Source organism: Temnothorax nylanderi, unplaced genomic scaffold, assembly GCF_030848795.1.
Source record: "Temnothorax nylanderi isolate EJ_2023f unplaced genomic scaffold, tnyl_v1.0 TNYL_tig0358_pilon, whole genome shotgun sequence".
Lineage (NCBI taxonomy): Eukaryota > Metazoa > Arthropoda > Insecta > Hymenoptera > Formicidae > Temnothorax > Temnothorax nylanderi.
The window spans coordinates 5,475-77,563 of NW_027249420.1; the positions used below are offsets into that span (position 1 = coordinate 5,475).

The window sequence follows — 72,089 nt, forward strand, 5'->3', positions numbered from 1 at the left end:
GTAATATTTCCATAATCCGATGAGAAGCGGGTCATTCGAATCGATGCGGGATTGATGGTTCGATGCCGCTCGTCGATTCAGCTCACACGAATATTTCACGAAAGCCCCCGGAGTTCCACCGCGGAGGGAAAAGATCGCGTTCGAGTAGAAGGAGAGGAAATAATGTTGAAAATTCATCGATCCACTTATATTCCGGGATTCGGTAATACCTCCTCGCATTTTTGACGCGTTCGCCACTCGCTATGGAAGTATTTCTCCCTGCAGGTTATCTCATCTACGAACTAGCAGTAGCGGATGCGGAAAGATTTTGGCGGGGACACCCACAAATCTCGTTTCTACTCTATTCGACACATGTTCTAAATTCACTTGCGTGCGTATAAAAATGCATTTATATTAGCTCTATCGTTTATTTTATAAACGTTTTTAAATTCGAAACTTATATAAGTATTGTTATCTTTATATATAAATTTAATTTAAAAATTTGAAAATTTGGAATTAAATTTTTATCAATAGAAGTTTACCGACTCTATTTTCAAGGTTTCTTTATAATACCAAGAAATGTTTCTCTACAAAGGTGATTTATTTTTAAATACAATAAGAACTATACAATTAAAGATAAAAATAAAAAATGAAAACTAAACAATAAATATATTTATGAAAATAATCATAAAAAATATCATGCTTGAATAGGATTAGAGAGAAATTTATTTACATTCTAAAAAAGAAAACGACCTATTCGTTTATTTCAAAAGTTAGAATACGTAAGAGAGTAAAACGTAATACCTATTTTACTTCCATGATGTTTTAGCGTAAATCATTGTCCACCCTTGTTTTAACTTTTTCTGCCTCTGCGCGCAAACTATGGTAAGATCTGATAGAAGGGCCACAAACTCAAAGAGACAAGAATAGAATTTATATCACGATAATGTGTCTTTGTTCGTCTTAGAGATAATTACGCGCCAGTGAACAAACGAAAGAAAAGGGCGGGAGGTATATGTGCCCTGCCGTTTCCTCATTCCTACATCCATCACTGAAAACGACCGCGAGTCCAATTCGTCCGTTTCGTCCCTTCCCATCGAAGCACCCCTTGCGACTCTTCTCGCGGCTCCATCCTTTCCCCGCCAACGCCCCGCCGCAAGTAAGAATTGAATTGGCAGCGACTCAAAGTGCAGCAGGAGCAGAAAGGGTTGACGAAGAGAGTTGAATCGACACAGTATACGCAGTATAGATCGACATATCCGTTCTTAAATATTAATTGCACAATGCACATGTTTCTTCAAGAATAATTTATTTATAATATCGATAATTAATATAATCTCGCTTATTTCTTATGAAAGAATATAAAATTAATGATGTAATAAAAGCAATCAAATGTATGCACTGTGTAAAATGCGTGTGTGAAGTTAGCACTCCAACATTAAAATTTAAAACTACGGAATTAACGTTGGAGATGTTAAATGCGGATAGTGAAAAATGTTTTTTTAACAAAATATTTTTCTTCCACTTTTTCAATAACGCAATTTTATCTCAATTATCTTCTTCAAAATATCCAATTTTTAAATCTGTAAAAGATCAAATTTACTCGGATTTCGTAAAAAAAAAAGCTCTCTAAATTTGAATCAGTGAATAGTCAATGATTCACAGTACTATTCACTGATTCAGATTTAAAGAGAGAGATTACCATGTCGTTTCATTTTTACTATCTCTCACGTACGACAGTTATTCAGATTACGTTCCATCTATATTGTATCCACAGCGATACCTAATCCCAAAACCGTGGAAAGCTGAGAAAAAACGAAAATATTTTGCTACGAATTTAGTTATTATAGATATAGTGTACATTCGATGGAAGATGTTAAAAAAAAAAGAGAAAGAGAGTCCAAATATTTGAGCACACAATAGGAGACGGGATACTCGATATATGGGATACTCTCTTCGAGATATAACATTCGCGTTATTGATTGGGGATTATATCTATTCTGTAGTTTGCTATCGGATAGGCAAACAATTCCGAAACAATAACTGTACTTGTGAACCGATTAGTGACGCATATTTGGACAATCTTCTGAGTGAAGGTAAGCTATTTCCGTCATTTCATTTCGCCCGGATTCATGATTATCACCATAATGCGCGCTACCGGATATTATATAATGCAATGGATGTATAATACAGGGTGGTAGTTAAGTACTCTACAAGATTTTAAGAAGTTTCCTCACACAAAAAGACAAAAACTTCAAATAATCATATGTCCGAAACGGCTTAGTTTAAAAAATACAAGGTGTCCAAGTTGAAGGAAAAATTTCGTTATTTCCAAAAATTTCAAAAACTACTCGGGTTATTTCGATGAAACTTTGTATGTTTGGTTTGTATGTTTGAGGGACATGAAAATAACCCGAGTGAAATTATAGAAAATAACGAAATTTTTTCTTCAACTTTGACACTCTGTATTTTTTAAACTAACCCATTTTGAACATATGGTCATATCAAGTTCTCGTCTTGAATTTGTATAAGGAATCACCTCTTAAAAACTTTTAGAGCATTTGATTACCAACCTGAAATATCGATAACAAATGACTATATTTCCTTGGAAGTTATAGTTATTGCATATGGGAATGGCTTTATTATGTTTTTAATTTAATTTTTTATTTGATACGTTCATACATAGATAATATTTACATGAATTACAAACCGAAAATTAAAAGCATTGACCATATTCGAAAGAAATGTGACTAATGTGATAATTACATGTTCAATATATTAAATGTTTTCGGATTCGCGCAATAATTTATAAGTTAATTTTAAAGAAATATATAATTATATCTTTTAATATCAAGTATAAATAAAATAGAAATAGACATAAAAAACCACTAAGAAATAAATAAATAAATGCGCAAAAACATTTATTTTTATTCATTCGGCTTTCTTATTGCGGTAGAACTTTTTCAGAGACAAAATTTATTTCGAACAAATGTTCTTCCATGCTATTATATTAATCCTAAGATTTCTTAAACGCGTAGGGGAGACCGGGGCTGGTTGTGACATTTTTTCTATAAAGTGTCTCAACTCTTTGATTATGTTGTTCTTATAAATGAATCTAGGCTTGCTAGATTCAGTAACTAATCGGAATTTAAATTTGTCGGCCGGTATGTCGGCCGACACTGGCGTGATCATTTATCTCTTTCTAACGTTACTATAGCGTTTTCGGTTTAGCTACCGTTGGCACTGTAACAACCTACCCCTGTAACAACCAGCCCCAGTCTCCCCTATACGTTATAATTTATTTGTGATCTCCAACAAAATAAAATAAACTATAAACCGATTAATTGGCAATTCAGGGTCGTTAACATTTCCGTCATTATCGAAACATTAATTATTGCGGTGTCGAAGTGGTCAGTAGTTGAGCGATAATTTGACGCGGCGGCTGAATTTCACCTGTCCGCGGATAAATTAGCAACAAAAACATCTTGCCGTGAACATTTGCCGTAACGTCATGCGTTGATTTACAATCGACTAATTGATCGACGCGCTCAAAAGAACGTAGCATTAATCAACGAGGGAACAGGAAATGAGGCATCGATCGTTATACACACATATAAGGCACGTATGTGCTGCTAATGTTACGCAATTATTACGAGCGTAATTGCAAAGGATCAATTGCGTACGGACGAGAATTTACCGACCGACCGATATCTGACTATAGCGTACGTATGTAAAATAATGCAAGAAAAGTCGTATGTTATTTTAAAATAAATGTTACTTCTATCCGGTAAAAATTCTGTTTATATAATTCTGTCTCTAACTAAATAAATTTCAACCTTAAAACATTCCTGTCATGGTCAATAAATGTTTAAAATAAATACTGCTTCTTTCTTTAAAAAAATCGCCGCTCCGTAATTATATGGATCCCAGAGTAATTAATAAATAAATTAACTCACCACCTCGCTTCTCCTTGACATAATTGACTTGACATCAACACTTACCTGCAATGAAAAGAAACATATAACATTAATAAAAGACATTAATAAAATTTTACTTTATTTATATTATATATCTCATTCGTATTATTTAATTCCGCATTTATCGTAACAAACGCTCGACGTCGACGCTATAAATCTGAAAACAATAAATCCAAAGCGCAACAAATACTATGTGGAGCTCAAGTGTAAAACGGTACCCGGATTTTCGAAGAAAAATAAATGGCAGGCATTGTCTCAAGAAGAAAATCCCCTCAAGAGAAACGTTATCCACTATTGCGAAAATAAAGCTCGCGCGATCGTTGCCAAACCGGTAGTTGAATTTCACGGATACGGCAAAGGCGACGAATCCGCATTCCTGACCGAATTCACAAACCGTCCAAGATACTTTAGGCGTGCAAAAAAAAAGTTTACATAAAATTAATATACAATCTAATTTCGAGCATTGTTCGTTATCACGTGCGTGCGTGCAATAACTATATCTAGTAATTGAAATTTTAATTATATTGACAGTTCTTGTTGTCATTAATTCAATAAGAACCGGAAAGGCCCTAGTAAAATCGTAGAAGCCAAGCAACAACTAAAACTAAACTTTAACACAGCTAATTGCGAAGGCCGGACTTCTGAAATCACGAACACATCTTCTACGTGCACTGTGTGTGCCTCATCTCGTTTCATTTGCTATTCATAAGAGTTCCACGCCCAAAGCTCTCACAAATACAAATACCGAGCATGGTACTAAGCCTTGCTCTCTATTTATTCTGGACTGTCCTGTAAGCTATCTATGTGACACCTCAGCATCCCCCATTATCTTCGTTTTTTTTTTCATTCATTCTTTCAAAGGTTGCATGCTGCATATAATCTTTAATTTAACAACTGCAATTTTCGCACTCCAAATTATTATCATTAAATCTTTATAATGTTAAGAATATTACATTGATACTTAACTGTAAGTAAATGCAGAATACAATTACTTAGAAATAGAAAATCTTATAGATGCATATTTGAAATGAAAAATAGCAATTGACTTCAATGATGTCTTACAGAATAGATTTTTTTGCTATTTCCTTGAAACATGCCATCAGAATTTATTGCCTGAGGAATATACGTATAATGTAACTATCAAAATGTAAAATAAAAATTGAAAAAAAATAACATATGCATATAAATTCAAAAAGTGAAAAGTTCTTGATAAAAATATGCATGTTAAATATCCAATGATATATGTATATATACAATATAACCACATATACATATATAGTAACATATTCTATATTTTTCTAATTTAAAGTCGATTTTTTCTTTATATGTAAAACTTTAATAATATACTTATATAATTTAATGTTTTAAAACGTAATGTAAAATATAAGATATTGGAAAATTGAATTAAATGATAACTCTTCTCAGGATCTTTGTTGGGAAAAGAATCGACTTCAGATTGGTCAAGAAACTTGCCATTAACCGTAGATAAGACGTAACGGTAGAACAGTCCGTATAAACAAAATTGATTGCACGACAATTTAGACGAGTATTTTGTTCAGGGTGCAATTGAGTTCCTAAACGCTGTTTAAGATGAGCAGCGAAGCTTCCAGGTAGCGACTTAAATGACGGCTAATTAGGCGGAACTTTCATGGGCCATTAAACGGCGCTCACGAGCGACGTGTACCTCCACGTGCGATTCCCATGGACATTTGTAACATATTAGATTGTCCATGTTTTGCGAACACAGTCGCAGAGATGCCGACAGTTTCCCATAGTGAGAAATATCTACGCTAATGACGAACGGGTTAACATATAGCTATAACTATCCAAACTAATTGACTATCAAATCTACATTGTTACGTATGTTATAGAATCTCTTGGTATTCCATATGGATATACATATGCAGTTTCAGGTAACCGCAAACTGAGAATTGCCTTCGCGGTGACCACACGGAGTATGAATGTAATCGACAATATGCAATTGCATTGCATATTGATCGTAATTTTAATGTCTACGATTAATATGCAATTACACATTTAATAATAAGCAACTTTGATATACGTAAGTTAAGAGAAAAAAACCAGATAGATGTCTTTTTGCATTTTTAAATATAATTTAAAAACCAATTAAAATTAATTTAATAAGATAAATCAATTCTTCCGTATTAATTTTTAATTAATTACGAGTAAGTTGTAATACGTATAAATATATTATTTTACATTAAACATATATTTATTCTTTGTATTTTAAAATACATATGAAAATCTGATCCAGAGACTATTAAATACATATAAAAAAGGTCTATTTGTGTTGCTTACACTTTTTGCATTCAGTATCTTCGCTTTCTCTCTCCCCATCGTTCAAATATATTTACCTCATTTTAAGTGCAAGAACTTTTAGGGATTTCAAGTTCAAGCAACACGAACAAATCTAAAGATTAAGCTGCTATAAAGCAATATATTTCTCCCAAAAAATATTACGATTATTTCGTTACACTAATTATCTGTGCAATGGAAAATGTATAATATATACTTTCATTCTCGCTGTTAAATTTTATGTTTCCTCGTAAATCCCATGCGCAAGCCCAACTCTAACCCAACCAAATCAAACCGATAAAAAGATTTATGCAACCAAAAAGCATGGCATTAATAAAGGATGGCCCCATATCTTCCCGCAGTGCGTGTTTGTGCTCTTCCCGTTTTTAGCACGATTCTAAGATATCTCTGACGCGATCAGAGTTATCCGAGTCCGACGGGCGACGATCCGAGGTCCGGGTACGCGAGATAGCCCGCTTTTCATCGGTTTTCATAGCCGCGCGCTCACGGGACACCCCCTGCTTGAATACTGGCTCCTCGGGTCGCGCGCACAACGAGAACGCGTAGATTCCGTTTATTAGAACTTTGTAAAGGCCGCTGCCGTAGCCTCGCCGTCTCATCAACGCGTGACGTGATAAACGAGCGCAGCCACTACGCGGTGAAAGCCCCACTCCCTCCTCCCCGACATCGTCGTCGCTCGGGGCTTCTCGCATCACGAGCGAAAAGCGGAGATCCCGTGAAACTTCAGGAACATAAAGCACACCAGGAACAGTACAATTTCCGCCCGTGCTTCTCGGCCGCGCGCTTTTCAGGAGAAAACGCCACCGACGCGACGATGGTCACGACGAAGGAACTCGGCAAAAAGCGGATGAAAAAGGCGCCGGAACGCTTCCGTTTGATGTTACGATAATCATAACTGTAATGCGTATCGTATTCCTGAACTAAGAAGCGTGCAAATATAAACGCGTAAACATAATGTATATTTACAAAAGTTTTCCTGAAATACGTACAATTTTTATGATTTTTTGTTACAAACATTGTACTACTAATCTCTAAGTAATCGTATGTGAAAACTTCAGTTCAACTCTCTTTCTCTTGATCTCTTTCTCTCTGTCGGTTTATTTTGTAATTTGTAGAGTTTGCGTTCTTAATTACAATTTTACAAATTAAAATAAAATATATTTGTTTCAAATATTTCCTTTTATTTTTCAGATAATTGCTTTCTGTAATATTAAAATAATATCGGGAATATCACTTCATGTTATAAAGACCAATGATTTAAATATGCTTTGATAAAAATAATTTTTCCATTAAAATATTAAAATATTTGCAACGTATATTTTAATTACTCGCGAAATCAGAAGATATCTGAGAATTATTGAATATTTTCGAACAAATCTGGAACAAATCTTTCTTTGACAAAAAAGTTTCCGTAAAAATGTTTCATTGTTTTAAATATTTAAATTAAATTTTTGTGATTTGACCAAAACTTTAACCTTCCATACATTAAAATAACTTGGCAATTAAAATTTAAATAAAATATCTCTCTAAAAATAAAAAAGTTAAAACTGCTAAGCTAATGCAAGAAAATATTATAAAAAGTATCTGCATATTAATCGCGACACAATATTTCATGAAAAAGGATAATTTTTGTCATAAAAGTATAAACTTATTTCAAATTATCATATAAAAATTTCTAAAATCATTAAAACAAATTGTTATTCATATTTTAATGAAATCATGCGTTATTGAAAATGTTCAACCGGATATAAGAAAATATCAACTCGAGACAAAATATCGATCAATAAAATAGACTATCGTTTCTCTTTTTCATTTTCAGTATTTCATAAAACAATCCGGCTGTTCTCCTGTTGGCAACCAGCGCCAAATTGTATCATTTGCGGTAATTCTATTATACGCAATCAATAATTTACCACCAACAGGTGACTTATTAATAGTTTATGTCTCTTTAATTATTAGCTCGTACCTATATACATATATCACTAAAACATTCTAAACAAACAGATAATTTACCGCTCGATAATTGTCCTACAATCGAACGAAAATGGCTCCGTTTAACTAGAAGAGATGTTGCATATAATCGAAGCTGTTAAATTAATACGCCCAATCTCTATCACATATTCAAACAGTAAACTCAAAATCTATATTAAGAAGTAAGGTACACGTGTAATACAAGTATGGCTTAAATAGTTTTGCAAAAAACATTTTGCTAATGTAATTACACGTTATTATATATGTACTATAATTATATAGTATATAATTATATAGTATATAATTAAATAGTATATAATTATATAGTATATAATTATATAGTACATAAATATGTACTATAATTCTCTCACGTGGTCTTGGCAAAGATGAGCAGGTTGTTACCTACAAACGCAGGTTGTTCGTTCAAGATCATGTAAAATGCAAAGAGAAGATGAACGCTCTGAAGCATTTCGTGCAAAGTGCCTCAAGAGTCACGTACTTTCTTTTGCCCTGCAGATACCTCAGCAAATTTCGAGTAAATTTTTTCTTAACAAAAATTTCTTTGAACGTCAACCTTCATTGCAGCTCTTCCATTTTCAATATTAATCGCCTAATAACTGACATATCAATTGCAATTCTGTTAAAATAATGTTTTACTTAACCCTAGCTCGCTACACTCTGGTCCAGCTCTGGACCGCCCGCGCCGGACTTTTCGGTTTTCTAGTTTTTACATAATAATATAATTTTCTAGTTTCTTTATAATAAGTTTCAGCTTAAATTTAAATCATTTTCTTGATCTGATATTATCATATAAACATCTTATTCAAAGTCTGTATTTCCAATTTCTACAGTACACAATAACGAAAAATTTCGATTATTTTTCCGAATTTTTAAGTCGTCAAAATATTTTAATTTTTAATTTGAACTGACTGCTTTCAATTCAATAAGTATTAATGCTTTGACAGAAACAATGAACGTAATAAGCTATTAAGGACAACGATTAAACTTGAGAAGAAACTAGTAATCTCAGCCCTACTTTCTCAAGACTTCAAGAAACTAAAGGTGATTCCATAAATGTTACATCACGGAGAATTTTACAAATCTACGATATCATTAAATTGTAATTTCTATATTATTCCAATTTTATATGCTATTATATTATTAAACATAAATAAAATATTACATATTATGTTTTATTTTTTTTTCTTTCTACATGTTATGTCTATAATATAATTTCCTTTTTTTACAAAACATATTATGCAAGCATTTATCATAGAGAAATAAAGAGCAATATGTTAGTTATACATATTTTTCACGATATCCTATAATATCTGGTATTTTTAAAATCTTATCTTTCATACAAAGCCAAAATAATGTCTCCTCTTACATTATGTAAGAGAAAAATAATTTTTTTTTACGACACTTATAGGCGATTACTCGCGGTCAAGAAAGCACAGGTGTGAATGCATCTTAATATTCCCGACGACGCGAGCGCAGTTCACGGGTACCGTTCGCGCCTGCGGAGAAAGTGCGGACCTCGAGGCAGGATCGAGGCACAAAGTTCACCGGGTTCATCGTTAACTACGTCCACGGAACGGTGAAACTTCGTAACTTACCGGCGCGGCGCAGCGCGGCGGCAAAGTTCCACCGGCGAACTTTTCGCGTCCGCGAGAATCACCTTGTGTATATCCGCCCTGCTTCAGAGCCCTTTGAGCACGCGCAGGCACGAGAGAGCATCGGTTTGTTCAACGTACCGGCTGCTACTCGCCGAATGCGTTCGCCATTTCGTCGTAGCTGAATTTTCACTGTTTGCATAGCCACGTCCGTTACTTTGGTCGCGCGAAGTTAACGAATCGAACTTCCTCCTTTTATTTTTGCGAGACACGTCGCGTGCCGCCTCAAAGAAAGAAGAACATACTGCGCTACAAACGCTTGCGATTCCGTCCGCGTCATTTTTTTGTTCTCTTTATTTCTGTATAAGTACGTTTCTACAAGAATGGAACAAAGGCGATAACTATATAGGGGAGACCGGGGCTAGTTGTCACACTTTTCAAATACTGATTTTTAAAAAAATGTTAGCAATATTTTATAATGTCGTATACTACTTTATAATGTAGCTACATCCTTTAGGTGTAAGAAAAAAAATATTAGACTTGTATATATTTATACACAAAAAAGTTATCTAATTCTAAGCAAAACCACGCAAATGTGACAACTTACCTCATACCCAGGGTTAGTTGTCACATGACTCTGGATTGATTGTCATGTATCTTTCATGTTATAGAGGAAACATACAACAAATAGTTCCTGTTTTAATATTTTATTAAAATTAGTGCCAGTTTTTGGTAAATTTAACTTAATAATATATTGCAGCATGAATTAAACGAAAAATTAATAATTTTCATAAATTTTGTAATATAATTCTCATAAACTTAGAGTAAATGAAAGAATAATAATTCTCATAAACTTTGTAATACTTTCATAAACTTTGAGTAAATAAAAGAATAATAATTCTCATAAACTTTGAATCCCATCTCATTTGAGACAACTTACCCTGAACGGTCATTTTGAACAAAAAAGATTATATTTATAAACTATGTTGCAATGACGGTTAACTAAATACAGGAAAAATTATCTAAAACTATAATATTTCTTATAACCAAAAAGAAATTACGACTAGTAATTCCAAAAACCAACGGAACAATAAAAATAAAGGCAAGAAAAATTTACTCATGACCTCCAATTTTTAAAAAGTGCTCGTAAATATCACATGCGATGTTTTTGAAACGAGCTATTTCGTACACCCGACTAACACGATAGGAGCAACCTACACTATAAAGAAGAACATTCCACTCAATCTATTAAGTGAGATATAAGCTTTGTGACAACTTACCCGTGTGACTTCTAGCCCCGGTCTCCCCTATTTATCGAAAACATTTATAGAACAGTTACGTAAAATATCTCGCTTGATACATAAATTTTAGTTAAATACTAAATATAACGAAACATTAGGTCTATCGAATGAGGTGTTGTATTTAAAAAGTTCTATCGCCAATTAAAAATTTATTAATTTTGAAATGGAGCATATTAAGCAATAAAATTTCAATAATATTTTTGGCAAACATATAGAAATATGCAATACTTTCACCAATAAATATACAATCGGTTATATTTCATATTATGGAGAAATAATAATTTTGGTTCTGTAACAATCTGCCTCCCCAAACCGACGATATTGTACATCGTTGTACATATATATATATATATATATGCACCGGCCATGTATCAAACGCAACCCTGAAAACGAATCGGTAAATTTACATTTCCCTCACTGAAATTGCATCTTTATTTTCAATCACGGGCAAAATCGGGACAACTGCCAACAGACCGCCATAACTTGCGATTTCGAGTGTTACATCGAATCGCGCATTGCACCCATTATTCACGTTTCCATAGCGCATAGCGCTCCCCTAAGCGCACACAAAATTGAACCCTTTTCGCCCGACGAGTCATCATTGTGCGCGCATAAACAGTAATAACCTTTGCAATATTGGTTCATGCGCTTTCATTTAACGTGTCAGGGTATGTGAAATGCATTTTTATTTACGTCCAACCATGGGATCAATATCGGTCGCTCTCTGTCCACAATAATGGACGTCATACGTAACAAGATAACGAAACGATAAATATTTTGTAATTGTTTTGATTCTAACAAAGTATAATGTGCCAAAACCGGATTTATACTTATTGTTAGAATTATGCTGTTAATATGTGTATAAAAAATAAGTAAAAGAAAATTGTCTCTATAAATAACTATAGTGACTTTTATATCACATTTTGTCTATAGTCATAAATTACTTATAATATTTTTATATTTATTTATATAATATATTACATAATATATGTGACACGAATATATGTAACGTTTATTTACCATTAAAAAGTAACTTATCATTTTTCGTCAAGAACTAAATCATAGTAATTATTTTATGCATATTTACGGACTGTAATTAGAATATCGCAATTAGAATATTAATTTGCAAAGAAAATAATTTTTTTCTATCTTTTATTTCGTATCCATTTCCAAATCTGCCATTTGTGAGCTTAGATCATTTTTATTGCACTTTTCAAAGAGCGAAATTATTCCGGAGCGCTTGCCAAAGTGTATCCATATTTCGAGAGCAGCCCCCACAATAAAATAATCCTGTCGCTCAGCACTTTCGTCGTCGGATTTATCCGCCAAAATTAGTGCGGTTAAAACGCGTAGCGCCGCTGTAACGATTACAGGAGCGATTACGCGAATCTCGCTATGCAATTGGTTCCACTCATTTCCAGGGGGATGACGGGTACCCGGTGTGAGTTTGCCGTACATACGTAACGGAAGATAAATACGGCACTATAACTTCGCCGCACAAGCCAATTTGGCAACGAAATGTCATTAGGGAGCGGCGTATGTAACGGCGTTAATTGTAATGCCCGTGCGAAAGCGGATGGTAATTCGTTATCTCGTCCTGCATATGTAAGCAAACGTAAGACATCGATCGTCACGATCCGTGTATCTGCACACATGGAAGATCAATATATCAAAAGCCAAAAGTCGAATTTAATCATCTACTAGCTCTCTCTCTCTCTCTCTCTCTCTCTCTCTCTCTCTCTCTCTCTCTCTCTCTCTCTCTCTCTCTCTCTCTCTCTCTCTCTCTCTCTCTCTCTCTCTCCTCTCTCTCTCTCTCTCTCTCTCTCTCTCTCTCTCTCTCTCTCTCTCTCTCTCCTCTCTCTCTCTCTCTCTCTCTCTCTCTCTCTCTCTCTCTCTCTCCTCTCTCTCGCTCTCTCTCTCCTCTCTCGCTCTCTCTCTCTCTCTCTCTCTCTCTCTCTCTCTCTCGCTCTCTCTCTCGCTCTCTCTCTCTCTCTCTCTCTCTCTCTCTACTCTCTCTCCCTCTCTCTCTGTGAGTATCATTGCTTGTTTCTTCTCTTTGCTCCTGCTTTAAGCGAATCTATTTTCTGCCGTAAGCCGCCTTCGGGCCATTTTGTTGCAGGTATTAGCAGGTTTTTTGTTGCTTGTCACGTGCTATCATTATCTTTCTGGTGCTTGCTACCTAATTAGAAGCATTTCTGTGGCAAATATCATCGCTTGTTCTAACCTAATTCTTGGCTGTTCCTGTGGAAGACGTTGATCTCAGCTGCGCATGCGCCTATCGTTGCCGATCTTCCCTATCTACATGCTATTTTCTGAACACGTGCTATCTAAGTGACGGTTTTGTGATGGATGTTAAGTGACGGATATTTCTTGTGATCTATACGGAACACTCTGATCGCGGATCGATACTACAGAACTCTACTTTTAAGTGATTAAGCGATTGTAGATAACACATGCAGCGTACGTGTGTTAAGTGTACTAAACGGATTGCTGGTGAACCTGTTTCATGTGCTGAGTGTCATAGAGCATTTCATCCGGGTTGTGTCAAAGCTTACGTAGGTACGAAGTCCGCTAGTGCTTGTTGTGAATTACAATTTTTAAACATGCCATTTACTAAAGTATCTAACATTGTTGATGCCTCGCTTGGCGGTGCACGTATGCATTCCACTACGCATGACACTATGCATGACACTATACATGACTCTACCAATGATCTTTTGCGTGGATTGATTGCGAAGTTTTCCGCTTTTATGGACGGTCAGCAACGTACTAACAAGGAACTAAGTGATAAACTTAATCACTTAAATCGGCTTGCTGACACCGTTAGTCAGAATAGTCAGCGCATTGCCAAATTGGAGCAGGATAACGCTGAACTTATTCGCGAAATTCACGACTTAAAATCTGCTCAGTCATTTCAGGGAACTCATGGGGGAAATGAGTTAATCATTTCGGGTTTACCATTGGCGTTATCTGTTGCTCCATCTGAGCTTGCCAGGAATGTGCTAAAGGCATTGGACGTTCCTGACTTGTCTTGCCATATTCTCGGTGTCAGAACTGTTAAGAAGGCACTGTCGGTGACTTCCACTGTTGCTGCATCTTCCGGCTCAGTCGTTGTTACCTTGGCCTCGAGTGCCGTGCGCGATATGGTTATTTCAAAAAGCGGGCAAAGGGTGTTCTCAAATGTAAGGACGTATGCGGTGGTAACTCAGATCGTTACATTTATGTAAACGAGTTGTTATCCAAGAGCACTTACGACATGTTACAACGGGCTAAGAGTGTTGCTAAAGAGAGGTCGTATAAGTATGTCTGGGTAAGGAATGGTCAAATATGTGTTAGGTCTTCTGATGGTCAACCTGTTATTCATATTGATTCCGACACTGATCTAGCTAAGCTTATCTGACTGGTCCGACCGGCTCGTTCCTTGTTCTTTGATCGTTCGGCTTAATCAACATGTAATTCTTCTGGGATACGTTTTGCTGAACTCAACGCTTATTCCTTTCGTGGACATATCGACTTGCTTACACGTGAAATTGGATAACATTGTTTCTGGTATAGAACTTCTAGTGCTTTCATTCCTTATTATTAGTTCATAAATTGCGCTGCGCCTTAGTTCTTAGTTTTATATACACTATTTAGTTCTCTTTGGTAATACTGCTCCTTATCTTATTCTTTTTCACTGTACTTATTATTAGTTAAGTTGCGTTAGTTCTTAGTTTTTTTTTTTTACATGGTATATTATTGAGATTGCTGCTGCTTGCCTTATGAGAGAGAGCATGCACATCATACTAACTTCTGACCGCTATATTTCGCTTTTGTTTACATCTTATTGTATCTCTGCATCTTGTAACTGCTATATTATTGTAATTGCGATATTATTGTAACTGCTATATTACTTTTTTGCCCTTTAGCCTTGCTTGGGCATAATAAATTATATCTATCTATCTATCTATCTATCTATCTCTCTCTCTCTCTCTCTCTCTCTCTCTCTCTCTCTCTCTCTCTCTCTCTCTCTCTCTCTCTCTCTCTCTCTCTCTCTCTCTCTCTCTCTCTCTCTCTCTCTCTCTCTCTCTCTCTCTCTCTCTCTCTGACGCGGATGCATATTAATATCCCTTTGAGTCAAGCTAGAAATGTTCCATTTAAACAGATAAATACCAGTATTTTTACATCAGCGAATGGTGATGATTAATTAATATTAATATCGTGCGTTGGTTTGATAAAAAATAAAAACGAACAAAAGTACCCATTATATGTGTGTATCATATATCTATAACTTACAACGTGTTATAATTTAGATTAAATTTATGTAACTTATTTTGATAAGGTAAATATATAAAATTGTAAATTCTGGACAAAAATTTAGATTCCTTTTTATATATATATTTTCCTAACAAATAATGCAATAAAATTTATTCTCTATAATTTAACTATATTTCTCACGCTTCACCTATATTTCTTCGCGCATTCCATGCATATACACGTACATATTTTTTGCATAATTTCCAACCGTTGGATACATGAGGCATAAATGATTAATCTTTTATATCTTAATAAAAATAATTGCATGCGAAAAAAATTTTGCATGCGTCTCTACTACAGTTTAAACAATATCTTATTACAAAAATTACTACGTCAATTGATAAGATTAGCGTATACTGGATTCATTTTTCATCCGTCCGACGTGTATTAATATTAATGCGTCACTCGTAAGCAATTTAAATCGTGTCGATGATTCTCCGGGGATTGCTAATAATAAAATCAGGATCGTAACAGTGCATCGCAATATCGTACTCATTTATCTCTCTTTCTTTCAGCACGACTTAAATAGGATGAAATTAAGATAAGACGTCATCTATGCTGACACGAGTCCATTAATATCTTATCTAGAAGCTAACGATATTTATAAACATGCCTCATTACTAATGCATAATTACGAAAATGTCTTGTTACGAATATAAAGAAACTAGTTGAAACAGATTGCATACTTTATGTTTTGTATTATTATGTAATAAAATTTTACTGTTATAGAAAAGATTAATACAATAAAAATGATATAGGTATCTTATTGTTAAACACACTACGTTATATCATTAAAAAATGTATATTTAATATACAAAAATACGGAAACCTAATTATCCAAAAACAAAATATGTATACTTTTTTAAACAATTCTAATGTAATATAACGCAGTGACGTTTTTGTTAAAAAAAAATATATTTTTTTTAAATCCAATTTCAGGAATTAATTAAAAGAATCGATAATAAAAATGGGTTGCATATATCTGTAACTTCTGTCTCTCAGTAATTCACACGAAATTATAACAATCCGGTATGCGAACAGCAATTTAGACTGCAATTTGAGCCAAGCGCATTCGCGTGATCTGCCATTACGGCATCCTCCGAACGCACAATTGTATCCCGTACTTAATCTTAATTAATCGCGGGTATTAGGGTGTACTGTGAGGTTAGATCTCGGTGCGCTGTTGTGCAGTTCATCAATGAAATGTGCCATTCCGAACCGTTTGTTCGCGGAACGGAATGGCCGTGGAACTTCGGGTCTGCATCCGGTCCTTTCCACGGTGACTCCGGAGCACTTTGCTAAATTAGAATAAACCGATGCCATCGACGTCTTTATTCGCAGTCACCTAAAACTGTCGACCCTCCTTCGCGCCAAGATATATCTTTATGACCGCGGCGTTAGAGACTTATTCTATAGTAAATGGCATTGGTTGTGAACTTTGATCGTAATATATGGCGAATGCTGCATCGCATTGATATATCGCCGAACGACTTATTCATACGTGATTCAGACCAGAATAAATGTCGCATAGAACGATTGAATAATACAGATCAGAAATGCTACTATCATTAATATCCTAAATCCTAAGTATTATTAAATTTAAGAAAGACGAGATATTCTCGTAATTTGATTTTAATTATTCGCACATAATTCGTGATATAATTACTTTACTTAAATTAATATTATCGAATCCATGTATGTCCGAAAATCTGTTAATTTCTACAGGGAAGAGAAAAGACGAAAAGAGAGAGAAGAGACAGAGAGAGAAATGCACCGCGATGCAACATCACAATTATCAAATCAAAATGATATGTATAATGATTAACATGTAAGCAAAAAGTATGTTTCAAACTGTACATAATTAATTATTTTTCTAAAAATTTTATAATTAAAGTAATTACACGTCAAATAATTCATCTTTATAATACTTCTGCGTCTTTCATGAGTTGCGTAGAACTCCAAATGACTTTGGCGTAGACCATTAGAACTCCAAACGACTTTTGGAAAACGAGGCGACGATTATTAACGCAATACCCAAATATTTGTGTGTGCCGCTACGTATCTCCACGTGCGTTCCTATATCTATATTCCTAATGGATTAAGCGAAATATATGGCGGTGAAACAGACGCTATTGCCGGCGCGTAGGTAGCGCGATAGTTCTCATGGGCGAATTGCTCGGATGCTTCGAGTTCCTGCAAGGCGGGGCCGATACGTGGAATTCGGTTACAGCGATGCCTTAATGGCGTAGTAGGGCTTTAGTCCGAGTGTATTCTAATATGCACATATAAGTGGTTAACGCATTTGCCCGAACTCCAAGTTGAATTTGATTAACGAAAGGTCCGCGCGCGCGAATCGACTCGCGCGCGCGAATCGACTCGCGCGCGCGAATCGACTCGCGGGGGCGAATTGATCGCCCCTCCCCCCCCGGCATTTCTCCACGCTCTCGCATAATGGAGATTCCATCCCCGAGATATTTCCCCGCCGATAGCATTTACCTTGCTCGCCTTGCCGTGTGCCGTAAAAAGCATCATGAGAAAAGCGCGGAAGATTAATTCGCTTTACCGGTACGTACACGCGTCGCGAATGGAAATGCTCGTAAAAGTAGCGACCAGAAAAGTTTCAGCGACGTTACGACCGCGACGTCTCCTTCCGAATTGCAATCAGTTGATTCGATAGCTAATCAAGTTCGATTAGTGCTTGTAATAGTACTCGTGCGAATTCGTTTTATATTTATCGTACAATTAATACGAAAGGCTGCTTGGATAATTTCAAAATTTAACCCTTTGTTGCACAAATTTTTCTGTTGAACATATTTTACTGAATTTTGATATACATATGATTATATCAAATATGGTTTTTTCGGATTACTAATTGCAAATCTGAAATCGAAATGTAATAAATCAAAATAGCGGATTCAATATGGCAGTCAAATTGAAAAAATTAATTATGGCTTATTTACGTATAAAATTTTATACGTAAGTTTTTTAGACTTCTTCTATTTTTAATCTACAGTCAAAATTTAAAACTACAAAATGCCGGATCCAATATCAAAGAAATTTTTGCTACTTTTTAACAAAAAAGTAATATAAATAAAATATAAATATAAATATACCGCAAATATAAGTTAATTATAAATAATTATTCAAAATTACTACAAGAGAATCTTGCAAAGTGTCAAATTCCGCTTGTAATAAAATTTTATTTTAGACGTAACAAATAAATTTAGAAATTATCAATGATAGAGAGAGCCAAAAAAACAAAAAATAATTAAATATTTATGTTGTTTATGTATGCACACACATACAAGTCTTAAGAACATAACAAAACCAAATATGTTACACAAATCAATTATAAAATACGTAAAAATGTAGAAAAACTGCGAAGAAATATATAGGTGTCAAATAAGGATACTATGCAATAAAGGGTTAAAAGCTGCAACACTTATTGTTAAGAAATAAGCACACTTGTACACATATACTTCTTTACATGCAATTAAATTATTTAAGTTTATAAAAATGATTACGCAAACAAGAATATATACAAAATAAAACAATAAAAAATGTGTATATACATCTTGAATTATTTTATATTAAATTGCATACACTTGGCCCTATTAAATAAAAAAGATATAATTTTTCTATACATATATTCTTGAAAATTTGATTATAATCATGATCTAATTCAGTTATTCTATTTTCATATTTATTTGTTTATATTATCAGAGATAATTTAGAAATTCCAAAAGTATATCTCCATTTTGCAGAATAGTCTGCATTATTTGCAATTGCCTTCTCTAGATATTTACATTTAATATCGGAACAATGCAGCTTAATAAATCAAATTTATCTACGAGGCACTTTGTTAACAGTTTGTAGATAACAAAAAATATGTATACGAGCCCATTAGAAATCATAACTGTTTATTGTTTATTTGATAATGACGAACTATAATGCGCGGCGTAAACGCGACGCGCATTGCGGGGACGAAAACTATGCTTTTAAGTAAGAACACTCGTTAACGAGCTCGTTAACGCGACGGAGGAGTCTAAACAAAGAGATAGAGCAAGCAGTTGAGAACATTGATAACGACATCTCGAATAAAAAGAAAAAGAGAGAACTCGCGGTTATTCTGTGCCAACGGAGCATAAGTCGCGTGAACAGCGCGGAAAGTTTCAGCAGACTTATTAGTTAAATTAACATGCAGAGTGTACCTGATTTTCCCTGATATTATACTTCATCCTCATGCATTTAACATCAGAAAAGTCAACTTTTTATCGATAGATTATCGAAATAACATTTTCGCGTTTAAATTGTGAGATAAAGCTTCTCGCAACCTAAACGTTTAAAATATAATTAAAAACAAAACTTATTGTTCGTTTAAATTTAAGTGGACTTTGCAAAAAATTTTTTACTTGAAATGTCCTCCGGATATGGATATCGAATTTAAATTTAGAATGCAAAAATAAAACAACCCAGATAACACAATATGCAAAATCGGGACATTGTGTTATCTGAGAAGAAAAAAACAAACCTGTTCAACAATTATATTTTTATTCCTCTGGTACGTGTCTCGTTGAAAGCGAGCTTATAAAAATTCGATTTTGCGGACTAATTGCGGATCGTGTGAATCAAAAACGTTACTTTACGCAATTACATTAAATTACCGGGCTCAAATAACAAAGAGATCTATTCACCGATTGATTCGCCGCCGTTGCCCCCTCGCCGACTGCTCCCAGTGCCGTTTCATCCATGCCACCGAGTACCACGCTATCACTCACTCACGCGGATACTTGTTTCGATCGAGAAATTCGACACTCCCGCCGTCCACGCACGCGGAATTCGCGACAAAAATTGCGAGTCTATGCACAAATGCGACGTCAAGTATCGCGAGAGAGGCGTCTAAACAAGAAATATATAGCGTCCGCGTTTCACATACCTCCCGATAAATACATCGTAGTTCCTAAATTCAGGTAAATAAAGTTCGATACGCGTGAATGAGCGTGACTCCGTTCACGTCACGGCAACTTCACTACCCTCGTGACGCGCGATACTCTCCCCAATCACGGAGCTGTTGTACATACAACGTCGAAAACCGTTTTGTTCTCGATTCATCCGAAAGTTCGTTCAACGCTCGGTCGCTTCTTGCACGATTTGGCACTTTCAACACTCGATCCGCGCGTACAGCTCGGCGAAAAACACGGAGCTACTCCTTCGAAATCCTTCGAGGTGCCGCGACGCGTGGAGACTGATGAGGCACCACGTCAATCAAAACAAAGTTCGCTGGCCATCGCAACCCCCACCACCGCGACCGAGTATCGCGACGATAGCGTGCTATTATTTTCCGAGTCATAATTTATTCAAACTCCGATTAAGACTATCGTAAGATATAGTGCAGGAATAAACGGCAGCAACTGCATCCCGTTCGAAAGGAGCAACGAATATATACTAGACGAGACCGGGGCTAGTTGGTACATGGGGCAAGTTGGTACACGGCAATTATTGGAAAAGTGACAAAATATTGCATAAAAAATATAGTATTTCCGCAAAAACATTGCAATAATATTTCAATTCGTTATTTTAGGCTGAACAGCGTATTTTCACAAACAGAAAATATTTTTAGTTTTGTATAACCAAAAATAAAATTAATCAGTGATGTATTAAATGATATGTTTATAAATCTCATTCATCATCATATCTCAGTCATCATATCATAATTCTAACTGTGTCTTTAAAATCTTTATACTTTAAACGTAATAACTTCCAGTTATGTTAATGTCTTAAAACATTTTTTTTGTTTAAACAATAATCAAAATATCTAAATATGGCAGGTCGGGACTGGTTGTGACGAGGTGAGCCGAGCAACCAATTCTTTTACTTAGTTTTTAGCCATCGAAGTCGTAGATAACGGTCGACGCGGAGATAAATAATTTGTTTATTTGCAGTTGGGGGCGAGCAACAAAATCATATGTTGCATATTCTGGTAGGGCACGTTCCAAAGAATATTTAAATAACAAAAAGACCCGAGCAACAAATTCCTTTACTTAGTTTTTAGCCATCGAAGTCGCATATAACGGTCGACGCGGAGATAAATAATTTGTTTATTTGCAGTTAGGGGCGAGCAACAAAATCGTAAGTTGCATATTCTGATAGGACACGGTCCATAGAATATTTTAAGACCAAAAAGAGCTAAGCAACAAGTTCTTTTACTTAGTTTTTAGCCATCGAAGTCGTAGATAACGGTAGAAGATGCAGTATTGATTAGTGGCATTGTTTACAGAACCATATATTTCGAAAATTTGTTTACGCTATCTTAAAACAACAAAAAAGCAACAAATTTTGGTGTATTGTTTTTTTGGATTTGAGCACTCTATATGTGTTTTTTAGTATGTGGTGGGGCTAGAATCTGTGTCAAGCTGGCCCCCTCCCCATGCGAAAAAATATATACGTGGGTAGTCTGAAAAGTTTTGAGTCTCAAACATTATTTTTTCGGTCAAATTCGGTCAAATTTTTCAACATAGTCTCCTTTTAAGTCGATGTTAGGCTCAAAACTTTTCAGACTACCCTCGTATAGAGTGCTCAAATCGAATAAACGTTTATACCAGAATTTGTTGCTATTTTGTTGCTTTAAGATAGCGTAAAAACATTTTGGAAATATAACGTTGTTTAAGATGTAGCCAATATAGTGCTGTCTGTTAAGTATTCGGATATACGTATTTTCTAAAAAAACGTTATATTTCAAAAATGTTTTCACGCTATCTTGGAGCAACAAAAAAGCAACAAATTCTGGTGTATTTGTTTTTTGGATTTGAGCACTCTATATAAGTTTTTTATTATGAGGCTCATAGCACTAATGTACGTACCTACAGTAAGCTGTCGAGATTTCGCGCAAACTCACTTTTTGTTAGGATTGTCAGTTTTAATGCGAAAATGCAAGTTAGTAAATCTAAAGGATTACTGACTTCGTAAATCATAAATCGTATAAAGTCAGTAATTTTAAATTTTCAGTACATCAATGTCAGTCATGTGTATTGCCCATTGAAAATGTATTTCCCTATTTCCTATATTAAACTAGCCATCACCTATTTGTCCTGTTTTATATTAGATGCCCTGGCAATCCTCTTTCTCAGCCTCGATTAACAGAATATCCCAAGTCCTCATCGAGATCATTTCAACAGTCATGGTACAGTAAATACGACTGGATCAAATATTCTAAGGAAAATGATGCAGCCTACTGTTACCCATGCATACATTTTCCATCTGGCAACACGAAAACGGAGAACATATCGCTAACGAAAAATGGATTTAGGAACTGGAAAAAAATGATTGAAAAATGTGATGCTCATCAAGACAGCTTCAACCATCAGAAGTCAATTGAAAGCTGGGTTAGTTTTATGATTGCTGAAAAAAGAAAGTCTGTTGTAGAACAAGTTGTTTCCCATAAAGTGACGGTAACTGCTGAACATCGAGAATACGTAAAATATCTTGCAAAAATACCACTGTTCTGTGCAAGGCAAAATGTAGGACTGCGAGGCCATGATGAAAGTGATGACTCGCCGAACCGAGGTAACTTTTTGGAATTACTTGATTTGATTGCAACATTGTCGTCAGAATTTGCAAGACTGAGAGAAAAAACATCAAACTCAGCACAGTATACTTCTCCTCCATACCAAAACGCATTACTGGAAGCAGCAGCAAAGGTAGCAAGAGAGACTTTAGTCAAGGAAGTTAAAAGATCTGGCAACTTCTCTATTATATCAGATGGAACGACAGATATAAGATTAAAAGAACAAATGACTCTTTGTTTGAGGTTTGTCGACACTGCAGGTGTGATTCAAGAACGCTATCTTGATATTATCGATATACACAAATATGATGCTAGATCCATCACTACTGGCATTCTGTCAATGCTTCAACGACATGGCTTGGATAAAACCAAATGTGTAGCACAGTGCTACGACCCCACAAATGTTATGAGCGGAGAATCTGGGGGTGTACAGAACTTTATGAGAGAAAAATGTGGAAATTCCTGTCCATATGTCCACTGCTACGCCCACCGGTTACAACTGGTGCTGTCTCACACAATTAAAGATATGCCAGTTGCTTCTGATTTCTTAGACTTAGTTTCAAGTACTGTCAAACACATTCGATCGTCTAAGATTAGACATGATCTGTATGTGGATATTCAAAAGGAAAACCCTGACATGAAGGTTTTAGAACTTCCAAGAGTTTGTGTTCACAAGTGGGAATACAACCACACGGCAATATCTATACTTCTACAATGGTTAGGGTGTGTTCTACACGTTTGCAGCATTCTTCACGGCAAAGTAATACTATTGAAGAAAGAACTGTTGCTTCCGGGTTGCTGAAATTATGGCAGAAATTTTCTTCTAACCTGTGCTGGTAATTTTTGACGAACTCTTTTTAATGACATCTGTCTTGTCTAAACTGTTGCAGAGCAAAAGAATTGATTTATGCGAGGCAATCGACTTAACCGAATCCTTGATCAAGAAATTGGATGAGCGTCGCACTGATAATTCGTATTTCACAGCTGTATATCAGAGAGCATTGACAATCGCTACGGAGCACAATATTGAAGAAGACGCACCACGCCAACAAAAAAGAAAGAGAACTGACAGTGTGCTACTAAAAGACTCTTACGTATGCAGTACTATAGGTAGACGTGCTTTGTCCGATCAGAACGACGATGGCGACGATGCTTCCGACTTTCAGAAATACTTTCGCATTAATGTTTTTAACGTTGTTTATGACAGATTTATCACAGAGTTGTCATCTAGGCTTTTAGTAAACAGTGAACTGTTTGCTGCGATTGCTGCTTGCAACCCCAAATCTCCCAGTTTTTTGAATGCAGAAAGACTGTTTGTTTTGAGGGAGAAATTTGGTATTGATTGCTCAACTCTCACAGCAGAAATTGTTGTTACAGAAGGTTATTTGAAAGAAAAGTCTCAAATGAATACCCTCACCGATATCTTAAAAGAACTGAAGAAACTTGAAGATGGATTTATTTGCCTTTGCAGACTATTTACACTAGCAGCAACTATTCCCATAACCAATGCCTCTTGTGAAAGATCCTTCTCAGTCCTGAAAATGGTTAAAACGTACACCCGTTCCACAATGTCCGAAGAAAGGTTGGGTCATCTAATGTTTTTAAGTATCGATAGAAAGCTCGTTGATTTAGACGCTGTTGTGGACGAGTTTGCAAGTATGCACATTAAAGTAAACCCGACAAAAACGTGTACAACGAGAAGGTTGTCTTTGACAAGAAATATCCCGTGAATACAGCTGCACACGTATATAAGTTGCACATACATTGTTGACTAGCTGAGCTTTTTATGTTAAAATTATATATATATATATATATATATACACATATATATATGCATATTTTAAATTACGGTACAAATAATAATAATATGTGCAATAATAATATATAATAATACGAAAAAAATTGTATGCTTTAATTTGGTTATACCAAAAACGCTAGCGCATTTTTTTTTGCTTGCTTGGCCGTTGAAGCCAGCCCCCCTCTCTTAAGAATCAGCCCTCCTTGTGAGAAGAGTGTGGTTACGCCCCTGATTTCACCGTTAACATCTCTTATTATGTATCAGAACCAGTCAATTCAGAACATCAGTTAAATTATATCTATAATTTTGCACTCAATAATATAAGTGTAATATAGCACATGTTGTTACATGTTGTAATTTCTCTTTATTAAATATATTATACTTTGAAAACTGGATCTTTCACAACTTAATCCAGTACTGTAACAACTTACCCCGTATATGGGGCTGGTTGTTACAAATGTTGTCGCCTTATAATTGTTATTGGTGTAACAAAATTAATTATACTATTTAGTTAAAAAAATAATTTTTGTGTTGTATAAGCATGCGGCTATTGAAAAATTCTTTTACGGCTTGTATTCCATTTATTAGTTACGTGTAAAAAAATTTTTTTTAAAAGTGTACCAACTAGCCCCGGTAGCCTCTATCTAACATCATCTCGTAACTTAATTTAATCTAAAAAATCTATTCGATGTGTAGTCGATGCTCGATTGCTTGCTGTTCGATTCGGCACTCCCATTCGCGCGCCGAGGTTCGTCGAAAAATACAGCGATTACGCCAAGACCTCTCGAGCTGCAGTGACGCGTTGCGAATGACAGTGACAATGTGACGCGACAGTTGAAACAAAAACTGCTAAAGCCTATCCTAGGCCGGTATTCATAGTCGGATCTTATATTTAAGACCGTCTTAAGTATGATCTTAAGATATTATGGACCAATCACAGAGCCGTATTAGCATCTTAAGACATTACTTAAGACAGTCTTGAAATAAGATCCGACTATGAATACGGGCCCTAGACATAGGAATATCTGGACCGAGTATATTTCCGCGGGGTTGATACTTGAGAGGAAAAGAGAATCTTGATTAATCAAGATGCCGGTGACGGTTCATTATACAGAGTATAGCTTACTTTATAGGTATATATTCACTTTTCCACTATTTTTAATTACGGAATACGTAACCTTAAATCGCAACAATGCCTTGATTAAAATTATGTCAAAAAAAGATGTTAAAATAGATGATATATCGCGTACGTAAAATCTGATCAATCAAAATGATCCCAATAAATTTTCTCGAGGATCCCTCAAGTTTCTTTCCAATGAAGTATTTTATGCTCCTTTCAATAATCCTACGTCCATGAGCCTATCCTACCCCCTCTATCAGCCGAGTGTCATGCCACATGGTATAACGCGCTAATAAATTCTTAAATCATAATTTCAAATTGCATTTCTTTCTATTATATTTTTCGTAAGATATACACTCTTAAGCATGTGTCGCCAAAATTGGAGGTACATGTTGAAAAAAGTCCCTACGTAATTACGAGGGACATAAGTACCATCAAAAATAGAAGGGAAGATGGTACCTCGAAGTCAGGAAGTACATTATGCGGTAAGCATGTGTCGTCAAAAATTGGAGGTACATGTTGAAAAAAAGTCCCTACGTAATTACGAGGGACATAAGTACCCTCAAAAATAGAAGGGAAGATGGTACCTCGAAGTTAAGAAGTACGTTATGCGGTATCGACGCGGACGTGTCATATCGTTGCTCGAGCAAAGGATTCTTAGACCGTTTTATACAACTGTTATATTATTTACGCAACTAACATGAATATGAATATATTCACAAGCAGTGACATTCGCGGAATATTTCGCGGTGCGTGCCGGGAGTCACAGTACGAAAATTTTTGAATATTTTGGCATTTTATAATCAATTATATTATGTTTTAAAAACATAAATGGTGTGTTAAACTTTCTGTGATTTTTCAAGAAATATCAAAGCAAAATGTACAAATGTACTAGATGATTGGAGATATCTTTTTTCCTTCCAATCCGATCTTATCTTTCCCCAAACATTTACTTCGAAATTAAAGTAATGATTATTTCTTTTACCTTGCTTTGATATTTCTTGAAAAATCACAGAAAGTTTAACACACCATTTATGTTTTTAAAACATAATATAATTGATTATAAAATGCCAAAATATTCAAAAATTTTCGCACTGTAACTCCCGGTACGCACCGCGAAATATTCCGCGAATGTCACTGCTTGTGAATATATTCATATTCATGTTAGTTGAGTAAATAATATAACAGTCGTATAAAACGGTCTAAGAATCCTTTGCTCGAGCAACGATATGACACGTCCAGACACGTCCGCGTCGATGCCACTACTATATATTCGCGAATGTCTTTTGTTCAACAGATGTCGCGATCATGGTTGGCTACGTATACGAGGTACGTATGTAGGAGGTACATTTGTATGAGGTACGTATGTACGAGGTACATATGTACGTACGAGTTACGTATGTACGGGGTACATACGGGAAGCCCCCTAAAAAACTGTACCTCCTAAAACTGTACCTCCTAAAAAATTGTACCGTGAATTTATAAGTGCGGTACCTCCAATCGGTACCACCTCCTTTATCAGTACCTCGCGTATTCCGTACCTAGTACTACTGTACCGGGAAAAGTATCTCCTAGCAGCATGTAACTCGAAATGTCATTTCCATTTAGAAATTAGTACCTCGAATTTGGAGATACTACGCGGTACATGCTTAAGAGTGTAAATAAATGTGTTTACGCGGACAACTTCAACGTGCTCGCGACGCGAGATATTTCATTCCCGTCGCAAACCCGAACAATATGTATAGAGAATGAGCAGCCAAGCCCTATCATATCTTAATTAATTCAAAAATTTATTCAGTATTTCCAACACTCGATTGCCTGTCGTACGATTTGGCACGATAAATACTTGCCTATTCTATCTATTATATACAAACGCTATCTTATTGTAAAATATTTTTATTTTAATGTACGTTACAAGAATTTTCATGATATTTTTCTCACTTTTGACGTCATTAATCCAAAATGGTTGTAGTGAGCGAACAAGAGCCTTAAGCGGAACTTTTTTATGTAAAATATAAACCTTTTTGTGGAATTTGCAGGCATTTAATACTTTATTGTGGCTTTTTATGTGACAATAAATTTTGTAACGTGATTTAAATTTTTCGACATCTATCATATCAACATACACTGGGCAACAAAATTATCGCAACAAAAATTTACGTCAAAAATTTGCCCAACTTCAAATAAGCATAACTCCGCGAAAAATTGTCATATATCTGAAAGATTTTTTTTTCATTTTAAAGGGTGAAGTCTGTACTTTAAGGAACCAGTGTTAGATTTTAAATTTAGCCTCCCCCCTCCCGCCGTCGCCGTTCTTCCAAAAGTAAGGACGTGTTACGTCTCCAAAAAATTGCATACTTTGACACATTCTACTCCGTAGAATGAATTTTTTTCGTAACTATCATGGCAACCATCGTAAAATATGGACTTTTTCCTGCAAATTAAAAAAAAATTAAGTCCGTACAATTTTTTTTCGCCGAGTTATGGCTTATCAAAGTTACCTATGCATTTTTGTGCATTCAATTACCGCCAACATTAGTATTACCCGATGAACACTACGGGGAGGTTATTGGTCTGATTTTTCCTATCGTGTATCTGTGTGTGTGTGTGTGTGTGTGTGTGTGTGTGTGTGTGTGTGTGTGTGTGTGTGTGTGTTAGCAGAGATTTGCGCAAACTAATTTTTATTCAAACGAGGCATTGTTACGATTTTGTCTTTTGTTTTCTGAATGAGCAATACAATACACTAATACAGTAACTGCAATACTGTGAAGTTTTGTAATACTGAAGTAAGTAACTTCACAGTACATTACTTCTGTAAGTAACTTCACAGTATTGCAGTCACTGTATTGTATTGCTCATTCGGAAAACAAAAGACAAAATCGTAACAATAATGCCTCGTTTGAATAAAAATTAGTTTCCGCAAATCTCTGCTAACACACACACACACACACACACACACACACACACACACACACATACACAATAGGCAAAATCCGACCAATAACCTCCCCGTAGTGTTCATCGGGTACCTAATACTAATGTTGGCGGTAATTGAATGCACAAAAATGCATAGGTAACTTTGATAAGCCATAACTCGGCGAAAAAAAATCGTACGGACTTAATTTTTTTTTTAATTTGCAGGGAAAAGTCCATATTTTACGATGGTTGCCATGATAGTTACGAAAAAAATTCATTCTACTCCGTAGAATGTGTCAAAGTATGCAATTTTTTGGAGACGTAACACGTCCTTACTTTTGGAAGAACGCGCGGGAGGGGGGAAGGCTAAATTTAAAATCTAACACTGGTTCCTTAAAGTACAGACTTCACCCTTTAAAATGAAAAAAAAATCTTTCAGATATGACAATTTTTCGCGAAGTTATGCGTTATGCTTGTTTGAAGTTGGGCAAATTTTTGACGTAAACTTTTGTTGCGATAATTTTGTTGCCCAGTGTATAATTCAATTTCAGAAATTCAGATTATTTGTTCATACAAATTGCAGAATCGAGGGATGATGTGAGCAACGGAGAACTGTAATATATCAACCGTTTATTACTAATTAACTTGTGATGCATCGCGCAAATAAAATATTTGACATTTACTTTATTACGTTAAATATCTCGTGTCCATTATGTGTGCGCGCATATTCTGTGAAGTCCAGTGTTTGTATTTTAGAGCACCATAATATTAGATGGCTTTTCGCCGACTATAACCCTCCCACAAATACGACTTGGACGCGGTAGACGTGGTCCAATACCCAAAGGATTGGAAACCTAATGGGGAAGTTAATTGTACCATTGCACTAACAATAAGTTGTACGAGAAGTACATTTTTAATCGTTTATTCTTTTACTTTCTACATATTTAGAATAAAGCAAAAGTGTATTTGAGCATAAAAATAGAAAAAACAATGAAATGTGAGCTAGAAAATTTAATTAAATTAAACCAGCCCCGCAGCGTATGACAGTTTGGTTTACTAAATTTATCTAATTCGGATATGTTTATGCGCGAGGAATTACAGTCACTTTGACTAACCGACATTCTAATAAACAGAATACCTATATTGCCAAACAAAAGAAAGTGGAAGTTAAAAGCAATACTGTGCCTCTGTGCGGCCAGTACAGACATAAAGATCTATTATCGCAAGTCATTTGAAGAGATTACAACGTGACTCTCCTAAAATGGATATTTTAAGACCTACTACAGATCCACACTCTTTTTCAAATCCAGGTATTTCAATTATTTAATTACCTACAGAAGCATAATATAAAAAATTTTAAATTTATGTACTTATTTTTTTCTTAAAGACAATAAAATAAGGATTGTTTGCGGAATTCATAAAGATGTTCGAAAGACGAAATTTCTACATATATCATTAGCTCTATAGTAATTTATAGTTTTCAAAAGTAGATTCTATCACAGTTTTTATTAACTGACAACATTCTGTGAATATCTTCTTAAATATATATAATATACTGTATTCAGCCTAAAAGTGGAAAAATTTTTTAATTTTACAAATCATATCACACGCAATTACTATAATGCTTATTATTACAAAACATAATTTTCTGTCATGTACTTTTACTTATTACGTTTATATATCATTACTTATTTTTTAAATTCTGTATCGTTCCTATTACTAGAATATGCACGTGTAGTTGATACTCATTTAGAATTGAATGTGGACTTTAATCGAAATGTTCTTAAAGGAAAAGCGATTTTGACTATAGAGAGAAAACCTCCAATAAAGACTATAGTGAGTATATAGACGTTTCTTTTTTATATCGGTCAAAAATGTTGACTGGTTATTAATATGTAATATCAAATAACTAGGCTTTAGATATTTTCGGACTTACTATTTCACGTGTCACAAAAATTAATGGAACACGTTTAAAATATTATGTTGGAAAGAAACACGCTGATGGAAGTCCATTTACCACAATTGCAAACTGTTGATACCACTTATAACTCTAACTTTGAATAAATATAAGATATTTTTAGAGAAATACTATTACTAAAAATTATTAATGTAAAAATTGAATACACACAATTATGCTTTTAGATGTAAAATTCAAATTGAATACGAAACAAGTCCAAACTCTTCTGCATTATATTGGCTAACACCTGCGCAAACTGCTGATGGCTTGTATCCCTTTTTATTGTCTAACAACAAGGTAACCTAGTTAAATAAAGATATTTTTATATATAAACATATATTATATGAAAATCTGTATATTATATGAAATTCTTTCAGCTAATATACGATAGAGCATGGTTTCCCTGCCAGGATACACCGTCTGTCAAATCTACATATTCTGCTAAGGTAAAAATCTAAAAACAAGTAGTTTTTGTATGCATTCCGCACTCATTTATTTACATAGAACAATGACATAAAGATTGATCATTATTGATATTATATTGATAAAAGTAGTAAAAATTTGTGAAAAAATGCACTGCAAATCCAAGTGTGTTATTTTAACTGAAGCTCTTCTTATACATTTCTTGCCGTTTTAAATCACGTCATTTAACACGGTTGAACGTATTAACCTTTAATTTAATACGATTAAACGTGTTAATTTAACACGCAACAAAACATGTAAAACGAGCTTCAGTCAAATATGTCATTTTTAGACGTTTATGCATGTAGAAATAACACACTTAATTGGATTTATAGTGTGCAATGTGTTTGTGAAAAAGAAATTAAATGTTTTTGAACATAAATGCCTATATTTTCTTATAAACTGATTTAATTAAACTAAAGTCAAATAACTATTTAATTTTTATTTTATATTTTATTTTTTAGATTTCTGTGCCAAAAAATTTTAGAGTTCTAATGTCCGCACTTTTGGAAAATACATTCGAGGGTCCGCAGCTAGACATATATGAATTCCGTCAAATGACACCGGTATCATCTTATGCGGTGATTATTGCTGTGGGCTCACTAGAGAAAAAGAAACTTATTTATAGGACCAATGTATTCGCCGAAAACAAATACATTAAAAAATGTTTCAAGACGTTTCGTTCACACATAATTGAGAGCATGCTGCAGATTGCCGAAAGTTTGTGTGGACCTTATGCTTGGGGTAAAATAACAACTAAATTTCATATTAGTTTATTTGAATTTATATATACCTATAATATAACTTTTACCTTTGTGAATAATTAATTTTCTCTTTTTTGTTTATTCATATTATTTTTTTGTTATTATATTTAAAATAATATCTTAGGTAGATACGATGTATGCGTGCTTCCACCAAGTATCGCTTATTTCGAAATAGAATGTCCATGCGTAGCATTTATTTCGCCGGCTCTACTTGGCGGAGATTCTACTTCTTTCACTTCACTCGCTCGCAACATCTCACAGAGCTGGGCAGGAAATTTAGTAACGTGTTCGAATTACGAGCATTTGTGGTTAAATAAGAGTTTCAATATTTTTATTAGCAGGAAAATTGAAAACAAAATATTGATTGATGAAGACATGAAGCCTTCTCTCGAAAGGAAAGGATTAAATGACGTGAACAATATGGTACGGCATTAACATTGATTAGATCAAAGAAATGGAGTAATAAACAATGTTACCAATTGACAATATTTTACATTATATATGCAATAAGCACACACATAATCTTGCATTCTTACTAGATTACGTTCTGAAATTATATTATAGGTCGAAAAAAAATTCGAAAATGATGACCTGCTAAAATGCTTAATACCCAATTTGACGAGTTTGTCGTTACATGAAGCTACTCTATATGTGCCTTACGAAACAGTATGTATGCTCTTAGGTTATCTAGAGAATACGTTAGGACCCTCAGTATTAGAACCGTTTCTTAAATCTTACTTTTCAAAAAAAATTGCAAAAATTGATTAAAAGTATAAATACTAAGGACTGGAAGGACCACTTGTATCAATATCTTCCTGACAAAAAAGAGGTAATATTCCTTTCATATCTACATGTGCACTATTATTACAGTTTCTCTCATCAGTATTTATATATTTTTAGCATTAAAAATAATGATTTCAATGTTGTTCTCAGATATTAGACTGTATGAAATGGTACTCGTGGTTCTTTAATATCACATCTTCACTTTTCGAGCCAAGAATGTCTTTATGGGAAACAGAGATTTTAATGGAAGCGGAAAAATGGATTAAATTAAGTGACGTAACCATATTTTCTATGAATTTTCATGAAATAAAAGGAACTTCAGTAACGATCAGAAAATAAAATTGTTACATTACTTACATTCTTCTTATGAGAGTTTGACCAAGTTAAAATTGAATTTAATTTTACATTTTTACTTTCGCAAAATCGGAAGTGATAAAATGCGGTAAATATGCATACCCTCATTCAAATTGACTCACAATTACTTAATGTAAAGCGCACGTATTTCGCAGGTTTCTTTTGCTACTATTGTACATTAAAATGCGATGGGCATATAAAATTGACTCAGCTTTGGACTTTGCCATTCAGTACGGTTCACCAAATTATGCATGTCCTATATTTCAATATTTGTACGAATGGACAGAAATGCGTCAAGCAGCGATTAAAACGTATATTACAAATAAAGAAAAAATGTTGGATGAAACCCATCAGGAAAAATTGAACGAAATTCTACATCTAAATTCATAATTATTTCGTTAACAATTAGGCTAATTTTCTGTTGTAAGTCATTAGTAACTGTAATGTAAAATAATTGATTTGTTATAAAGAAAACTTTTGAAAGCAACTGTAATATGAAATAATTATTCTATTTTCAAAAAAACGTTAAAAAAATCTTAAATCGTTTATAGAACAAGTATGCGGTGGAAACAAATTCTATATCACGCATTTGTTGTAGGACGATTTTGTTGGAATTTAAGAAGTTGTTTATTTTATTTGTAAGTTGCAAATCTAACGATTGAAGGCAGCTCGGTTCACAATAATGCATGACGACAATTACTGTTAGATAATCAAGAGATGTGTAAAATAAAAATAAGAAGTATATCTTTTATATACAAAATACCATGTAATTAATATGTACAACACTGAGAGAAATTTAAGTGACAACAAAATTTGATTTGCTGTGAGAGCAAACTTTTTGCTATTGCAACAAAAGGTTTGCTACTATTGCTAAATTAATTAGCTCTCGCAGCAAACCAAGTGTTTGTTGTCACTATAGTGACAAATGATTTGCTAATACAGCAAAAAATTTCTCTCAGTGAATATACCATGTAATTACCGTAGTAATGTAATTTATTGTATAAAACATAAATATATCAGCATAAAGTTTATTTTCCTTACAATAAACTACGTATTGTTTCAACTAAAATATCGGCTCTTGACAAGAAGATCGAATCGTAGATGTACGTAAGTGAATTCTTTGTACTACCTGCTTGATTAATCGCATTAGCATAGCTCATATCTTGTCCATTTGATGAATAATAATTATCACATAAAGTAAAAATAATTATTACCTCATATTCTGAATAAAATTTATAATGTATATAGCTAATATTATAATATGTTCAGTTTTTCCCTAATATTTATAACTGATGTTAGGAAATTAACTTTTTCTTCCTAATGCTTAAGAGACAGCTATAACATTATTCGTTGCGTTTACTGATGAAATCATTGCAAACTTCTGTTTGCAATTAAGCTTTTTCTTATTTTATATGTCTCTCCATATGCTTCCGATATCTATCAGAAACAAAAACATTTTGTTGTAAATATTATGTTGTATGTGATATTAGTAGATGGTTGCAGCAACATTGCATTATGTCAAATAAATTACATTGCAAATTGCTATAATGTTTCGTTGTAAATGTTTCTAAAGATATGCATGCTAATGCATATGCATTAATGGATATATGCATGCTAACATCACGCAGTCTTTCAATGAAATTATTTTGCAATATGTTTTCTTATGCTGTATGAGTCGAGACGACTATGATAAAATAAAAAATGCTGATTGTTATCGCAGCTGAATATTGCGACGTAACATATTAATAAATTCATAATCCTTATTTCAAATTTAAATATAATAAGATTAATATGAATAAATGGATTTTTATATGGTAGCAAGTTCACTGCGCTTGTGACGTGAAATATTCTTTCTCGTCGTTAACTCGTATACCGCGAGAGATCAAACGCCAAGCAAACCGTAATTAATTCGTTAACTTACCCGATATTTCGGCTCGATTGCTCGTCGCATGATTTAGCGTTGTTGGTATTTGTTCGTCCGCGGAATTCAGTGAAAAATGCGGAATAATATCTCCGAAACCTTTTGGAGTGGCAATCAAAGAAATGGATTAATGAACGGCGGCGTATCCTGACGAAAGTATGCTCAATATAACGCTAAATAATTTTTAACCTCAAATAAAATCCAATATACGAAAAACTCGATACGCGCATCAATATAACTTCGCCGCTAATAACTCGAGATTCACTCTTTCGCGCAAATTCATATCTTAATTAATATAAAAATATTTCACTCAATATTTCCGACGCTCGATCACTCGTCACGTTGTTTGGCATGCCGGCCCACCCGTAAAATTCGGCGAGAAATTCAACGGAAATAGAAATTTCTTCACACGATGTCGATAATTATATTTAAGTGGGTTATATATAATTATATATTATAGAAATCATTAACATAAATTTGATCCTAATTTAACTTAATTGTATACAACGACTCATTTTACGTGTAAAATCGATTACGTGTAAGAATAAGATTAAAATATACATGGCATCAATCAAGTTGCAGCAAATCGTCGAATTAGAATTCAAATATGTTGCGGTTCTGAAAATTCCCTATTTATTCTCTGTATTTATTAACAACAACAGGCGCAACGCGAATGGATTCGCCGAACAAGATACAAAAGACGCAGTGATAACCGTTTGAGACAAATTTTGGAAACAAAGAAAGAAATATTCAGCCTGAATTAAACCGTCATACTTCGATAGAGCGGGACATGGGCGCCCTTACAACTTCTTTCAATAAGAGGGGGCAGAGTGTAAATATATATACCGTTTTTGTTCAAGTTGTGATGGACTGGAAGTTAAGAAATAAGATACTTCATTTGGGGTATAAATAAAACGATAAAAAATAATTATTCAGAAAAGGCAAATTTCAAATTTCTTGAATTTCTTGACGTCCAGGAGGTCGATTATGTATCTTAAAAATTACAAAGTGTGGAAATTTACTAGAGTATCTACAATTTTATTTGTCAAAATCTAGCAAATCTATTCACTTTTGTAATTTTTACCTCGTTTCAAGATACGCATTCGATCCCTAGAAGACAAAAGATTATCGATAAGTTTCTAAAAAAGAAAGCAGTTTCCATGCATATGGAATTTTTTATTTACGTAAGGCTCTGCCAAACGAACGTATTTTCAAATAATATTTTCTAAAGAAATATTTGTATGCAGATTTTTATTTTTAATTGAATAAATTTCAAGGAAAAAGTTATCTGGTTGTTAATCATAAAATCATTCTAAATTGAAAAAATTAAAATCCAGAGGAGAACACATGCCCCTACTTGCCCTCTCTCTCATGGGCACCCATGGTGGGACAATAATAACTCGGCTAGTCTTGTTGTTTGTTGACATAACGCATCCGGCCGTCGCGCGTCGTGCAATCGGTGCAACACAAAGTTGACGCAATACCATTCGCACGGCGATGCTTGAGCAAGCTGCAGCGACGTGAACTGTTCCGTGTGCCGTCGCTTTATCACTCCTCATAACGCGATTATTCCGATCAATTAGCAATCTTCACGATTAACCGACTCCTCCGATTAACGATACGCAAGCGAGCCGGAGCGCAAGAGCCACTCATAAGGGCGATGTTACATGGCGCGTCGCACGTGTTCCTTTATCCAAGGCAGTGGAAAATGAGATTTGCACGAATTACGTTTCGCTTGTGATAATTTTCTCGCTACCTACAATGCTAGAATTGGAAAATAACCTCGCGACAATTTTCTCGCGCGACATTTTCTCATATTAATAGATTTAATTCGTCTTTATTGTACCGTTTCCGGATTGTGAACGAGAAGTCCGAATCGAACGAGTCAATTAGCGGAAAACTACGTGTCGTTTATTATAATATTTCGTGTAATTGAGCGTCGCGCGCTACAGTTAACGACGGAAGTGTAAAGCACCAATGCGCAATCGTCGTATTCTGGTAATTAATCCACCTACGGATATAATTAACTGTGTTTTCGCGATATTGTATTGTGTAATGGAGCATCCTGAGAGGAGAAGGCTTGGAAGGTATCGGGATCAGGCGTCGGCGAACCAGTTATAAAATAAGTTATTTAATATTTATACATTATTTGCTACTTATAGATAGTTAATCGTCTCATTTTCTTTTATTAGAAATTCGTTGATTTAAATAAGAATTTAAAAGAAAGATTTAATTCTTTTGAAAGTATATAATTATTTTATTAGATATCTAGTTAAGAGATAAATAAAGGATTCAACGCATGTGACGATAAAGGTATCTTTTTGACGTTATCTTGGCAACATCTGTTGTAATTTATACATTTGTATATGTTGCAGATTAACGTAGTTACAACGCAATCTCCGCCGTTCTCTGCGCATCGTATATGTATCGGTAGGTCACAAAAATTATCTTTTATTTTAATCTGAAGTAATGAATTTGTGAATGCTACTGATAAGTGTAACATATCATACATCCATTGCCATGAAATGGATGAGTTAACATAGATTAGCAAAAATGTTTAACCTTCGACTATAATAAATGTATGTAGGGATGCGTTTATTGTGTGTATGAAGATGCACGATACAAGCACATACAAAGCTCACACATAGAATAGAGCTTATTGTTATCGCATTATTATTAATCGATTTGGTCGTTTGCTGGCAACAGAGCAATTATTACAGGAACGAACAAACTGTTTGAAATTTATAGTAGGTACATTATAGACATAATAAAATTAATTGATTTTCAAATGGAATTTATAGCTGTTAGAGAATTTTAATTATTGTTAGAAAATTATTTTTCTTTCTTTCTTTCTTTCTATAATGGATTCGAGAGAATCAATTTATTATTAAGACTCAACAATTTAGAAATTATTACGTAAGATACCTATGTAGTAAAAATTATTTTAAAGAAATGGGGAAAGAGCGGAAAAGAGAATGTGTTTTTATTTGATACATGCAATAATTGATAGTAATTTGATACGATTCTACAATTTGATACGATTAATCATGTGAGAATAGAGATATCGGTTTATTGTTAACGTCAGACTTTTATAAACATCGAATTTCGATTACGTGACAATCGTGACAATTAGCCTTGAGACTTAGGCCTGACCGGCACGCGGTTTTGACGACGTCAAGAGTGTTGACTAGCGTGGTCGTCTCGGCTTTGGGTGCGTAATAAACAACAAGGATGAAATGATTCCACTTAACGCTTGCAACGCTCGTGGAATCATTTCATCCTTGTTGTTTATTAAATGTTAAACAAGGACGAAATAATGCTCGCGAGCGTTGTGAGCGTTAAGTGGAATGCACCCATTATCGCGCGTTAGTTCACGTTGCACCAGGTTTGCTTCGTTCGTGCTTTCTTAAAAAAGTAAGATTTCACGATTGACTGTAGAAAATGCCGCGATTTAGGCGATGGACAATCGTGATTAGCCATCCGATCCGATATTCGCAATCGTGCGTCGTGTCGCCTGAGCTTATCACGCACCGACATTTGTTAGAATATCCATCGAGGCCGAGATCGAGGCGCATTGTCCCGCGTTTCCCGTTCGTCCGAATCGCGTCGTGCACGCGACTGACAAGTATTAATGGTGCATGTTGAACGAAGTTTTCGATTCGAAATATCTGACGACCTTCCTTAAAATATTCGCGGTACAGATATTATACGAATTCATCATCGTTTTTTGTTTTCTCATTTTGTGTACCCTTTACATTTGTAAAATTTCTATTGTAATTTGTAATTACTCTCTCTTTTTCCTCCAAATCCTACATATTAATTTCATCTTAACTCTATTTTGCTGCATAAAATTATATTCCGGCGGTTTCAAAGACGCGCGATGGGTGGAAATAGGTTAATTGAGATACGTAGTAAGTCTGCACTTTTCCGAGGACACAGTCTATAAATAACTTGCGTAATAAGCGCTGCTACAGGATGGAAAGAACATAAACAAAACAATTAAAAAAATCAAAATATATAATTCGAAAGCTAAATCGGTCGATAGAGGTGGGACACAAATGTCCCGTAGTGTCATAAAGCCCGTATCAGACTACGCATTGGAGATTGACATTATCGATTAAAAATTGAAGATTGTCCGATCACACCATGGCTACATTCCGATATTTACTGTCAGCAACTGTCAGTACTGAAAATCTATAGTATACGTGACGTAAAATATAGAAAAATATAAATTTTCAGCACTGAATATCAGAATGCAGTCTACGGTACGATTACGATAACTTTGGCTCCTTGATTTGACGGATAGTTTTTGGTAGTAGGTAATTGTTGAACGAAAGAAATTTATGACATTGACCTTCAAAGATCCAGAAAAGTTTAAATGATAAGAGAAATATGATATATATATATAAAATTTATTCCTTCAGTTTGTTTTACAGAGTACACTTGTGATATACTTAAACACTCATATTGCAAACGCTTTTGAATATACATAATTTATTCTCTTAAATAATATAATAAAATATTTTTTATTTACGAAAAGAAAGCCAGCGTAATATGTGTATAACATATAAAAGATAACTCACTAATTTTTTTTTAATTTTAACAAAACATACTTGCGTATTATATAAATTGAATTATTATTTAATTTGTGAGATTATTTGTAAGATAGCTCTCTTATATTAAATATTATAATTAATTTTTATATTAAATCTTAACAACAATATAATTATATTTCACTGTAATGACACATACATTAATCTCTTTTGCTGTTTACAAATGTCACGTGTCTATCATATCACCTAGCCAAAAAAATCGTCCAGCCATTGGCTAATATTGCGATTGAAGATTTTGAGAAAATAGACCGATTATTAACTCTAATTTCAATCCGTAATCTTAATATTTACTTTCTTTGTTCTGATTGTTCAAAGTCCAATCTCCAATATACAATCTCAATCTTCAGTACTAGTCTGATACGGGCTTAAGGCGACGAGACATTGCGTGCGGCGTGAAGTTGTCTCCGCGTAGTTTGAATGTTCCGTGCGCCGAGTGCGCCGCTGCAGCGCTGGTATGTCGGTCGCGTCGGGATCAGTGTCGAGCGGGACGTAAGTATGACTGTCGCATGTTTCGCACGTTTGTTTTGCGCCGTGCGAAACGTGCGACGATCGTCGGGAAAGTAGCAGCCGAAGTGTCTCGACGAGTTCGCGTCCGGATGAGCGAACATCCGCGACACGAGAGCAAACGAGGAAACGGAGCAGCGGAATAAAGAGAACAGCGCAGTAAGACGACGACGCGATGGCGGCATCAGTGAGTGAGTTAATCAGTCATTACATATCGGCGCAATTAATTGTTAATTTGTTCCATTCGCGTTAACTTGATACGCGTGTTTTGACACTTTTACGCCGCTTTCAATGACTGTTAATTAAAATTAATGGATCGAACGAATAAAATAAAATAAATTGAAAGAAGAAATTGATTAAAATAAAATATTCTCTGCTGTCGTGTCATTTTAGAGTAATTAACTTTATTGTTATTGAAATAAACATTATTTAGTTAAAAAAATTAATTATATTATTAATAACACGACAAAAGTTTTTAAAATACTATATTTCAATTTTAAAAATAATTATGTTATTAATTATATTATTACATTAATAATGACACAAATTTCAAAAATTCTATATTTTAGTTGAAAGATTAATGATGATTATTAGTATACTAGCTGGTTAACAACGATGAAAAGTATTAAGATTCTAATTTTCAGTAAATTAAAAAGTAATTTTTTTATATTAATAATAGTGTTTTTTTTTTTATTGAAGGTAAATATGGATAAGAATGAGGTGTGATAATATGGAGGAAAAAAATAAATATATTGGTTAGAGAAGGAGAAAATGTTAGTTATGCGTGTTCTGTGGACAAGATAGGGACAACATTAACTATTATATGGAGGATTGTGAGTATATACCAAAGATTGGTATATATAATTATAGGGAAAAACAAGGAAGAAATAATAGATAAAATATGTAACAATGAATTAAATAGGGTTAAAGGGAAGATGTTGAAGAAATTGTGGAAAAAGAAGGTGGCTTAGAGTAAGGAAAAGTAGCAGATAGGAATAAGTATTAAGGTTGCGTTAAGGTTGCATGGAAGGAATGAGTGTGTTAAGTTATTTGTAAATCAAATCCACTTCTTGGCATGAGCTAAAGTTAATAAAGATTAATTGATAAATAATTATTGAAGGTGGAATTGATTATTTTATTACATCGTCTTATAATTAAATAGGATTGATTATTCTATGATAATAAGAGATAGTGGGGCTTGAGATTTCCTGCAAATCGATACAACTGGTACGCGTCGATCGCACGAATAATGAATAAAAATGTTCCTAGAGAATCTCGTTATGCCAATGAATAAAAATTGAGGAGCCACCTGCTACTCGCGCGGTGTGGTTATCTTCTTCTTCCATTCGACGGATATATTTGTTCCTGGGATTGAGAATTGGGGCTCAATTGTGATTCAATCGATCGCACCTGATAGATTCGCGATACGCGAGCAGGTTCATCGATCGCGTTAATTTTGCGCGCCGTCGAGCTCGCGAAATATCATTCACCGTCGTTTCAGGAAACTGCATGCGTTTCGGAATGTAGCGACGGTCTACGCGCCATCGCATCGTCCTCGCAATATTGCCTTCGTCGAAAATTGCGATTCTACGTCACGTTTCCCAACCCCGTAGTCCCAGAACGAAGTTGAAATGCGACATATCAACGCGACGTATTAACTCAAAGGCGACGTGAAGGTGCTTTGCGCGTGTTTGATGAATATTAAAACTGCGAATGGCAGTTAAAACTCGACCGACGCAAGATCGACGTTGCACCTGGCAACGTGTCTACTCTTATAAGACAATTAAGGTTTTGCAAAATTTTCACCGTGCCGTGTGCCACGCCGCGAAAATCGCACTTTAATTAAAATCTCGCGGAAATGACACGGGCATACATTTGCATCGCTGCCAGAAAAACAAATCTCATTTTACTGTTTGTTTATTGTAATTGTGTTTTAATACATATGGTTCTTTGTGAGCTTCATGCTGTATATAATCGATATCATAAAAGAAATTGCTTCGAAAACACTGAAACTTTATAATGTCTTCGTAACACACAGTAATATTTCTACCATTTTACAGTAGAATGAAAAATGCATTCTGTCGAAAATATTTCAAATATTAATTGCCTTAAATTTAACATTTCTTGATATACGTTGCCAATTTCTATTTTTATTGAAGAAATTTCATTTACAATAAACGTGCTTTCGCTGCAATTAAAATATACGTTTTTTATCGGTATAAAATTCAATTGTAAAATACTATACCAAAGTACTAATCAAAATGCATAATGATCCATTGTTTTATCATATATATTCGTTTTTATATACGAATATTTCTAGCAATTTAGAACTGATTTTTTCGTAAAAAGATCCCCCAATAGGTTTTTATCCATTCGCTGGCATAAATGTATAAAAATAATCTCTATTTCTATTTATATAAAAATAAAAACATTTCTCAATATCTTTTTGCCGCGTTTAAAGCATCGAAAATTAAATTTACTGATGTTACAATGTATGGGAGGCTCGAACATATTTTAGCCTCTAAAGAACTTCTTAAAAGTATTATCCCAAAGGCACAATAGTTATTGCATATATATATATAGATAAGTATATCCTATCTTCTACCGCCACATAATATCAATTTCCTAAACGTTATTTTACGATACCAATCGAACCCTCCGGCCAAAAGTAATGCGAAGAGGGAATAAGGTAGGAAAAAGGTTTGTGACTTACACTCACATTGGGCTCGCCCTCCGTCATGGTCCTCGAGCTTCCGTCACGAACGGGCGTCTGCACTCACAGGAATAAAATCACTTTTCTCTCTCTTCACCTGTACCACTTTTTCTTCCCTTTCTCGCTCTCTCTTTCTCTTTCTCTTCTCTCTTTCTCTCTCTTTCTCTCACAGTCCCAATTTTCACTACCGGCCGATTTTCCGTCAGTCGACCGAATTCAATGGCTCTAGTCCATTAATCACTGCTTAGCGGCTAGCACGGAGCGAAACCTGTATTTAATTTTTCACGCAATGTCGCTTTGTATTCAAATGGAACCGGATACGTAGTTGGACCCGGGGGAGGGCGCGAGAATATAGGAGAATAAAGGGAGATAGGACAGAGAGCGAAGGTGGTCAGCAACCTGGACCCGGGTCAGAGTATTATTTCACGTACCTAGCACGAAAGCAATATTAAGGACAGAATATGTATTATATATACATATATATATTATATATTAGGGTGGTCCTTATTTTTCGACTTTTAAATTTATTCTGTGGCACCCCCCAGAATGTTTCCAATTCGCAAAAAAATAATCCCTGCCAAAGCTCAGTTCGATCGGATAACGGAAACCCGTGCCCCCGGATTTGTAAACATTTGAGTTCTCTTGTATTAAACTGTTTATTCCATCAACATTGGTTCTTAAAGCGTATTTTCCACAAAAATTTGCCTAAAGCACTTTTCTTTTTTTAACATGTGTGTCTTGCTTTTCTGCATCGTTTGAGACCTTATACGTCTCATTTAAACAATTAGGTAAATTGTTAATAACTAAAAAATAAAAATAAATAGTTATTGCATTTATTGCTTGATCAGCTGGAAAAAATTATGTATGGGCTACAAAAGTTATAATAGTATGTTTAAAGCCAAAAGAAGAACAAAAATTAAAAGATTTCATGTCTTTATTAAAAACAATCAATTTTTTGTGGCTAACGTTACCTAATAATATTTATTGCAATAATAAAGTTTCCTTTGTCGAATCAGGGAAGCGGCGGCGGTAATCTTTTACAACTCGTAATAAATACTGTTTTTGATCTTCGTTTCTAGTAATTAATTTACTGTAATCCTCCATTAACTTAACGCCTCTTTCCGCTGTATCGTTAACAACATTTAATTTGGATACAATTTGAAAACCTTTTTTAAAAGTGTCGTTTTCTGACCAGGTTGACGGGTCAGTCTGCATAAAATCCCGACTAATATTAAATCTGTCGAAAAAATCAGCTGTTTTCGCAGTTACGAAATGTTCAATATCTTTTTCTAGCACTTCAGGAATATTGTGTGCTTTTATAACTACGCGCTTAACACTTTCATTTGTCGATATTTTTTCTGGATTTATAGCTTCAATCATCTACTTTTTTGTATCTGCGGATACTTTCTGATCAAAAAACGCAAGCGTAACAGCTTCAGGACTTAAGTATAAATATTATTAGGTAACGTTAGCCACAAACAATTGATTGTTTTTAATAAAAACATGAAATCTTTTAATTTTTCTTCTTCTTTTGGCTCTAAACATACTACTATAACTTTTGTAGCCCATACATAATTTTTTCCAGCTGATCAAGCAATAAATGCAATAACCATTTATTTTTATTTTTTAGTTATTAACAATTTACCTAATTGTTTAAATGAGACGTATAAGGTCTCAAACGATGCAGAAAAGCAAGATACACATGTTAAAAAAAGAAAAGTGCTTTAGGCCGGATTTTTGTGGAAAATACGCTTTAAAAACCAATGTTAATGGAATAAACAGTTTAATACAAGAGAACTCAAATGTTTAAAAATCCGGGGGGACGGGTTTCCGTTATCCGATCGAGCTGAGCTTTGGCAGGGATTATTTTTTTGCGAATTGAAAACATTCTGGGGGGTGCCGCAAAAAAAATAAAAAAAAATTTTTTGTCGAGTAAATAAGGACCATCCTAATATATATATAGTTGGAAAGAATAAAATCTATCCGCTTATGTTATAAGAACGATATTCTCACTGTTTTCTTCTTCATTACTCGCGATTCATTAAATATTGAAAGGTTTGGGATACACTGGATGTATCGACTGCGAGAAAATCTGTGTGCTTCCTTTTTAACAAATATAATTTGATAAATTAACGCCAACAGCATTACCCATTAACCAATGAGTACTTTTTAATAAAAAAAATAATCTATCAATTTTTTATATTAAATGTTTTTAGTTCGTAAATTGATTTTTTATCCTAGCTGTAACAATTATTTAGTTTTTAATAAACGTCTTCTCCATAGAAAAACCTTTCTAATTTTCTTCAATTGCTTAAAAATTAATTATCAGTACTGCAAAGGCATACGAAAAATTTATAAAATATTCTTCCTGGCACAGCATCATCCGCTCGCTAATGAGTTAATAATAACAACTATATATATTTTAAAATTTAACAACTAACTTAAAATTTCTCAGCTTGCACGAATCATGCTTCTAAGTTTTCGTGAAAATTTTATCCCCATTATCAGTATTAAATGAGCTTGAAAGCAAGTGAAAGTAAGTTAACAAGTGAAAATTGTGTTTTATATGTATATGTAATACAGAATTGAATCAAAAAGAGATAACCACAGTGGAGTCCATATCAAATTGTTACATTATATGATATAAATGCAGTCTGCTCAGATACCGTCAGATCTGATAAGTAATTTATCGGTTACATATTGAAAATTTTACAAACACATCTAATTTGTGATGTAGACATCGGATACTTGTATACTAAAAGTCTGATAAATATGACATATGACACACGATATTTTATTCCATCTTCCATCGAAACATCGCGTATATTCGCATCTAATAAATTAATAATTTTATCCTTGATTATAAATATTTTTTATTGAAGCGTAATATTGAACAAAAGCTGCTTTTACTAAATGATCGTTATTATACAATGATATTAGCTCCATTAAAAATAGTAGAATAATAATGATAGAATTACTTAATTATTAGTAAAAGCGAAAATTATATTCTACGCGGGCGCCAATAATAATTTCGCATAATATATACGAGTCTATCAAACGAACCGTGGACCGCGTTCAAGAATCGAGAATCATTTTCCATGCATAATAAATGCTTCGTTACATTTTCGTATCGCATTTAGAACCTGCATTTTCGCGTACGCATCATTACTGGGGGCATCATAATTCAATCTGGATAATGAATTAATTCGATATCCGCGCTATTGCCGGTGATGAAAGCTAGTGGGAGGTGGTACGAAAGTCTCGACACTGTGTTGCTTTTTGAACTCGTTTTTTTTTCTGACCGCGACTTTGACGAAGATATATTCCGCTTACGAACGCGCCCGCGCTTGTGCGTTCGATATTGACGTGACGAACTGTTTTGAAACTAAAAAAGAAGCGAAGAAAGATGAAAAACATCCTACACAACCGCGCTATTCAAATCACCGCGACGCGGCGCGGCGCGGCGTTTCGACGAGCGCCTTTCCACGTTCTGAAATTGTATTTCACATACGTGCAACACGCAGACTTTTTATCTGCACGACAGTAGAATTGAATAAACCATTCTATATATTATACGTACATGGTATACCTATGTAATATATACATATATACATATATAATAGATATGGTATATGTATATGTATAGCCTCAAGCTTCGCGAAATTTCAGTAAAAGAAGCGATTCTTTATTGAAAGTTTCTTTATTATTATAGATTAAAGTGTAGACTTTGATATGCAGCATGCGAAAGGTGAAGGCGAGATGGGTAACTATGGCAACTTTTTCTTACGTAATGACTTACATGAGAAGCGATCTGGCCTTTCAAACGTTGAATATCCCACGATAAAGATGGAAATTCATCATTAATTCAATTTTTCAAAGTTGTGAGTGAACATACAATAAAATTAGATTGGATCAAAAACTTTGCGCTTTTTGCCAGTAAATAATTAGCAATAAGCCACATTTATTAATTATCATAAGCTGATATAGACCAAATAATACGGAGATCACCGTTAATATATTTAAAGGCTTATATATATTCCTGTGTCATATAAACGGTAAAAAATATGTGTAACAATAACAATGTCTCAACATTATAAAACTAATAAAATTAGTATTAACCCCCCTTTCAGGAATGGAGTTCTCTAATGGGAATAAAATATCAAAATCACAGTCTTCTTAAAGTTTATGAGTCGCTCTTTACGATTCTGGCACAATTCCAAAATTTTAACATCTAACATGGTGGATCCAATATGGCGGACCTAATGTTCAAATAGTGATGTAATTTGTACTGAATATGAAACTCACTTCATATAAGTTTTTGAGGTTGCTAAATTCGAATATAATCTTAAAGTTGCAAAATTCAAAATGACAGATCTGTTCAGAACGGAATACGTTTAACTTTGTTTCGTATTATACTATACTCAAGCTTGTCAGTAATATAGTAGATGAAATTTACACAGATTCTGAATCATATTTAGATTCAAATGAGGAATCAGAATCTGACTATTCTGAATATTGCTCTAAAGATGAGAAATACTTTGTATATGGATGTCTCGTTCTGTTATGCTACTATAGCATAAGTTTACGTAGTACTGATGAGCTTTAAAACAAGTAAAACCGGAAGTTTGGAGTTATCAACTAAGTCGTAACATTTGAAATTTTTGTCTGCCATATTGACGTTGCCATTTTTTAATTTTGTAATTTTGTGGTTAGAATAGAACTTCGCGACTTCGAAAACCTATATAAATTGAGTTTCATGCAAATTGCATCGTTTTTTCAATATTGGCTCCGTCATTGTTAGTTTGGGCTTCAAATTCGAATAGCATAACAATCATGGGTTATCGATAACTATTAAAACCAACGATTTCTAACATAAAATACAGATTTCTACAGATTTCATCGAGCATCATGTTACATGAAGAATTTAAGTAAAAGAACTTTGTTGCACAGCTCTTTTTCGATTTTAGCGCGAAAAAGGATCTTGCTTCGCAAAAAATTATCGTCACTCGTAATTTGATGAAAAGTCCGCCGATAGAGATTGCGATGTAATTTCCCGCCGAGCTGAGCGTGCGAATGAAGACGTATTTCAATCACTGATGATCAGTCGTGTGACATATATTCGTTGCACCTGCAGCATGCGCGACAAAAAAGACGGGCAGAAAGCGGCTCGAACTATTCAAATTAAAATCCTGCTCCTGCAGTTTCATCTATATTGTGTCCAACCTTTCGCGTTTCCGCGGATATAAGCGTGACAGTACAGTGATTAATTCCCACCTTCAGATCAATTCGCGGGCTCGATGCTCGTTGGCCGTGCGACATTTTATCATTGTCCGATCGCGAAATTTCTATCAATCGGGAAATAAGATAGATAGTATTTTTTCTGAAATTAATTTTTCCCAGTGGAATGTCTGATAGTTAATAGTACAAAGTAGTCTAGTGCGAAAACGGCTAAACACCATGCACGCAGTCTTTGATTTGAGATTTGAACTTTTTGAGTCTAGAAGATTAATTTTTAGCAGAAATTTTGAATTATGCTCCTTGATAACTCTAAGCTTCGAATTGCCAGAATATTAATACTGCCATATATTTTTTCCAAATTAATAACCATATTATATCGAGAGCATATAATAGAACAGTAATTTGTTTAGTAATGATTACAAAATCATAAATAATTGCGAATTCCCGAAAAATATTCTGCTAGCAGTTTTTCATCAGTTAGCCCTAATCACACGCGTTTTACCTATCAAATCGGTACTTTTGCGGATAAACGATGCAGCGTTATCTGTGCGATTGCGCGTCTTAATCTTCGTGACTACAATACGCGACCGATAACACGAGAGAACGTAAATCACATTTGAAGAAGGAATCTTTTCTCTGCCGGCCCTTTTTCGCTCTTTTACCCTTTCGGACCTCTCGGGTGTTCTCTTCACGACTCGTTTCTCTTCGACGGTCCCGCGATATTTCATTCGCGGTCTGCCACGACGCGGACGTCGCGTCGCTGCCCCTCGTTGTCCACTCCGGTCCGCTCGAGAGTGGAGGTGTTGCTTCCAAAGGTAGGGTCGAGAGTGCGCGTGTTCTCGTCCGGGTCCTCGGCGGTTAACCCGCGCATTGTTCGCGTGGAAGTAAATCGCCGTCGACGTACGCGCTTCGCCGTCCATTACGGCCGAATGACAAATATACAAAGTCCCCGTGCTCCCGCCCGTGCGGTGCGCATAGCACATACGCGGCCGAGATGTGTCCGTCCGGTTCCGTGTACGAGCCTTCGCTCACGTAACGTGCGCGCATACACGTCGTGAACACCGCCGTTGTGATGTTACACGCGCAAACACATTTTAGATTAGGTATAGCGGCGTTTAACACTAAATCGACCGCGGACGTACGTTTTGCTGCGAGTGAAAGTTACGTTGGCCAAACACCCAATTATCCTTCTCGATTTTTTGTATCATAAATAATTCCTCAATAACGTGTTCTCAACACGATTAAAACATGCCCGTAAAAATGCATTACATATAATCTGCTTTTGAACACAGAATTTGTATGCCAATTGCGCTTGAAATATACAAAATCTCCGTGCATTTCCATACAATTCATTAAGAATACACGATAAAAGTAAACGTTGGACCGATTAAAATAAATAAATATTGACCGGAAAATTGGCGATTTGCATTGCAATCAAGGAAGAAGAATGGGGGAATATTTCGATCGGTTTCGGATAAAACTCGAACAAATATTCCGATTAGCTTGGCCGGATATTTATTTAATATATTACTATATATCTATTAAATATTTAATAACAAGTGTGCTAAACTTTGGAGTTCAGTAAAAATTTATTTTATTTAGATCATATCGCAAATTTTCTCAATTTTTGACAATTAGTTTTTTATAGTTATAATTTTTTATGTGATAATATTATCAAAGTAGAGTCGACATTAAAATAAGCAAATAACTATTTTTTATTATTTAATTAAATCAATTTAAATTACATTATTTTATTTATAGGAGTAACTATTATAAATACCAATTGCAAAAAGTAAACAATTCTGAGCGTGCAAATTTAAGTGTCAGATATTAACATGATTATAGCAAATAGATAGATAAATAAAGAAATATACAACGGATTAAGAGATATATGACATGATTATTATTAATAAGCGAACGTGATCTAGTTTAACCATTGCAATACAAAGTTGAACCTACCAGCTTTTGTCTCTTTTGAAAGCAATATTGTCACGTTATTAGTTTATATTATATTTATATTATATTAACATCACATATGTACAAATTATGAATTTATTTTAATTACACATTATATGCAGATGTCGGAAGTAGAATCAATTATTGGAAACGATAATAGGAATCAAATATCATTTGCCATTTTGATGGCATGGAATAACCACATAATTTGCTGACAAATAGCGCTATTAGATCAAGTTGTAAAGATATCGTCTATTACTATCGTCTATTAATAAAATAATGTAATTTAGTCTAACTGAAAACAACTATTTTACAGATAAATTCGTGTACATATAACATAATCTGTTGCGATTGTTTAGCTCTCATCGTATAACAAGCCATTGTTGCCGCTTTTAATGATTAACACTTTACTACTAAATTGTTTACAATTACTAAATCGTTTATAAATGAAATATACTAATTATAAATGAGCATACGTTTAATAAATATGTTTAAATGATAAATGATAAATGTAATTATAATCTCTGATATAAGTTTTTGAAATAAAGCGCAATCAGTTACTTTCTAAAATTATTTATAATAAAAATTGCTTTATTTGCTAAATAATATGCGAAATAAAATGTGGATAAAGATATTGAAAGAAGTAAAATAGTCATCTAATTTTAGTTTAATTTTTATTCTGTTTCTTAAGATTGTTCTTATTGTTCCCAAGATTCTTAATGCGATATAATTAAAATAATTGTATATGCCTCATGTCTGCGTCGTTACTCTTTCTTTTCAATTTACAAATTATCTCTACTTTGTGTCTATATATACGTATTAATCATGATATATTGTCATGTTTATCTTGTTGGCTTAGTTGTTTCTCTATATTATCCACAAATGCGAATCCAGGCAATATGATAACAACCGAGATGAGTTTGTGATAAATATAACTCCCACTGCAATGTGCCAAGAAACATGTAATATTGACGAACGGTGGTCTATTTAATTAGTAGAGTATAGATCATGTTTAACGAGCAATCTTTAATTGCAATAAAAATTGTAATATAATAAATTATAACATCACGATTGCTTATTTGTAATAATTATTAAATATTTTACATTAAACTATTATATAGTTAATATCATATCCAATATACAAAATAAAATTTAAAAAATATAGAAGTTTGTGCAATAATCTAATTTACTTAGTATAACTACTTTGCCGATTAATATTTATTATAATATGAATAAATGAAGTAAAGAAGATCATTTTTCATTAAATTCAAAAAAAGATCAGTACTTATATTGTAACATATAGGTACATATATAATCAAATATATGTACACTGAGGGAAAAATATTGTAGAATCAACAAAACAATTTTGTTGATTTTTCAATTTATTGATCCAATTATTTATTTTATTGAATTAAGTACACGTCTATTATTTGAACAAAAATAATTGAATTCTGAAAATGGTATCATACAAAATCATTTTTTTTAAGTTAATGATAAATTTTGTTAACTCAATAAAATAATTTTGTTGAACCAAGAACATTAACGTTTTTAAAAATAGTAAATTTATTCAAAGAAATATTTAGTTAATGTTATATTATGTATAATTGATAGTATAAAATATTTAGTTAAAAAGAACAAATCAATGTAGTCAACAAACAAAATAGTCAAAAGAACAAAATATTTTGTACAAATATTTTGTTAAGCCAATCAAATCATCTGCTTGGCAACATACAATCTTCCGGTTTTATTAAACCAACAAAATTTTTTTTGAAAAAAATAATTATTTCTCTCAGTGTATGGAATATATATATATATATATATATGTGTACTTATTAGTAATTGATGACACTGAGGATTACTTTATAATCCGTGAAATCTTATCTGTAATTATTGCGATATCTCTCCTGATATTTGAATTCAGCTATCTCATCTCGGGTGCGTCTTAACATGGCACAGCTCCAATCGTGCTTTCACAATCGGAATTGGCAAGTGCGACAAGACATACGCGCCATTAAAATGGAGCAACCGTTTTTCACTAATCCTTCAATGACGTTCAGTTTTCATGGTGTTGCCTTGACTTACTCGTATCTTGGTACGTCCCAGATTTTCAAGAACATATAATTCCGTGGCATTTTAATGCACATTGGCCGTGAAAAAGAGAAACGATATATCCGCGCGTAGACGTGCAAAGGAGATAATATACACGGATGTATCGAAAGTTTGACCTTTTCTCGAGTTTCCTAGTACTCCCACCTTCGTGCACCTTCGTTTATCGTACCGGCCTGTATAAAAATCCTTTCACAGCGATCCTACAGTCGGAACCGGTTGGCCTTCTCGTGTAAATGTACATTTATAAATGAAATATTCCACCATGGTAAAGAGAGGTTTTTTTCCTCTTGTAAACGGAAAAACGCAACGAGAGCCAGTAATTAATACTTGATCGAGAATATAACAAAATAAATGCCACCTTTTAAAAACTGAAAATTTTGGGAGAAATTTCCATTTTATCCTTTCTGTCTTCTTGCTCGCTATTAAAAACGATTAATTAATAACCATTATGTTAGTTAATTAATGCGTTCGAATAGTATCAGACTTTTAGCAAAACTCACATTTCAATTATCTTTCGAAATTTAGTCTTCTTAATTACGAAATTAGATATCCAATATGCAATAAAAAAAATTATTACTCTTCTCTTCAGATGTATTACTCGGAATAAATGCGATAAAAATATGCAATTATTCGTAATATCTAATATTCTGTTATAGAATATAAATATTAAATGGGAGTATTATTAGATGGAATATCTTAACGTGATATACTTTAATAAAAATATCAAATTGCCACATAGCAATAAATCATGACTTATATAAGTGCAAATCATTATTTATAACTTGTATAGTTATAAATTTAATTTAGATCTAATTTACTGATTCGATCGTAATGCACTACACTTTTTCCGCGATTAATTTAGATAACAAATTAATTCGAAATCCAGTGACGCTCGAAGCACTTTGAAAAGAGAAAGGACAACAACGAAACGGTAATCGATTTCACCGCATCTAATTATTCGGAGCCACGTGTATTCGCGTACGTGACTCGTTTTCGCATCGCCGTCAGGCGTCGTTTTAAGAATGTCGCAGTCTCGCTAAGAATCATTATGCATCGAGTGCATCGCACCAAATATATGGATTTGTCCAGACTTTATTTTAAAAAGTAGAGATAGACAAAATTACAATTCGGTAGAATTGGAATTACATAAGTTGCATTTACATCAATCTTTTAATATATATAAATTTCACTATAAACTTATAAAAATATTTCAATAATAAATTTTTAGAATTTTTAAAGAAATTATCATCGGAGACATATAATTGTGAGGCTAATTATTTATTCTGATTACTTAAAATATCGCTACGCGTATATTTAGTAATTTTCTTTGTTATGACTATACTACGGACGGAGACATTTACTTTGTTAAACACACCTTATACTATTATAACTTTATGTACCGACCGTGATTGCATATTGCAAAAATTGCTGCCATGTTTGCAATATCCTTCCAGAAACATTTTATATATTCGCGTAAAATTCGTGTTTTTAAACCAATCAATGTAAAAAAGCAAACTTGTTTAATGTCAAGAGGGAGAAAAAGGAGTATTTTAAATTTATCATTTACAACATTTTCCATTTTTATTATCCGCGTGTAAGGCTGAATGCAGATTTATAACTAGTCGGCTTGGAAAGAATTACGATGCAAATTATGACGCTTACTCGCGAAGAGCTAACGCTTCCTTTAACTCAATGTTTAACATCGGTCCAATGAGCTTAACTTCGTCTCGCGATTATTTCTCGATATCCGTCTCGAAACCATTTTAATCTGATATTCAGCTTGCATATTTAATGCACTTTTGCAGTCTCCCGCTCCTCTATTACACTCGTAATTTGATACATAGATTGAAACTGACTCGACAAAGCTCGGCGAAATTTTGTAAATTGGTACGGTCCACTAGAATTCCCGTGGCGATTGTAGTAGCAATAGCGTTTCGTACTTCAATCGAAATAACATATCCCCCGTGCGCTTGAACGCGAATCAAAGTGAATTCATCGGCGTGGATTTGCGTCGCCCGCGCTGTTCGGCGATAGGGCTCTTTATTTATTTATGTCTCGACAATTTTACAAATGCGACGACGACGACAATAATGAATTCGCGCAAACATTTCGCGAGACGCGCGCGAGTTCGCGCAAAATTTTGTGTTGCCACTCCCTTTCGCTTAACCCGTTTATCGGCGGGCGAGCGCGCGCGCGCGCGCGCGCTATATACCTATCTCGTAATTCACCCGTTACGAAGTTAAATTTACTCGTAGCGAATATGATGGAGAGCAGTTATGCTAATACCGCTGATTTCAGTAGTGTGGCATCCGTGCGCACTCGCCAACGCATTCGCTCACATTGAAAAGACGCAGAGACGTGCATCGAAAAAAAGGAAAGAAAAAATTTTGTTCAAGTTGCTTTGACAAAAGTTTAATTTGAGCGCCTTATCTCCGTTCTGAAATTTATCTCGTTAAATAACTCATTAATGAAGCTCGAGATGATAAAACACGTATTTACACGGAAGAAAATAAATCTCCAGTTAATGCAAATAAATGTATATTTCTGTAATATACGACACAAACGTGCCCCCGTTTTAGGAAGCGATTTTAGGTAAATTGCTTTAACTAAAATTACCTCTGCACTACATTATTCCGCATTACATCTGCACTTAAATTTCTATTGTTAAATAACTCGGTAATGAAGCTCGAGGATGGTGTGAGAAGGAAATTTCTATTCAGCACACAAGCGTGGACTTTACATGTAAAGAGGAAATGCGCTGCAAAAATGTTCCGGGAAGAAATTTTTAGAAGGAGATTGCTTAATCTAATGAACATTTAATTCGAGAACTGCACATGCAACTTACATAACTCGGTAATGAAGCTTAAGATAATGAAACATGTGTTCACGTGAGAGAAGAAAATTATCCTATTTAAGAAACAAATGCGAATTTTGCTGGAAAAACGACGCGAATGCGCTCCAAAAACAGACCGGGAGGAGTCGTGTGATAAAATCGCTTTAATGGAATTCCAGTTGAGCTTCATATCCGTTGAGTTTCTCATTGTTAAATAAAAACAGTAATGGAGTTTAAGATAATTAAAAGTGTCGCGTATAAAAGAGGAGTTTCTCATTCAGAGATAACTTACATGTTTTACACGGGAGGCATATTTTATACTTGTGCTTGTCCTATTATAGCTTGTAATCGCGTTACAGGGGTGGTTACCTTTAAATCAAAACCGCAGCGTTGAATGATGAACGCCCTGTCGCGTAATGTAAACTGTAGTCTTGCATTTCACCCTTTGCCACGTAATTGGCATATTAAATTTTGCTAAACGTAACATAAATTTTGGATACAATAAAACACTAGTGCTCTCTCGCGTTTTCGCAGATCTTTAACGAGATTCGCGATTTTATCAAAAATTTATATTTAATCAGAGTTAGTAAATTTTTCAAAAAGAACCTTGATAAAAGACCTCAAAAGTTCCTAAACTATTCGGTCAAACATAGCTAAATCAATTAAATTATCAAATGTTCAATTAATGTTTCATTTAAATTCATAGAAGACTGATCAAAATAATGAGGAATATTTGTATTGAGTTATAGACAATATAATTAATTGTCACATATGTGTGTGTAATTACGTTGAATTATTCGCATCATGCAATATCACGGAAAATAAGTAGAATCTTATTGAAATCTTAATGCGCTTATTCGTACCTGAGATACCGTTTAAAGTAGAACTATCGCTACACTGAGAAAAAAATGTTGTTAATTTGACTAAACTCGTTTAGTTGGTGTGATTTGTTTAATGTAAATATTAATATATTTAAATCAAATATACGTGAGTAATATCAAGAAATATTTTATTTTATTTTATATAATATTTGTTGAATTAACAAATGTTAGCTTGACAGCCCGTGACCGCTGCATTTAGTTGAATCAAACAATATTTCTTTGAATCAACGATTTTTTTTTCTCAGTGTAGTATGTAAAAGTACGTAAACGATTGTAAATTATAGATTCCAAAGGTAACATGATACCAATTAAATATTACAAAAATGTAGTAACGAATCATTTCTCTCGGATGTACTGTACAATAATAAAAATACTGCAATGCTCAGCAGATTAATCGGCAGTCGCATTTGTCATCCTCCCACTAGAAGGTAGGTGACAGATGAGGAAGTTTTTCTTCAACGAGAAAACATTATACCGGAACGTCGCCAGATGCCACGTTGAAAACGGCCTTGCTGCCCATTCTGATTCCAAATTTCGAAAACGCACTTCCGATCAAATCTCTAAGACGATCTCGAGAGGAACACCTCGACCTTTCGGCTACATCTGAATACGCGGACGGCCGACAGAATCCTCGATCCTGACGCCGGTCCGGGATTCCCCGCCCATTCCGTTCTCGTCGCGACTTTCACGGAGCAGAGAGAAGTGAGAGAACCGGCTAGAACCCGGCGAACCGGGCGAATCATCGATTAATGGCATTTTAAAGGCATCGATAAAGGCGGCCGATCGTTTTTCGTCGGCCGACACACAGATTTTCTCGCCGTTGGGAAAAATAGAAAGGAACACCCAGGAAAGGAGTTCCTACCAGCGACGAAGCCGGATACTGGTGTCTTCTTAGACGAGAAGAAGCAGCAGCCTCTGCCTGCACATGAGAACACCTCACCGATCTCGAGCAAGGATCTCGACGGCGACGATCCTCGCGGTCACTTCGCACTCCTCCGTGTCACACCGGTCCAAGTCGGGCGGATTTCCGCGAGCGAAGCCGACGAGCGGAAACACCGGAGCAGAGACCAGCAACCTTCGACGGTCGACGGCGTACTGGCGAGGAGCAGCCAGCCGCTTCAGGTTGGGAGCTCGTCTACCTTACCGACGCAGGCGTCCTTGATGCAACGAGCTGGGGGGATCAGGCGGATGCGGATCAGTGTGCCTGCCAGATAGCACGGAACACGGAACCCCCGAAGAGGAGCAAGGAGAGAGAGAGAGAGAGAGAGAGAGAGAGAGAGAGAGAGAGAGAGAGAGAGAGAGAGAGAGAGAGAGAGAGAGAGAGAGAGGGCGGGGGGGAGAGAGGGAGAGAGAAAGAGAAAGAAGACAGGGCGGCATAGCACAAACTCATCGGTTGTGTAGATACCTGTTGAATGCACTTGCCCAGGGTGGGAGGAAGTGCTGCTGCCGCGACGGGTCGGAGAAACGCACCGGCGGCACGGCGCGGCGTCGCGGCGTCGCCGCCACCGATGGCTGCATCGAACCGGCGAAAGGATCCTCGAAACAAACGGTCACGGTCGATCGGAGATTCGAAAACCCCATTCTGCACTCGGCATTTCGCGCTGCCTCTCGGTTCGGCTGTTGGATTTGCCTGCGGAGTTCTAGTTTTGTTCGTGGCCTGTAACTCCGTCCAGGCGAAACGTGGTAAATGACAGGGCGAACAGGAAACTCCGTGACTGATTGCGGAAATATCCTTCCACTCGATTCATATAAAACTAGCAAATCGAGAAAAATTGAGCTGGTTCGTGTTTATATAGTGGGTGTAGAATTGTCGCTTGGTCGCGTTGTGCGTTTACGTTATTCAAGTTGACAGGAGAATGCGAGAAAACAGAAATTATTCCGAATATTAGTTTTAAAATATCTTTAAGAAAAAATAATATATATACCATTCGCTACAACATTCCCTTAATAACGTTAACAAATTTGGCAATAAGAGCCAAAAGCGTTAATTAGTGCGCTACATAATTTATTATAATCTAGGCCAATTAAATAAGATATTTTTTACGTTTAACCTTACGACATTATAGTAGACGTCATCGAGACAGGTTTCTTAACTACAGCTCATTATAATCAAATCTAACAAGCTGTGCGATATCCTTTACATTGAGTGGTTACTATATTTGCAAGTTGCTTTTTCTTAGTTCTACATTATGACGTTTGCGTTATTCTTGTTAGCTTATGGCGTATGTTGCTCCGATTGTTCCTGCCTGTATAAGTCTTTTAAAATTTAACGTTCCCGTAAGGATAAATGAGATATGACACAATTATTCATCATCTTCTTTTCTTCCTTTCTTTGACTTTCCAACTATGGAGTAAAACATCTCGAAGCTACTTGGATATGTTTCGGAGCTTACATTCGGCTTTACTTCTATTTGTGAGAGACGATGATATAAGTTAGTAATTATCTGCAAACTATTTTAGCTGATTGACTGCGTTAAACTCTGACCAATGTAAACTGAGTTATAATTTACTAATGGTATATGAGGAGGATAATCCAGAGAAAGGGTCGAATTAATGTTTATGTTTAATGTTATTTGATTTTATTCAAAAGAGCTTTCACATATTTTTATTTATTGCTATATTTCCTTAATAATTCAGTTAAATGTATGCTTTTAGCATATACACACACAATACGAAAGTACCCAAAATGTCAAAAATCTAAATTTTTATTTCTATTATGAAAATTGTTATTTTAATCGGGCAATTAAAAATCTATAAATAATCTATATAATTCATGTATTTTAGCTATAAAAAATTTTTTCCTAGAAAATTCCTAAAAATGAAATAAAGGAACCTCTCTCTCAATAGTTAATTAAATCATCAAATTGCGGCAGGTGCGAAAGTTGCCTGTTAACTCCGCGTTGCGATTCTATTCACTCGCTGTAAGAAATTTGATATAAATCGAAAGAATTTTCACGGGTCACCCTCAGAGTCTGATGGGAAATTAATGCAAAACTGTCGCAGCTGTCAACGACACGATTCAAAATCACTTCGATAGAACGTCACACTCGCGTGCCCGACGTTCAAGAAGAGACAACCCTGGGGAAAACGGTTAAAAGCCTCGAAATTACATTCGTCAGGAATGGGAAATTACGCGCCGAATTGAGACTCGTAATTAAGACCGTCATGTCCCGCGAGACATGACGAGCAGCTGGAAAAAGAGTGTATAACATTGCTGGAGACGCGAGGAGATTCGGGCCAAGGATTTGGATTTGTGAATTCGTTCTTGCGCTTGATGGCGAGAAGAAATCAAATTGCAACGCGATTCAATAGAGGTGGGAAGTTTTCCATCCGTAAGTAATCAAAGGTGACGGACACCGCCGCACCGTCCCGGGAATCCGCTCGACCGGCGTTAGGAATCCGGATTGCTGACTCGTATCTAACAACGTAATTTCAGTGTAACTTTATCACGCGCTTGTTACACGAGAACGCGCGATTCCGGCAGCGAGCTAGGTGACCGCATTTCGGTATCACATGCCTCGTGTACGAGATACGGGTTCGGCAAGAGGAAGAGGTCGATACTCGTACTCGACACATTGAATCCTTCCTGCGGCTACAGCTTTGCCCCGGCCTCGAAAGGGTCCTTGTTGCGCTAACGTATCAAACTGTTTCCTTTACTAACATTAATACTCGTGTTAGCACTCGGAGAATGGAGAAGTCGCAGGAGATAAAAGGGGTAAGAATATACCGAGGCTACAATTACTAACAATACCTTTGTATAAGTTCCAAAGATATTTTAAGCGCATTCTACGGATAATATAGACATAAAGCTATTACATTAATTAGATCCATTTTACTTTTTTTAAAAAGTAATGTCTCCCTCGTTAAAAAATGACGACAAATATAGTGTAATTTATTTATTATTCGCTTACGATACATTAATTAACTCTAATTGGAAGGAATCTCTGAAGCGAAAAAACAATCTCTTTGCTTTCTTATTTTTAAGAGGGCTCGATTCTTTTCTGTAACATTTATGATCTCCACCCAAGATCTTTTCTCCTCTTTAGAAAAAGGATTATTCATTGTATTAATGACCAGAAACAAAAAAAAAATGATAAACTTGTCGTTATTAAATGTGAATAAATTCCACATAATAAGAGATAAAAATTTGTTTTCGAGATTCAGAATTCACAATATCTTGCATATTTTGAATTTTGAACGTCTAGTGCTCGACGAGAAAATTACCGCGTCCTCTCGTCTCGCGGAGTCGAAATGGTGGTAAAATTATACGGTAAGATTGGCGGAAGTGCAAAGTAAGGACGATGGGTCGGTCCTTCTGGTACTTCTGCTAAAATTTTCAAAATTACGCTGGCTACGTTGGCTTTCCGAGGGCGCGCGCGACATCAGCAGTAATAACGGCGACGAACATTAATTTTATAAAAGCCAGCATTGTTAAATAGTGATATGCACAACTAAATACACTCATTATCTCACTCGACCGTCTGCATATTTAACCAATAATTTGAATCATGGTAAAACCAGCGATACTTTTTCCTATTTATATTTCATTTAGAATTATACGGTCTTTGAGACACATTTGCTATAAGCAATTGTAAATTAAACGTGGTGGTGGTTCAGTGACGGTATGGGGAGGTTTTTCATTCAATGGTGTTGGTCTAATTTACAGATTTCGTGGTATACTGAATAAAAAAGGTTATCATAATATTCTTGTCAAACAAGAAATCCCCGCAAGAAAGAGTTTAATAGGCCGAGGGTTTGTGCATGTTTAGGGATAACGACCCTAAACATACCTCCAAACTTTGTAAAACCTATCTAAAGAAAGAAACAGACACAAGGGAGAACTAAAAATCATGGACTGGGCCTCCACAATTATTAGATCCAAACCCCATTGAGTTGCTATGGGAAGAATTGGACCGAGAAGTAACAGAAAGTACGAAAACTCTCTGACCTCTGAATAAAATCTTTGGAATATCTTAGAAGTTACCTAGAAGCAACTTATATCTGAAACATTACAGAAAATTACTAGTCAATAGGGTGCCAAGAATAGTAAAGAATGTTATTAAAATCAAAAGTGGATTTTTTGACGAAAAGAAAATATAATATAAAAGAGTGAAAATCCTTATTAATATATTATTTATCTATTTAGTTTAGTTATATAATAAAATATTGTTTTATTTCTGTTTTTACTACTAATAACAAGTATTTATGTTATTGAAACTTTTTGTTCACTGTACTTCTGATGGATGTCCGGGAACTTTCTGACGGCAGTATATATTACGTCTATCTAATTTTATTTAATATAGTAAAATAGCAATTTAGAACGTAACATTTACACAGTAAAAAATCGTGCGTCCATATGTTAAAATTTTCTTGTGTTACCAAGATTTGATTATTATTTCAATGTAAAATTAACACATAACAGCTATGTTATTATTTTCTTAACATTTTCATGCATTACATTTATATCAACGTGATAACTTAACGTATGTTATTTAGAAATTAAATATTATTTTAAGTTCTTTTAACACAATTATTTAAAAAAATCAACCCGTCTTAAAGTTATTTTAACACATAAACAAAAGTTAAAGTAAATTTTCAAATAATCGTAAACTTTAAAGTACAAAATAATTAAATTTACTAAAATTAAATGTTTCTATTACACATAATTCAAGTAAAATAATTAATATCATGTGTTAATATAACTTGCAAAATAAGCGAAAACAAAGCACGCTGAAAAATTGACTTATGACTAAATAAAATAAAGAATAATATTATTTGATATATTAAAAATTAATTAATTATGTAAATTTAAGAAGTAAGTTATTAAATAAATTGCTTCATACTGAAGCATGAATAACCCTACATTTTGCAAAAAATTATATTGACATATATAAATACATATATTTGAATATAATTATATCATATCAAAATAAAAATGTTCTTCTCGTGCAAAGTTTATACACTACACAATTTGAACAGAATACAATGGTGATGTCGGATAAACATTGAAAAAGAAGTCAATTTCGCGCTATAGAAAATTTCACAAAAATAACGATATTCAAAGGATTGTAAGAGATTTTAAATTTGAAATAAAACGCGGTTATTCTGTCAGTATTTTTTTAGTCGATATTTTTTGCGATTTCTACCGTTCGCAATCTCGTGCTGTAACGACTCTGGAATGATACTATAGTTATAAAGTTAGGTGAAAGTATAGTTACGGAATAAGACTATAGTTATATAATCGTATATAAACATACATAATCTTTTCGGCTCTCACGTTTCATGAAAATGACTTCGAGCAAGTCGATGGACTATTTCGGTTTGCAATTGCTCATGGTCGCGAAACGGAAATAAACAACTTACGTGCATCCGATATAATCTCGCGATACGCGCGGAAAAAAAACGGAAATCGAAAATAAGAATAACGTAGAATTACATCCGATAAGACGGTTTCCGTAAATAACCGTACATACGCGTACGTACGATAAATTTATCTCTGGATGCGCACTGTAGTTTTGCGGTTAGATAAATTAGTTAAGCTTAACGCCGCTTTGTAAAAATTATATGAAGTAACATTGTACACTGAGCGTCCCAGAGACTTTGAGAGACGTACGGGTTTTTTAACCAATCTGGAATTTTTCCATGACAAAAATATCGAGGAAGTCATATTTTTTAGATTTATAAATGATTGAAAATGAAAGAGATTTTGAAAACTGAATTTCAGTAATGCAAATAATTAAATATTAAACCTTTATTTCAGTGAACTTTATTTTAATATATCCGTACAAGATTATTGGCAAATATTATGTGTTAGATTTTTAAATTAAAACAAATATTTTTATGGCTATGATTATTACTAGTATAGTTATATTATATAGTTGCCATATAAGACATAGCTGAACATGATCATTATTTGTTTGTTACTACGTTTGTTGTTACTTTAGTAACCATGGAATCATCGATTTGTTAAACGTTATGTTCAGCTAATGTTATATCCTGCACTTTTATATTAATAAAAGAAGGCTCCTTCAATTAGTTTATTTTGCTACAATTGCCAATTTTCTTATTTTTCACGCTTAAGAAATTTATGGATTTTATAAATACTGATAAATAGTGACTCTTTATCTTATAATAATTGAGATATTTTCTATTCCTCAATTCCTCAGTTTGCTACACTTTTAAAGTTTTTTTTTTAATGAACATATCAGAGATAAATGTATAGATTTAAAATACGAAAAAATAGAAAGCAGTCCCGCGCGATGTAATTTTTATGCTCGCTGCCGATACGTCATGAAATGTTCGAAAGCAAGACTTCAAAAGGCACTCCATTTAATATGAAATCGCCCGTAGCAAAAATTCTTGTCTCGAAAATAAATGAAAGACCGCGGGCTGTACTTTCAGACATTCCTGCCGACTGACTGGTGAGTGATTAAACGAAATATCCTCTGTCGCTCCATTTTCTGTTATATTTATTTGCATAATCATCCGTGATTCTTCAGCATTTATATATCTGTTCGCGCGCATTCATATATTTGTATTTATTTGCAAATCTCCTTTTCCTCTTGCCGTTATTCTGACAATAAATATATCCGTTCCGATGAAAAATACGCGGAACGCACTAAAGTGAGGTATCTCTTTCGATACCTTCTTTTTTTGCTTCTTCCTACTTTCGCGTTTATGCCGCCGCATTTCTCACCGTCACTTCGGCGTCACCTCGGCGAATCAATGATGCGTACTCATAACACATGCATATAGGTACGACAACGAGAATTATCGATTAGTCAGTCCGTTTCTTTTACACTTGACACCTCGCCAATTCCCACTGTGTGCATACACGGTCGGATATCCGCTATTGTTGATCGTGCTCTCTCTCCTATGTCCTATAATTCTAAGCATAAATTATTCGCAGACTCCGAGAGTTCAGTGTCCATGGCAATGGCGAAGCCAATGTCAGCCGAGGTCGCCGTGTCGTCGGCGGTTTACCTATACCTGGCCTAGGACCTTTGGAATTGTTCCAGCCGCAGACGCGTATATCGCTTTTATGCCGCGATTTTAACGCGAGATGATTTAAACCCGATTACTCCACCTCGACGGAATTGTGTTGCAACTTTGTGACGGGCTGATCTCAAATTAATCATCTTTTACCTCATCGCGCTTTTAGTTTGCATCAAGTTACTTTTTTTGCTTTCGCTAATTTAAAAAATACATATGAAATGCATAATATTAATAATTGAACATATCGGAATTATTCTAAATTTATGAATAAATAAAAAATCCTGGATTTTGTATGTAGTAACAGTAAAAGTATTGTCTTCGCTTTTAAAGATCTGTTACATATTTTTTCATTCTCTATTTGTGTCTTTTAATTATCACATTTTTACTGCTTGTTAATAAATTATTTACAAAGCATAGAAAATACTCTATTTAAATTATTTAATTACCAATAATAATTTTAGTTCTCAACAAATAGTATATGAATTGAATAGATTGAAAGTAGTCGAACTATAATAGACATATGACGTGACGTGGAGGACAGTTGATCGCAAAACTCATAAGTGCAACAGGTAACAAATCTTCTCGAAAATATTGTTCTCCGGAAGCAAAGCGAATAAAAACGCAATAAACTATACCTTTGATACATGATTTTGCTTTCCGAGCGCACTCCGTCAGGAAAAGGAAGTAGTCATCAGTCGTACTTATTCTAGCTTTACATTGAAGGATCGACTACTTCCGCGACTCTAACTTATAAAATTTGACAAATACATATGAGATAAATACGAAAATTTTACATTTCAATAATTATTTTATAAAATTCTTAAGAAGAAGCTATTGCCTTTAATTTTACAGTATTTTTATATTTATTTAATTATGTACTTAAATAAAATTTTATTCTTATTTGCAGAGAAAGATGTATACAAAACAATCGATTCTTGAAATTAATTTGATTACATAACATTGATATTCACTTTAATTTCGTCATATTATATAGGTAAAAAATTATTAATTTTATCCAAAGAGAAACTTTTTCGATCAAATACTAATTATCTAACTGCCTGTTATACGTATCAAATTCTTTTAAAAGCAAAGAGTCAGATAAAAATTATCTGCTTATCGAATTTTGCTAAATTAAACCGCAGCATTTATTCGACCGTAAAGCTGCGCGTTATCTTGACAGATTCATTGGTAATGTCAACAGAAATCATTCTCAGTCGAGAGGAAAGGTACCCGATCGGGATTCGCGTGAATCAAATAAAAAAAAAGAGACTGAGGGTAGCACAGCCGGAATATAAATTCATCGCCGTCCTCGGTGACTTGGCGGACAATGAATCCCTTAGGGATGGCTCCCTTAAGGCCCTTCACTGCGGCCATTCTTCGTGACATACGGATTACAATGTGATGCAGCTGTGGGATATTTTATCTATCCGATGTTGATAGGATTCCGTAGAACTATTAGAAACGCGTCTGTTTGAGAAAAATTTGACTAAAGTTTCTTGTATAAAATTTAATACTTTTTACAATTTTCCTTTGCCGGTAATTGAAATAATTCCTTCTGCATAGATGAATCATGTTTATTTAAAACTTGTCTGTAAATAGCAAAGTGAAGGGATCTTTTGTAATATGCGTGTAAATGTTATTTTTTTAATTGGAACAATAATTCACACAGATATTAATTTTTTTACATCTGTATTCTTTCGATGTTTTCTTTTAATTTATTCAAAATCAATTAAGCTTTTCTTATATCATGTTAATTTGCAATTGTGTGGATTTTTGCGTCACGAACATTTTATCATGAAGTTTGTATATTAAATAGCAATGTTGTTTAATCATAAATAAATTGATATGAAAAACACTTGCTTATAAGAAACGAAATTAATATAACTCCGATTAATATTCCGCTATAACAATTTTTGTAAATTATGAATTTAATATCTGCATGAATATATAATATATGCGTGTGCGTGCGTTTATGTAAAACAAAGTAATAATATCAAACGATTAGTATAATACATCACTCCTAACAGTATTCTACATCATACGTTATCAACATTAACAATAATATATGAATAATATATTGCTTTCTTGAGCAAAATGCAATCTTTTTTATGTTTTCGACCAATTGAATTTTTATATAATCCACTAGCTGGTTACCCGGGCTTCGCCCGGACGTCGTTTTTCTTCAAATGACTTCATTTGATTTAAAGGCGATTTAAAATCGAACCGCATAAATGTTTTCCCTGATTGAACATGTCGTAACCGGTCTTTTTCTACTCGAGTTTCACACTATTGAGTCATTTCCGCTTTTCCGATATTTCACTTACCGATCAACGACTTCATCCCTTGGTTTTCCCGGACATTTTTTCGGGAATTTCGAGATTGCTCGCTCGCGATGTACACAGAACCTCGATATTTCACTTACCGATAACCGATTTTCTAGGGCATTTTTTAAGTTTTAACTAAGGTTTTAACTAAATCGGTAGATTAATGTAAAATTAAATTATTAAAATTTTTGAACCTGTTTCAACAAAAGCGGACCAGTTTTAACTAAATCAATAAATCGGTAGATTAATGTAAAATTAAATTATTCCGGCTTCCAAAAAATCGGTAACAAAAAATTATACACTTTATAGCACTCCCTGGAAAATTCTACCCCTGTTTCATATATAATTCTTTAAGATTCGGTCAATTATTTCCCGAAAAATTGGAAAAATTTTGGATACCGGTTCCCAAAAAGATCGGTAACGAAAAACTATACACTTTATAACACTCCCCAGAAAATTCTACCCCTATTTTATATACTTTTGGTAAAAATTCGGTCGAATAGTTTAAGAGTGTATAAAGAACAGACATACATACATACAGACATTCTATTATATATATATAGATTTTATTAAATTAATCTATAGATATCTTTAAAACTGCCGGAAAAACGGGAATGAAATTAACGTTCCAATTTCATACGTTTCCAAAATTCATATATTATGCATTTCCATATTTTCTATTAATATCTTTAAAGCCGATTAAAATCAAGTTACACCTGCATCATATGACCTTACTCTAATTCGTAGTATTATAGAAAACATATTTTCCAGACGGATCTATTGATCATTAGTGAAATGGCCTCAACTCTCCGAAACAATCTCTCCGTCGGTATAAATTTATTATACCTTCTCTCTTTCTTAACGGCTTCCAATTAAGTTATCCAACTTCGTGGCATGATAGACACTGACGGTCATGTCTCAAATAAGCGACACGGGAATGTCGTCGAATGATTTCCACCCTTCATTCAGCGCGTTTGCTTTGACATGCCTACCATGCCTCGTTATTTTTAATGAAGCATGTTTACAGAATAGCATCAGTTTCAAAGAATCTTCAGGCCTTTCTACGAGATGGCCTGACATCGTCCTTTCTCTTCCTCGTTGAAAATGCACATAAATCTATATACATCAGATTGCATCGACGTTATTATAAATTTACATTATAGCTATCTGAGATTCTGATTTATTAGCAAGGAAAACGACTCCATAAATCAAAGTTGAATATTATTCATGATGATACTGTACAACTGAAATATTTGTCATTCTTCTCTTTTGAGTTTCTTTTATCCATTTATTAGAGCAAAAACCAAGAAATATTTCAGTGTTCTAATTGAAAGACAGCGCGATACTTTCTTGGGTAAAAATAACTTCTAAAACGACAAAGAATCACGATATTGATGAATCCGTTATTGAGAGGAAACATAAACGCTTTTCATTAAATAAAAATATTCTGTGTGACTAGAACAATACAGAATATTTCAAAATTATTTTTAATATGTATCAAGACTGCACATAGTCCTGCGTATTAAAAAGAAATGGCCTGTAAAATTTCTATATTGTTTTAAACAAATGTATTTTTATGTCTTCCCATTATATGTAATTCTCGTGCACGTTGTTCCTCTAAATAACGCGTTCGATATTTTGATTGTCACTTAAGGGGGGAGACTCGTGTAAAAATTTTTTTTTTGCATTTTTTTTTATGGCTTGAAAAATTCATGTACCATCTGAAGAATATATTTCCAAAGTTTCAAAGCCTAAATCAAATCCTAAAGGTCCAAATTTGCTGATACTTATGATAAGAATCGAGTAAAGAGGCAAGATCAACGATCACAAAACGCGACAAAAGAGGCCAGGACTGCTCGAAAAGAGGAAAATGCAGCACAATTAGATGTTTTTCTAGAAGAGGAAGGATTACTTTACGGCCCTGGCATCGCAGATTAAGCCTAGGTAAATATAAGTTACTCTGAACAACTTTTTGGTAGCGAAAACTTTAAACGCGTTTTTCTCAAAACACTTTTTTTTTCGCGCCGGGGAATATAACTCAAAAAGTTAATGGCCGATCAACTTGAAACTTTGTAGAGATATTTGTATATGTATCGTATACTTCATGAACCTAAAAATATATTAAAATTTTTATAATAAATATAGTTTTTAACGATTTGTTTAAAACAGAAAATTGAATAAATTTTTTTAAATGTCCCCAATTTTTCATTTTTTGGTTTTTTTTGCTAAATTTAGGTTCATGAAGTACAAAATATCTTATTTTAATGGAAAAAATTTAATTCGTTGATTTCAGATAATTACAAGGACCTGAGCGTTCCCCGGCGCAAACTCGAGGAGCCAACTTTAAGCAGCTGTAGCGTTGCCATTTTGTTTTCTTTTTCCAACAAAAAAATTTTTTCTTGTACATTAAAACTTAAATATTACAATGTATTTTATTTGAATTCAATAATTACTTCCACTTTTTTGTAATAAAATCTTTAAAAAAGTGCTGTTTACACGAGTCTCCCCCCTTAAACTCGGCAGTCAATGTAGCGGTATTTTTTCCGATCGGTACGATAAATTATAACACGTGCCAGCCGTCCTCAGTGTGATTTACGATGATAGAAAAATCAAGTCGGACGGTCGTTTTTGTATTTCCTCGCGGCATGACGCTCCGCACGAGCAAGCGATCGGCGCACCGGGAAATATTGCGGTTTAGTGTCGCCTTCCCCCCTTTATATATAAATGTACACACACATATATATGTACACACGCACACATAAACACATATACATACATACATATCTGCATATATACATACGCGACGGCCATGCTTTATTCGACGGCATGGCTCAACTTCCCCATGGGATAACATATCGCGAGAAATTGCGCGTCGTGATTTAAATCCGCGCGCAGCGGCAAGTTTCGGCAAAACGTTTATACCGCTGGACTGACCGGCGACCGATCGAATTTTCGCCCTGCGAAAATTGAAAGAGGTATCACGATCCCACACGGTCACCGAATACTTTTCGATTCCGTATTTAGAAAAGGCGCCTGTTGAAACCCGGGCGGAAACCCGGATCTCGCGCAAGAGCGTGAACGCAAGCTATATACACCGTTCTACCTCGCTTCTGCCTCGGAAAGATTGGCCAGCATTGTTGCGAAGTATGCACCGGGCATACTTCTTGCGCGAAAGTTTGGAGATGATTGGCACTTGAATACCGCTCTCCGCGCGTGTTCGCATGTTGCGAACGCTTTTATGGTTACAAATTTGTGTCGCGGGTTAGAAAACTTCCTTTTCCTTTAGCCTCGCAAGTCTAGGTGTTTGCTCCGATGAACATAAGAATGTTACTCTGGAAATCTTTTCGTGACGAGTTTGGTATTTTGAAGTCGGTATGTTTTGTGGAAAATTGTCTTCGTGCTGAATACAAGCTTCCCATTTCTATAGTAAACTGTCGTTAAGATTTGAGATTCCTTAATTAAGTAAATTGAAAACGAAGACCCTAACGACAAGATGTCGAGACACATTATAGTGTCTGACTTATAAGATAAAAGGCTTCTAACGAATTAAGCTTCCGAAGGCGAAATAAAGACAAAATATTTATTCTTAATTAAATTTCAAACAGATTTGACTTTGAGAAAATATTTAACGGATTTCAAAGATAACTTAACATAAATTAAAAAATGACAAATAACGATTTTTATCGGTATTTTCAGAGAAAAATTAGCTCCTAATTTATCAGAGATATTGGTACTAAAATTTTATTTTTTAATAAAAAAGCGATCTGTATAAGTTTTATTAAATTTTTCAAAGCGCTCTATATAAGCTTTATTAAATCAAACAATAAAGTTATTTTTTATTATCTTTTATTATCTATATAAAAACTGTTAGTTAAAACTTAAGCTTTATTTTCTTTATTTTTTTCTAATGTAATATTTTTGTCCTTGTATGTTTGAAATGTGTCTCATCAATTCTCATTATCTGACGAGCGACGATATTACCTGATATAAATAAATCTATTGCTTGAGAGATGACTTAAAGTTTCATAATTGACTACTGCGTGTCATATTTCATTATCCTGCGAAGAAATTTGCGTGCATGCACAGCATATTAAAAATATACTTTAATTTATTTACACATGACATATGTCATACATACATATATTTGCAAGGAAAAAATAGAAGTGTTTTGTTAGATCTGTTCTCAATCAAGATAATTTCTGTGATAAGCAATTAAAATTACTGTTTTACTCGCAACATATTTAAATATCTTATGTACGTATAGCATGAAATTAAAGTATAGCGTAATAAATAAAGTTTATAAAGATAGTTTAGTCATTTTGCATTTAAAAATGTTATTGCTGTTTTCACTGAAGTAATAGATAGTGCGATTAATTAAACAGCATTGGTTAAACTAAACTAAATGTCTATATTAGCACAATACATATAAAGAGAAAGAGTTTATAAATCCAATTAAGGATGTATTACCTATACCTTCCCAGCCAAAAGTACAGTAATCTGAGAAATCCAATTATATCGGTTGTATGCATACTTTAACGGCTTACTACTATTTAATATCATAACAAGGATATTAATGTTACTGATTTAAGTGATTTTAACCAGTTTTTATGATTATTAACAGCGTATTTGTAAATATTCTTAAGGATGTATGTCCGTTCAGTCAAAATAAAGGGATCAAGCTGAAATTTACAGAGATTGTGCACTTATATGTCCTAAAAACCTGTGTTAAATTTCAGATCGATTGTCTGACTCGTTTAAAAGATATTAATTTTTTAATTTTGTTTTTTAGTTAATTTAAGTTTAAAAAATTAATATCTTTTAAACGAGTCAGACAATTCGATCTGAAATTTAACACAGGTTTTTAGGACATATAAGTGCACAATCTCTGTAAATTTCAGCTTGATCCCTTTATTTTGACTGAACGGACATACATCCTTAAGAATATTTACAAATACGCTGTTAATAATCATAAAAACTGGTTAAAATCACTGAAATCAGTAACATTAATGTCCTTGTTATGATATTAAATAGTAGTAAGCCGTTAAAGTATGCATACAACCGATATAATTGGATTTCTCAGATTACTGTACTTTTGGCTGGGAAGGTATAAGTAATACATCCTTAAAGATAAATTAATATTTGTAGTCGTAATCTTAATGTTTTCCGGCACTTTTATTTGCGTTTGTTTTTCCAAAGTTCAAATGTTCATCCAATTAATAAATATATAATTAACTTAATTCTTATCTTATTTCTGTCGAAACTTTTATTGGCACAAGCTCGGCGTTATACATGATCGTGGATTGTATTGTTTGTGTCTAAATCAATTTTCAGAAACACGGACATTTCTGGGAATTATTTTGAAACCTCGGGATCTTCACGGCTTACTGTTTTATGTTCTCTTCAAAGTACGAAAAGTATAGCACATAGGGGAGACACTGTAGGAGACCATTCGCCTCGTATCGTACCAATCTAGTCGGATCGCGTAAAATCGCTGAATGCCCTCGATGCGCTCGAGGGTACACTGACAGGGCCGGTTTGAAATCTTACGTGATTTTAATACGAACAAAAATTTATAACAGCGAATATTTTTAAAGATTTAAACGTTCGAAATTTTCAATGTCCTGTCTTTAATTATTAAAATAATATAAACACTTTTTGAGTTATAAGTAATTAAAAATGAAAGATTTTCTATACTAGAAACTTTGCAATGTTTGACATATCTCTAACAGAGACGAGATCTTTATTATTCTTTCTCACTTCCATACAAAAGAAATTTATTTCTTGAATACCTACTACTTTAATTCATGTTT

At 34.3% G+C, this 72,089-nt stretch overlaps 1 protein-coding gene and 1 long non-coding RNA gene across 3 annotated transcripts; one reads left to right on the forward strand and one right to left on the reverse strand.

The window, feature by feature from the left end:
• Positions 1 to 3,201: 3,201 nt before the first annotated feature.
• LOC139781731 (uncharacterized) lies at positions 3,202 to 57,041 on the reverse strand. 2 transcript variants are annotated; one of them, XR_011720646.1, is made up of 3 exons: positions 56,823 to 57,041; positions 42,944 to 43,374; positions 3,202 to 3,980 (listed from the first exon to the last, which is right to left on the reverse strand). It is a non-coding gene; the product is annotated as an uncharacterized lncRNA (long non-coding RNA). The 2 variants fall into 2 exon arrangements; XR_011720645.1 differs by having other exon boundaries at positions 3,206 to 3,980; positions 42,944 to 43,211.
• On the forward strand, positions 30,992 to 32,935 carry LOC139781740 (leukotriene A-4 hydrolase-like). Its single transcript, XM_071720619.1, has 5 exons — positions 30,992 to 31,126; positions 31,207 to 31,275; positions 31,756 to 32,035; positions 32,180 to 32,478; positions 32,620 to 32,935. Exons 3-5 carry the CDS (start codon positions 31,786 to 31,788, stop codon positions 32,821 to 32,823), a joined length of 753 nt encoding a protein of 250 aa, XP_071576720.1. The 5' UTR covers positions 30,992 to 31,126; positions 31,207 to 31,275; positions 31,756 to 31,785; the 3' UTR covers positions 32,824 to 32,935.
• Positions 57,042 to 72,089: the final 15,048 nt, after the last annotated feature.

Bases quoted from the DNA above. Each gene is read 5' to 3' on its own strand.
- LOC139781740 (XM_071720619.1), top strand. From the start codon at position 31,786: ATGTCCGCACTTTTGGAAAATACATTCGAGGGTCCGCAGCTAGACATA. The intron at 32,036-32,179 runs GTAAAATAACAA...ATAATATCTTAG, and splicing joins GTGTGGACCTTATGCTTGGG to GTAGATACGATGTATGCGTG. The intron at 32,479-32,619 runs GTACGGCATTAA...ATTATATTATAG, and splicing joins TAAATGACGTGAACAATATG to GTCGAAAAAAAATTCGAAAA.